The sequence below is a fragment of the Schistocerca cancellata genome, chromosome 2, assembly GCF_023864275.1.
Source record: "Schistocerca cancellata isolate TAMUIC-IGC-003103 chromosome 2, iqSchCanc2.1, whole genome shotgun sequence".
Classification (NCBI taxonomy): domain Eukaryota; kingdom Metazoa; phylum Arthropoda; class Insecta; order Orthoptera; family Acrididae; genus Schistocerca; species Schistocerca cancellata.
The window spans coordinates 22,238,666-22,310,754 of NC_064627.1; the positions used below are offsets into that span (position 1 = coordinate 22,238,666).

The 72,089-nt window shown below is 45.4% G+C and overlaps 1 long non-coding RNA gene across 1 annotated transcript; it reads left to right on the top strand.

Annotated features, from left to right (window-relative positions):
- Nucleotides 1–17,148: 17,148 nt before the first annotated feature.
- Nucleotides 17,149–47,645, top strand: LOC126143607 (uncharacterized). The gene is made up of 3 exons (XR_007529750.1): nt 17,149–17,278; nt 33,022–33,138; nt 47,540–47,645. It is a non-coding gene; the product is annotated as an uncharacterized LOC126143607 (long non-coding RNA).
- Nucleotides 47,646–72,089: the final 24,444 nt, after the last annotated feature.

A 72,089-nucleotide genomic window follows, 5' to 3' on the forward strand; every position in this document is an offset into this window, starting at 1 on the left:
AGCACTCTACGTCCTACAGCTGGAAGCATTCTACGATAGCACCAACTGTTTCAAGAGCCTAGTTGCATGGGCCATGGAAAATCCACAACTAGCTACAATATCCTCCTTCAGGACGTGCAGACTGAACAGCAGAGTTTTACACGTGACCCAGAGTATTCTACTCGCCAAACTGCCAGAGTCAGTCATTCCGCATATACACTCCTGGAAATTGAAATAAGAACACCGTGAATTCATTGTCCCAGGAAGGGGAAACTTTATTGACACATTCCTGGGGTCAGATACATCACATGATCACACTGACAGAACCACAGGCACATAGACACAGGCAACAGAGCATGCACAATGTCGGCACTAGTACAGTGTATATCCACCTTTCGCAGCAATGCAGGCTGCTATTCTCGCATGGAGACGATCGTAGAGATGCTGGATGTAGTCCCGTGGAACGGCTTGACATGCCATTTCCACCTGGCGCCTCAGTTGGACCAGCGTTCGTGCTGGACGTGCAGACCGCGTGAGACGACGCTTCATCCAGTCCCAAACATGCTCAATGGGGGACAGATCCGGAGATCTTGCTGGCCAGGGTAGTTGACTTACACCTTCTAGAGCACGTTGGGTGGCACGGGATACATGCGGACGTGCATTGTCCTGTTGGAACAGCAAGTTCCCTTGCCGGTCTAGGAATGGTAGAACGATGGGTTCGATGACGGTTTGGATGTACCGTGCACTATTCAGTGTCCCCTCGACGATCACCAGTGGTGTACGGCCAGTGTAGGAGATCGCTCCCCACACCATGATGCCGGGTGTTGGCCCTGTGTGCCTCGGTTGTATGCAGTCCTGATTGTGGCGCTCACCTGCACGGCGCCAAACACGCATACGACCATCATTGGCACCAAGGCAGAAGCGACTCTCATCGCTGAAGACGACACGTCTCCATTCGTCCCTCCATTCACGCCTGTCGCGACACCACTGGAGGCGGGCTGCACGATGTTGGGGCGTGAGCGGAAGACGGCCTAACGGTGTGCGGGACCGTAGCCCAGCTTCATGGAGACGGTTGCGAATGGTCCTCGCCGATACCCCAGGAGCAACAGTGTCCCTAATTTGCTGGGAAGTGGCGGTGCAGTCCCCTACGGCACTGCGTAGGATCCTACGGTCTTGGCGTGCATCCGTGCGTCGCTGCGGTCCGGTCCCAGGTCGACGGGCACGTGCACCTTCCGCCGACCACTGGCGACAACCTCGATGTACTGTGGAGACCTCACGCCCCACGTGTTGAGCAATTCGGCGGTACATCCACCCGGCCTCCCGCATGCCCATTATACGCCCTCGCTCAAAGTCCGTCAACTGCACATACGGTTCACGGCCACGCTGTCGCGGCATGCTACCAGTGTTAAAGACAGCGATGGAGCTCCGTATGCCACGGCAAACTGGCTGACACTGACGGCGGCGGTGCACAAATGCTGCGCAGCTAGCGCCATTCGACGGCCAACACCGCGGTTCCTGGTGTGTCCGCTGTGCCGTGCGTGTGATCATTGCTTGTACAGCCCTCTCGCAGTGTCCGGAGCAAGTATGGTGGGTCTGACACACCGGTGTCAATGTGTTCTTTTTTCCATTTCCAGGAGTGTATGTGGGTGGCGTGTTTTCCGGCGACGTGACAATTCTTCTATTCCCCAACGAAACAGAGCCCCGGCGCACTGGCAGCTTCATGTGAGAGCACTTTTTCACAATGAGCTCTCTCAACGATGGATCGCCCACAGTGGGCGTACCGATCTCGCATTGCACTATTGGCCTAATCTCAAAGGATATGACCATTTTTTTTCGTTGTGGGGAGGGGGGCAGGGGATGGTTGTGAAAGACTGTCATGTAAGTGTCTCCCCTTCCAACGAATTTGAAGGAACTGCCACCCAGGGCAACGAAAGCAGTGAAAGCAGTAAGTTTATACAAGTACGCAAAAGTATGGGACAGGTTTCGCTGTCGTCTGGTTGTCTGTCGTGCGTCCAGTAAAAGACACATTGCATAGCTGTGAGAAGTAAATGAATAGTTTGATACGAACTAATTATAAAAATACTTCTTTACCCCATATATACCCCTGTAAAATCTGAAGGTTCTCTTAAAAATGAAAACTATGTAGTCCTTTGCGTCAATTAAAATTCGCCCCGAGTTTCTATCTTCATTCGCCGCGTGGGATTAGCCGAGCGGTCCGGGGCGCTGCAGTCATGGGCTGTGCGGCTGGTCGAGGCGGAGGCTCGAGTCCTCCCTCGGGCATGGGTGTGTGTGTTTGTCCTTAGGATAATTTAGGTTAAGTAGTGTGTAAGCTTAGGGACTGATGACCTTAAGCCCTGTCCGCACGCAACGATCTGTCTGCGCAGACATCGGCGCAGATGTCTGTACATGCAAAAGATCGCTGCAAATGTGGTGTGTTCACACGACACAAACCCCAATCTACTACTCGCCCGCCATCTGCCGGTGTAGAAAAGAAATATCAGTGGCAAGCGACTACGCTCCCCGTAAACGTCAAAAATTTAATTCGTTATTTTGAAATATAGAAATGGAGGAAGTTCTGTTGTGGTCTGTGTTCGCAACTTGTGTTGCAAAAAACATTCAGACCAACCGCAGGAAACAGAGAAAGCGGGCAAAATGGTGTAGACAGTGGCTGCTAAAGCGAAAGCAGTTTTCTCACGTAAATTTACTGCGAGAGTTGCAGGGCGAACCTAACGACTGGCGAAATTATTTGCGGAACGATGTCTAAACTTATAATTATCTCTTAATGTTTGTAACCCTTCATATTATGAGAAAAAATACTTGTATGAGAAGGTCAATTTCCCCTCATGAACGGCTGGCGGTAACATTGACACTCCAATTTCATCTTCAATTGTACTCCTGCTTGGTATTGGCGTTCCTTGATCACTAAGAAAGCCAAGCAGATCAAAATACCATAACATTGGCTGGTATACTTGATCTATTCCTACACCAGATCTTCTACATTTCTGAACTTTGGATAACTCTTTTCGGTAAACAGTTCGCAAGGATTTTTTTTTATTACTGCTTCTCTGTTTGCCGAGGCGTCAACTGCACGCAATTTTTTCAATTAGAGCATTGTGTGCTGCTGTCTTTTTGTCTCGGTCACCGGTCACTATATTCTTTACTTTTAATCTTCCACAAACATGGGTGGTTTCTACATATTTCAATGAATTCACTTACAAACTCTCGAGAACACTGACGAGTATCAGCCATTTTAATGCCCTGTGCGCACAAATACAAACACTAGACTGGCGCAAACAGCTGTTTCGCGCCAGATTTGCGGCGATCTCCTGTCCACACGCTCCAACTTGTCTGCGCAGATGTGGTTTGAACCCACAGATTAGAGAGGTTTCGCTCAAACCTCCAACTCCAACTTCCAGGTTTGCACACACCTCAGGTTGGTGCAAATCTTCTGTCCACACGCAACGATCTGTCTGCGCAGATGCGATGTGCGCAGACATTTGCGCAGACAGATCGTTGCGTGTGGACGGGCCTTTAGCTGTTAAGTCCCAGAAGGTTTCACACACATTTGAACATTTTCTATCTTCATTCAAGTTCAAGATACATTCTAGTGATATCGAATGAATCTTTTCGGAACATCCTGTATATTTCTTGCAACAAGAAAAATGTAAGGAAAGTATATCAGGAAAGTAAATAATTAATAAAAGACAGTGTAAAAAATGAGTGCACAAAAGAAAGCTTAGGAAAAGAAACGGGGTTACGATTGACAATGAGCTATCGAGAGAATACTTCCCTCCACCCTAACATACCTGTCTGCACGATGCAGATTGTCAAGCGTGAGTGATCCAGAAGGGTTGTAGGCTGCCGTTTCAACAAATATACCACCACAGGCAGTGAGTTGAACATTACAATAATAATTCAATCAAATAAGAAATAGTTCTAGAAAGTGACATTTAACAAATGATGCTCCTGCATTCAAACAGTTATGGGAAGGAGGAGGAAGGAGTAAGTTTACTTTAGGGGCTCTTATTGTTTTTCAGCCGTTGAGAGTGAACGACTTTATGCGTAGCGGTCTGCAGGTCGGCGCTTCAACAGCAGTCCTCGCTCGCTCACGAGGCCTCTGTGGTCAGTGATTCAGTAGATGAGACGAAGCGGCAGCAGCTGTACTCGTCCTGTACTCCAACTTGTGTTCTTTTGGATGCTGGCAGTCAGCGAGCATTCCCTGTGCTGGCGGTTACGTAGCAGTTTCCATAAGACACATTTAGAATACACGTAATATGAACTGTAGTAAAAGCAAGTTAATCATATGTGTAAAATGTTAATGTGATATTGATGCTACATATAGGTACAAGGTTATGAAAATCATTTGGTTCATCCAAGTTAGCTTCTTAAAAATTCAGGTATTTATTTATGGGTTTACGATTTACTTTAGACTTGCAATTTACATTTCTGCCTTTTTTTCAATTAACGCTCTTAAACTCCAGGAGCTTACCTTATGTATATTTTTAAAGGTTCTTTTAACATTGGAAACTGTTAAATTAGAGTTTATTAAATTTGATGCAGGACAAAGTGTTAATGTTAAAAAAAAAAGGGATTCGACATGGGAATGCAATCATTGTAAACTATAAATCCTTGTACGACAACTTTTGCTTCTTGTCGTACTAAAAAACTAGTGGTAGCTGTTCTGTAAATACTGTAAGGTGGAAGTAGAAAAAATAGTAACCACTTCCCAAAAGTTCGTCTCATAGAGCTCAGTTTTTATAGATTATCAGTACACATTTGATTGGGATGATTGAAAGAAACAACATTTCCAAGCCACATTACAAGCCCTGAACATATATGGTAACTAAAACGTTAAAAGGAAATTCGACGCACACTAGACGCAAGTACTAAATATCAAAGAACTTCTGAAGTAAGGATGTAACCTTTATCCCATTTTATTGAACAGTTAAATTCGAAGAATCATCAAAGAATGAAATAGTGTATTGAGACAGGGTGTTAAATAAAGTCAGAGCAGCTATCTCAATATTTAGCTATCTCAATATCTCTTACGAAATGATTTTTCACCAATATCCGGATATAGTTTGTATCAAACACAATTGGAAAATATCAAAACAGGCGACGAAAACAGTACTTTCAAATAAATGCCTGCCTTCAGAGCAAAGATCTGTATTGATTAACAACCAGTGAAACAGATGTCACAGATCAGCTATCTAATTATTGACGCAAGCTGTGACTATAACCAAAGAAAGAAAAGTGTGTTACGGTTCAAGGACCTGTGAACAATGAAAGTCGAAAGGACACACTGCAAATTTTCTGTAAGACAACAGCACTGAATAAAATACTGCGTGGATGTGGAAGCTAGATGAAGAAATCAGTTATGCTCTCGGGTCAAATGAAGTTGGCTAGGGGCTGAATGGTAGTACATTCGTACTGAGACAGACAAATGTGAATGTTGTATACTGTCGTTTGCTGATACACCTCCTGGGGTTTCCAGTCGAAAAAAAAATTCTTTGCTTATACAAATTTGTCTTATTTTCGTTTAGATGGGCGAATGTTGTGACGTAAGTAACACTCTGTGGTACTGTTAGAACGAGTACGTAATTGCACGTTTGGAAGCTAAACAAAACAGTCTTCATTCAAAGCTACAGAGAAAACAAAAAGCAGTATATGTAAAAAAAAATGGGTGTTATGAAACAGATAATAAAACAAAGCTCAGGCGGCACAACTGTTTTTGTGAAACTGACTCTCACCTTTGCATATGAATTTTAGTGTAGTGATTATAATGAAACAGGTAAGCTGAAGTCGGTAGCAGTGGTCTATTCCTCTAGAATAGGAAGATGGACTCCGCTAAGATCAGCATCCCCATCTGCCAAACGGAACACCAACAACAGTGATGCCTGCTCAGACTGACCGAGACACTGCGGCGTAGTTTCAGACTGAACCAAGTTCTACCTGTCGCCACTGCCGTCAGTTAACCTGGGGAATGAGGTCGTAGGTGCCACCTGTCAGTGAACAGTGTACCGTGTAATTTTTTTTTTTTGTGTGTTTTATCGTGTGTTTTAAGCCGAGCGAGGTGGCGCAGTGGTTAGTACAATGAACTCGCGTTCTGGAGAACGACGGTTCAAGTCTGCGTCCAGCCATCCTAATTAAGGTCCTCTATGATTTCCCTAAACCGCTTCAGGCAAATGCCGCGATGGTTCATTTGAAGGGGCACGGCCGACTTTCTTCTCTATCCTTCCCTAATCCGATGAGACCAATGACCTCGGTGTTCGGTCCCCTCCCTCAAATCAACCGTATTGGTTGGTTACCAATACGTTTTAAGGCGGAAACTGGGGAACAGCCTAACACTTCCCTAAGGCAGCTTGGAAAAACACCTAAAAATCGAACCAGATCCACGAGAGTCAATTTGCAGTTTGGATTCGATACATCTATGGCCCACCTCCCAGTCTTGATGGACGTTAAACTAAATGAACAAATCATGAAAAGTAGCGCGGTATGAAAGAAAAATTATTTACTCTTAATGACTGTTACAGAAGTGAGGGAAGCATACTGAAATGTTTTTACAGAAATATTTTTGACGGAAACAATATTTGGACAAGAAGTAAAGTGAAGAAGATTGAATACCATTTAATTACAAATTTTCTATGCAGCTTTCTTAATAAATTGACTTTCTGCATATCGAAAAATTTAAGTCAGGTTGTTCAACAGGGCGCGGGAAATACACCACCGAATGCGTCTACAAAATTATATCATTATACGATACATGAGTGTCTGGTTTCTTTAAAGAATCGGGGGTGGGGGTACTGCTTCTGACTAATAAACTCGAAACTAACGGAAAATTACGACAGATGTAGGCAATATACACAGTTACTGAAGGGGCTAATTAACTGCAACAGCACATGACAGATAAAATAAACGCAGAACGACATATTACGTAACAGTAGTTGCTTTCGGAAGAGACTTCTTTATGGACAACTCGTACACCTTCGAACTGTTCATAACCTACCCCCATTTCCCGGTGTATTAATGACGTGTGTGACCTGAAGTTCTGCACCGCAGAGAAAAGGCATCGATTCCGAAGAATAAACTTTAATCGAAGGAATGCCAGCTAGTTATCGTCGATCGTCATTAAACAACTGTACAACAACGATCAGGAACAAACGTCGTATTCAAGTTAATTTAGCCTAGCTAGCTAATTTTGTTATTAAAATATTATTGAAATATTAATCAGTAAATGATTATTTATGGTCGCCAGCTCATGTTTGAGCATAAGCTACGAACTTGTACTGTGTGGTCACATACAATTTTATGTAACAATTGCTTGTATGTGTTTAGTTGGGAACATTAAAATGTACGCGAGGAAGTTCAAATGAAACTGCCGCTTATAGCACTATCAGCTTCATTACGTCCCCTCACGAGAAAGATATCTACCGGTATAAAAACATCAACTGTAATAAACACTTTATAACCGGTGAAAACAATACCAATGAGCTGCTAGCAACACGTAACGCGGTATGGACCAAGCTCGTGGCAGCAAATGTGGATACTGTATATTGTGGTGAGTAAAGCAACGACAAGAGGCGGACGTCTACTAAGTTAACATGGCAGTATTTTTATATATCGGTATCGCACTTTCAGGCACTAAATCACAACAAACCCAGAAGAAAAGGACGTCTCTTGGATAGAGCTTTAAAGCACTGTAGGATTCAAATGGTATATTTGTGGAATAAGCGGGTATAAATACGAATCCCACCAAATACGACACGGAATCTGTCAAATTGTGAATGCACTGTACGATATGTTTTTGTTACACAACCTACTCAGCCAATCAGAAGACAGAACGAGAGCACATTACACGTTATGTAATGCCCCAATCGTAGCTCACACTTATAATGCGCTAACACACAAACTACGAAAAACTGTTAAGAATGGAACCCGAATAAAGTAGATACTCCAAGGTAATGTACTAAATGTGCAGTACCAAATAAAGCGATGCTCTAACAAACCTGTAATGTTGAGGGAATTGAAAGCGCTGGTTTCTCCGAAAGGCAAGGAATTGGGATAAACTATAGTATTCGATTACACTCGTCACCTTTGAGCAATAACGTTATACCAGAGGCTAGGACGCTAGATAGAGGCAGTCTTTGAAAGAAGCGGATGATATTCGTAAACAAAGGAATGTAGCATCGTATGTACTTAGGTACGAATTATATTGAAAAAAACTGAAGATAACGAAGATAGATAAGAGCAAAACCGAAGAGAAACATTTATGCGTGAAATAAATTACTGTCGTAATTTATGCGAGTAAGGAAAGCACAGAGAACCTTTAAATAATATTCATTACAGGGTAGCGCGTGATGAAGTCGTAACATTATGAAATAGCGTTAATTTATAATAATAATTATTGAATCTAACGGTGCTACCGCTGGCGAGTGGGGGTTTTGGGCCGAGAGAAACTAAAATGTAATACAGCTAAGGGAAAATGAAATAAATAATAACATATATGAAAAATACAAAAAAAGCAGGAGGGTGAAATGTGGAGAAACCGACACAGAAATCCTTCTCTTTTGGTGGCTGAGTTGTTATGTGCAACTCATTTATTTCCAATCTTGTTGACATCACCTATTGGACCATTGTCGTTAGTCAGAATTACGTAACACACTTTTCAATAGAAACCGTAATAGTCACACACAGTATTAATCGACAGTCCAGTTTCTGAAGCTGCGTTTTCCAGTATATAATCTTTAATTCAGCAGGATACTAAACTGATGCTTTGCTGTTTTCTCGTTTAGAATTTCCTTATACTCTTTCTTTTCCGACATTTGCTACAAGTGTAATGGAAACTCGAAGCGAGATTCTTTGCCACAGACAAGCTGACAAGCTGACAAGCGTTCTTGGAAATTACTGCCAACTCTTCATGATTAAACAATGTATTGTGACCCAGGTATATGCTCGCTCATTACATATTTATAATACCTTGCTACTCGCACACACCACACCGAGAATGCATTTCATTACGCATTCTAGCTCAGTCACTTTGATTCCATCAACGACCATTGTTTGCTTGCCAATTTTTGGCCGTCTGCGCGCTCTCCTGCATCAACGATGTTAGTGCCACACTCTTAACTATGTATTTGGATGTTACATACTGCACCGTCCCTGGCTGATATATTTTCTACTACAGTATTTTAAATTATTATTTCTGGATATTTTATTACAAATATACAGTAAAGTTCTTCAATCAATGATCGCTACTAAGAAAATAACAGTATAAAAACATTTATATTAAGAAAAAATGATATCAAAGTTGCAAGATAAATAAAGTGATAAGTATGAAGCACCGTGTTGTAAAGCTATATTTCCTTCAAAAAACTGGTAAAAGAGCGGTAGAAGGTGGAAAATATTCGCCAGTCATGTATCTGCATTGTAATTAAGGGAGACGATTTTCAGAACAAAATAATGCTGCCAAAATTTAAAAATACACAAATATAGTTTACAATCGAAATACATTGTTCGTGGCATTCTTAAACTCCCTGAAAACCTCAGAGATATACGTTTAATTACATAAACCAAATTTATCCACGGATCATTTTACCATGATATTTGACGTATTGAACACATCAATAGTACATAATCAAAAGCCAATATTCTTGTTAGAGTATAATTAATTGCAGGTCTCGTTAATTCGAAATATAATGTTGCATTATTTATTCACACTTCACTGCAAGTCAGTTCTGATCATTCAGTGACTTTTTAATCTCTTATTTGATTCTTTTTACAGGATCTTTCTCGGTACATTTATTAGGCAAATTGGGAATTTTTACTTCGACAGCTTCACAGTTTATTCACGCATTCATCTGTTAATCTAACCATGGAAGGGATATTGTAAGAGCTTAGTGATTTTGCCATATCTTCCGGTATGTCATCCGGATCTGAAACTCTGGCCTTATCATAGCACGGAAGAGTTCAGCCGTTTCTATATTCTTGTATAAATATGTGGCTGCTGTATTGGCATACAGCTCTTCGATCTCTTGTCTAATTTGTTTCTGATATTCAGTGTCATCATTATCATCATCTGGAGGATTATCTGGAAGGAGAACTTTAGCAGATTCCTATCAGCTTAACAACATTCGGCCCTGTATTTGTCGTATAAATATAACAGTGCAAGATATAATTTTCTCAGCAGTAATTTCATAACAAATCTCACTCAGATAGCCCGTCTGTAACACCTTGGCTCACGTTAATATTTCTTTATTAATCACCTGCCCCAATGTTATGTCTGAACGGATTTTTTTTGCATATTATTTCTGTCTTCTGAGCTTGTCTTCTAAGCTAAAAAAATGGTTCAAATGGTTCTGAGCACTATGGGACTTAACTTCGGAGGTCATCAGTCCCCTAGAACTTAAAACGACTTAGACCTAACTAATCTAAGGACATCACACACATCCATGCCCGAGGCAGGATTCGAACCTGCGACCGTAGCGGTCGCGCGGTTCCAGACTGTAGCGCCTAGAACCGCTCGGCCACCCCGGCCGGCTGTCTTCTAAACTCTAAGTACCAACGTCTTCACTGTGTCAGTTGTTGTATAGCGACTTGCTTCTTTAGTGACGCAAATTTATCAATTGCTCTTTGTACTGATTTAGATTATTCAAGAGCTTTGTCGTCAAAATTTTCTCCTGGCTATGCTAAGGGTGGAGAAATATACATAGTACACAGAAGCTTCATGATTATGTTTCAAAACTTTCTAATTCTCTTAGCTAGTCATTGTTGTGTTACTTCCTGACCTTTCCAAATTTAGCACAACTTTTTTAAACTGTGATCACTTGTTACCTCTCTCAGGATGCGTGAGTTATTGATTTTACAACAAGTAAGTAAAAATAATGAAGTATGAGAAACTTGCCCAGATATTAAGTAAATTATATAAAAAATTGTACAACTGTAATGTTAACTAAAAATGACACTAATTAACCTTTGTATACGTTTAGAACAGTCATCATTGTATGTATCCTATTATAGTCTTCCCTTTAGTCTGTTTCTCTATATGAGATTAATAGTACTGGAAAAATAACTTTCTTCGACTGCCTTTTTATATTTCCTTAATTCTAAAGTGTTGGATATCATACGCATGATACAGTCTACTGGTGACGATTCTCCGTGTTTCACGTAAGTTACATCTGTTCTTCATGAGTTCTCTCAACGAACTCCTTAGTTTCGAAACATATGTCGGTCAGAGATGGCGCTAAAGCAGAGATAAGAGATACAGTTGACTGATTTAATAAATGATAAAATTTTATGTTTTAAAGAGTATTTTGGTGTTCACAAAATATATTTTACAAATATTCTTTGAGAAAATAGTGCTTACATAATTTTTGTGGGGTGCTAAATTTACCTGTAGTTTCATCATGTATAGTATGTCTACGTGATTTACTAATTTTATGTCAGAGAAACACGAATGTTAAAATTTGACAAAAAGCTCTTCAGAACTTAACAAAGGAAAGCATGGCGCTAAGCAGAGATAAGAGATACAGTTGACTGATTTAATAAATGATAAAATTTTATATTTTATAGAGTATTTTGGTGTTTACAAAATATATTTTACAAATATTCTTTGAAAAAATAGTGCTTACATAATTTTTGTGAGGTGTTAAATTGACCTGTAGTTTCATCATGGATAGTATGTCTACGTGATTTACTAATTTTATGTCAGAGAAACACGAATGTTAAAATTTGACAAACTGCTCTTCAGAACTTAACCAAGGAAAGCACAAGACCCTATATAAAAAATTTACGTTGTGACGAAACTGTCTAGGACTGAGAGAACAGCAATTATATATGGAAAATACGATAACTGGGTCTCGAAAACTGTAAATTAACTGTCCGATATGTTTCGTCTCTGGAAACTACAAATGAAGTGATCGATGCCTTGCGTCACAACAACCTGTAGTGAACTATTTAATATCACAGGTAACATTACAGATAACGTCACAGCTCTCTACATCTACATCTACATCTACATCTACATGTGTGGCAGAGGGTTCCCTGTACCACTACTTGTCATTCCTATTCCTGTTCCATTCGGGTACAGGTCGAGGGAAAAACGAATGTCTATATGTGTCCGTAAGAACTCTAATTTCTCTTAACCTATCTTCGTGGTCCTTACGCGAAATGTACTTCAGCAGCAATAGAATCGTTCAGCAGTCATCTTCAAATACTCAGTAGCGTTCCTAGAAAAGAATGTCACCTTCCCTCCAGGGATTACCATTTCAGTTCCTGAAGCATCTCCGTAATACATGCGTGTTGACCAAACCTCCTGGTAACAAATTTAGCAGCCTGCCTCTGAATTGCTTAGATGTTTTCGTTTAATCCGGCCTGGTGGGAATCGCAAACACTCGAACAGTACTCAAGAGTGGGTAGCACTGGTGTTCTATGCGTGGTATGTTTTGCAAATGAACGACATTGTCCTAAAATTCTCATAACAAACCGTAGTCGGCGATTCGCCTTCACTGCTACAACGTTTAAATGCTCGTTCCATTTCTTATCGCTTTGCAAAGCTACGTTTAGATATTCAATCGATGTGACTATGGCAAGCGGCCCATTAGTATTTCTCTATTCGAAAATTATTGGATTGTCTTTCCTACTCATCTGTATTAACTTTTTCTTTTTTTTTTTACGTTTAGAGGTATTTTGCTCTGCTTGTTGGCAGCATCAAATTTAAAGTACCAGGGAAGCAGGTTGCTAGCCTTACTTGCCCCGAGTCCCATTGGGTTTTACCCCTAACGGCTGAGGGACTAACCGGTGGATTTGGTAGTCTTTGCCGTATGAGCACAAAGGTGACCACGACTCAGAATATGTCCGAGATGCCCAGCCTTATTCCAAAGTAACTGGTATCCCGACTGTCGGGACCACTTACTTGGCCACTCATACGTTGCCCGTGGTTCATGAACTAGGACATGACTACAGGAACCCACACCATGAACCATGGATAGTCAGGCAGCAGTTAGAGTTGACGGTAAATTGAGTTCATGGTTCAGAGTAGTTTCAGGGGTAAGACAAGGCTGCAACCTGTCTCCACTGTTGTTCATATTATTTATGGATCACATGTTGAAAACAATAGACTGGCTGGGTGAGATCAAGATATGTGAACACAAAATAAGCAGTCTTGCATATGCGGATGACTTAGTTGTGATGGCAGATTCGATTGAAAGTTTGCAAAGTAATATTTCAGAGCTAGATCAGAAATGTAAGGACTATGGTATGAAGATTAGCATCTCCAAAACGAAAGTAATGTCAGTGGGAAAGAAATATAAACGGATTGAGTGCCAAATAGGAGGAACAAAGTTAGAACAGGTGGACGGTTTCAAGTACTTAGGATGCATATTCTCACAGGATGGCAACATAGTGAAAGAACTGGAAGCGAGGTGTAGCAAAGCTAATGCAGTGAGCGCTCAGCTACGACCTACTCTATTCTGCAAGAAGGAAGTCAGTACCAAGACAAAGTTATCTGTGCACCGTTCAATCTTTCGACCAACTTTGTTGTATGGGAGCGAAAGCTGGGTGGATTCAGGTTACCTTATCAACAAGGTTGAAGTTACGGATATGAAAGTAGCTAGAACGATTGCAGGTACTGGTAGAAGGGAACAGTGGCAGGAGGGTGTCCACAATGAGGAAATCAAAGAAAAACTGGGAATGAACTCTATAGATGTAGCAGTCAGGGCAAACAGGCTTAGATGGTGGGGTCAAGTTACACGCTTGGGAGAAGCAAGGTTACCCAAGAGACTCATGGATTCAGCAGTAGAGGGTAGGAGGAGTCGGGGCAGACCGAGGAGAAGGTACCTGGATTCGGTTAGGAATGATTTTGAAGTAATAGGTTTAACATCAGAAGAGGCACCAATGTTAGCACTGAATAGGGGATCATGGAGGAACTGTATAAGGGGGGCTATGCTCCAGACTGAACGCTGAAAGGCGTAATCAGTCTTAAATGATGATGCTGATGATGACGATGATGATGATGTTTAGAGGTAGCTGCCATTCATTACACCAACTAGAAATTTTCCCTAAGTTATCTTTTATCCTCATACAGTTACGCAACGACAACACTCTGCCGCACACTATAGTATCATCAGCAAACAACCGCAGACTGCTACTCACACTGTCCGCCAGATGATTCATGTATGTACAGAATAGTATGTCACATTACACTTCCCTGAGATACTCCTGACGGCACCATGGTTCCTGGTGAACACCTGCCGTCGAGGACAACGTACTGGGTCCTATAACTTAAGACGTCTTCGTGTTTCTAAGATATCTGCGAACCTATTTCGTACGATCTTACCTTCGTTAACAGTCTGCAGAGGGGCACCGTGCCAAACGCTTTCCGGAAATTTAGCAATACGAAGTCTACCCGTTGCCCTTCATCCATAGTTTGCAATACATCATGTGAGAAAAGGGCAAGCGTAGTTGCACGCGAGCCACACTTTGTAAATCTGTACACATTCGGCTTTCCGACAGTCATTCTTCACACGCACTATTGGCGAGTGGAACGGGGTTGGAGGGATCAGATAGTCGTACCGAAAGTACCCTCCGCCACACACAATCAGGTGGCTTGCGGAATATGATGTAGACGTAGCTGTAGATTTGTGGACAGAGGCTTTCCGTCTTAACCAAATTTATTATATTTGAACTGAGATTATGATCAAGAATTCTACAGCAAACCGATGTTAAGGGTATCGGTCTGTAATTTTGTGGGTCCTTTCTTTTAGTCTTCTTATATACAGGAGTCACTTGTACTTTTTTCCAATCATTTTTAATTTTGCGCTGGGTGAGAGGTTCACGATAGTGCCAATGCCGTGGAGTACTCTTTGTAAAACCGAAACGGGATGTTTCCACAATCCTATCGATAGAATAATAATATTAATAATATTAGTAATTATAATAATAATGCATTGAGATACGTACTAAACAGGATGCAGTTACCACACTCAGTGTTCAAAGGCAGAATTAGTGGGACCATGGTGATAACACGTACAAATAGTAACCGAGTTTGGATATTATTCGCAAAGCACGTTGTTAGTCCTACTGGTAACGTAACGAAATGTAATGGACCTGAAAAAGGCAAGAATAATAGTTGGTGCTAATCTATGGGACCTCTGGAGGAAGGCACAAAGAAAACAGGTTTCACATCTAGTAGTTGAAGTGGTGTGAATAAATTCACGCCCACGATGTGGAAAGGGCTTCTTCCAAAGCTGAAGAGTCTTCCATTTCTACGATTGTATTACGTAAGTCCAAATGTTTTCTAGAAGACCCGCTGCAATCGCTGTTGACGATTAAGATACCAGATACCGTATCACCTGGACTACATTTACCAAATAAAAAATGCATGCCTCAACCCAGGATCGAGCCCTCCACCTCCTGCACGCTAACCCAAAAATTTAAACATTGCACTAACTGCTCAATAGAACCAATATGTGCTGGCAGAGGTAGTCACCGTACATGTTGTTACAGCGTTGCACATTGTTACTCTTTAACGTCCTTTTTCTGCTGGGTGTACTCGCCAGACGAAATTTTGAGAGAAACATTTTTTATCGCTGGCATGCGATGTGTCGTCCTGCGAAGCCCGAGTGCACGAATTTCGTTTCACCCTGTATTTTCACTGGTTTCTCGCCTTCAGCAAGAAAAAACGTATAACAGAACGTTGTTCAACAGATGTGGACTTACAAGCGGCCTCGCCATCTTGAAATGCATTTTTGAGATTATAAACAAAACAATGTTGACACATCAGCTGATCAGGGCTCATCCCAGTGATGCCAACTTAAAGCCATAAAAGTACCAAACTTGCCCTGCTAACAGTTTTTTCCTAAGACCAATTTGTCTTTCTAATTATTGAATGACCCTCCTATAACATGCGCAAGAGCCAAGAGGGAATAATTAGAGTGGACGATCAAGAATGAAGCGCTCGGATTAAAAAGGGTGTAAGAAAGGGATACGATTCGCTAATGACATTGCTATCTCGAGTGAAAGTGAAGAAGGATTACAAGATCTCCTGACTGGAATGAACAGTCTAATAAGTAGAGAATATGAATTGAGAGTAAATCGAAGAAAGACGAAAGTAATGAGAAATAGCAGAAATGAGAACAGCTAGCAACTTATCAAGTAAATGAAGTTAAGAAATTCTACTGCCTAGGCAACAAAATATCCAGTGACGGACGGAGCAAGGAGAACATCAGACTAGTGCTGGCAGAAAGGGCATTCCTGGCCAAGAGAAGTCTACTAGTATCCAACATAGGCCTTAATTCGAGGAAGAAATTTCTGAGAATGTACATTTTGGAGCACAACACTGTATGATAGTGAAACATGGACTGTGGGAAAACTGGAAGAGAAGAGAATTGAAACATTTGCGATGTGATGCTATAGACGAATGTTGAAAATTAGGTGGACTGATAAGGTAAGGAATGAGGAGGTTGTGTGCAGAGTCGGAGAGGAAATGAATATGTGGAAAACATTGAGAAGGAGAAAGAACAGGATGATAGGACATCTGTTAAGACATCAGGGAAGACTTCCCTGGTATTAGAGGGAGCTGCAGAGGGTAAGACCTGTAGAGGAAGACAGAGATTTGATTATATGCAGCAAATAACTGAGGACGAAGGGAGCAAGTGGTACTCTGAGATGAAGAGGTCGGCACAGGAGAGGAATTCGCGGTGGGCCGCATCAAACCAGTCACAAGACCGATGACTCAACCAAAAAAAAAGTAAATTTTCCTTCAGTAGCAACCCTATTGATGAGTTCATTCTTTTGCCTACATGTATCGCGAAAGAGTTCATTTACTCCTAATTTTATATGGCTTTCTGCTTGTGTGAATCTATCTTCCGTTTAATACGTCAAGTAAATGAGAAGAACGAGCATTTGTTTTCTTTCAACATATATGTCAGCTATATTTCAATCGACATCACTTTTGAAAAGAAGGTTCTTCACACATTTTCCGCTTTGCGAAATGTTAATGACTTAAGAAACCAGTGATCTGCGTTCGTCTATAGAATTTACGACAATGTGCTGCCTATAAGATCAACAGCTACGACTACAGAATCGACAGTAATCGAAAGGAGTGCTGGCTACATTTTGAACGCGGTAATCGATTTGTCGGTAGAAGTTCCTCATCCATCATCGTTGCTGTCTCGTGCATGTCTTCAATGTGTTTGTGGTGCAGACGTATTTCAGATAGTTTACTTACATGTACAAAGCGTCATTTGTGACGAGCGGCGAGGGATTACGAATACGAGCTCGGAGCATAGCCGCCACTGTGAAGGTAAGAGCAACACAGTAGCCCCAAGTTTACAAGAGCCGGGGATCGGTAAACAACACGTGGTTGTACGCCTTGCCTCGGCTGACACATCTCTGGTGCCCGTTCAGACGGCAATGACGGTGAATTCAAGTGGCTTACAAAATTCTGAGTTCTTAAAACTGGAAGATAACGCGTATAGCTTTTGAACATTCCTATGTTTGGAAGGCAATCGTTTTGTCGTATATTCCGTCATCAGTTCTTATTTTCGCGTCAACTAGTGAGGTGGGCATAGTTCGTAAAAGGGCTATCATATATTTTCGAATTATCTAGGGGATGGAGCGTAGCACAAAACGTGATTTTTTGTTTGTTTGTCAGATGACATAACTATTTCAGAAATATTATGGGAATTAAATGTGAAAGGATCGAAAGTATGAATTGTGAGTTACCTACAATCATAAGTTCGTATCGTAGCTCAGGAATAACTTAAACGTACATTCCAAACCTCTCCTATTTACATACGGCGTGCGGTAAAACTAGCTGGCCTAACTTCATTCATTCATTCATTCATTCATTCATTCATTCATTCATTCGTTCGTTCGCTAATGTTTCGCAGATCCTATCAAGGAAGAGGACCTTCTGGGATGTGGAAAGGGTAAATGTATGAATTAATAAAGGACAAGTAAATACTAGAAACTCTGTCCTTGTGCTTCGTTAACAATAAACTATCGCGATCGTCCTTACTGCTACTCGTGCTTACGCCAACTAACATTAATAGAATTGGAAAGGAAATTAATATTTTGAAAGAAGAAAAAGCTGCCGCTAATTCCTTAGTTGTACAAAATAACTGCTGTTTGTCACCTATTAGTGACTTAATATTTGCTTGATTACAAAGGAAATAGTTGCCTGTATTTGTAAATACTGACACGTGTTCACAGTACATTAGTACTTTTCATTCATCTGTACAACGAACAGCGCTTGTTGTCATGAAGTTGAATCCTTGAATCTACATGTTCACTAGATTGTAGAAAGGGTGGAGAATGTGGTTTGTTTTTAATGTTTTATGTACCAGTAGCTTGCTTTTTTAGATGTGATTTTCAGTTTCTTTGTACCAGGGTACATAACTCTAATCTGAACCCTACAGGAGGAGTTTCACTATTTTGTTTGTTTGTATGTTTACAAGGGAATCTAATTCCTTGGTTGATTGCCATTGCGTGGGAGGGGTATGTTTTGGTGGAGGAGTAGAAATGGTACTTGTTGCTTATTTTTGTAGAAAGCGCATCTTATCGTCTTGTTAAGTCTAGAAGACTGGTCTTCCGATGTAAGATGACACTTTGTCATAATAGGTAAATCTGTTGTCTTTTTATTGTAGCGATGAGAATATAGCCATTGCGTAAGAGTGTTCACCAGAGCCATGTGGTTACAGCGTGATTTGCAGCGCGGCTCTCAGACCGAACCAAGTGGTTCAGGCACTGGATCCGCTGTGGTCTCCACCACTCATTCACTATCCCCCTCCCCCATTCAGAGCAGTGGTAGTCGTGGCTTGCCTGAATTTATTGAGGCGAATGACGGGATGATTGCTTTCGGAGGAGGATGACACACTTCCTTTCCAACTCTGCTGATGGTACACAAGCTGTGATTGTACAAAGATGTCGTCCATGGCGCAACGTGGAAACTATATTTTAGTTTTCACTAGTTGCGACATAGTCGCAGCAAAATCCACAGTGATCAAGGAACGGCTTATTGTGTTCCAGTGACGGAAAATAGCCGGCCGCGGTGGCTGGGCGTTTGTAGGCGCTACAGTCCGGAACCGCGCGACCGCTACGGTCGCAGGTTCGAATCCTACCTCGGGCATGGATGTGTGTGATGTCCTTAGGTTAGTTAGGTTTCAGTAGTTCTAAATTCTAGGGAACTGATGACCTCAGCAGTTAAATCCCATAGTGCTCAGAACGATTTGAACGGACAATATTTTACTTCTTGGCTTTAATTTTGGTCTTTGATAACCCTCTTCAGACCTCATTACAAACAAGTACTCGATCACATCGAGTCTATATGCGTAAATATAGTACTCACAAAGTAGTAAACAAACAAGCCTCGACATTTTTATGGAAAGTGATAAGTACCACATATACTATTCGAAGAGACTTTGGCTCTATACGGTACCTTAGCAGACATTTCAAGGGCTATGTTTCGTGTTGCTATGTATTCTTTGTGTGTTTTGAAATGTGTGCTGTAATACTGCATTCTATGATCCTTACACCCAGTACTGGAGAGAAAAGTCAAAACATGTAGATATACTGAAGGCATTCTACTCTGTTACCGGCACAGAACAGTAACTTCACTTTAATACATCCTGCGGTGTGAAAGGTGCTGTAACTCGAGTAATCTGATAGATATCAACTATATACATTCGCCGTGACATTAGCGCTGTGGGAAAAAACGGTCTTACATATGAAGCTGATAGCGTCCCAAAAGCACTCGGCGAATTTCTTACGCATTTCCTCCATCTGCAACGGTGGCGGGGATAACAATAAGCAAGGAGTTCGCTTGGGAAAGGTGTGTGCTTCGGAATTTTGTATTTTATCGCAGTTTTTGCTTTTGCATTGCATACCTTTTCGGAGGATGTAAATGAACCACTCTAACTGTATGTCCAGCGCGAAAATGGTGCAGCTATGTATGGGAGTGCTGCCGAAAAATTAGCACAGTGAAAACGTAACAGAGAAATGAGGCAGTGGTATTGGTGATCAAGGATACCAGGCGAAGTGGGCAAATTGTGGACAGACAATGGAGATAGCTTGTGACATCCTTAATTTCTCTCAATTAAAATGTTAGTGGTTTTCAGTCATCCCTACTCAAAACTGTCAATTGCTTACGCAGCTGCACGGCAAGACGATTTGCAAGATTAGTCTAGAGGGCCTTGTAGCAGTCATCTATCTGTCGCATCTGCAGGATACAGAAATTTAAGTTCAGTTAAAAACGGTCATAGAAGAGAGGGCGTTACTAGGTACAAGAGATAGTAGTGCGGTACAGGAAAATACAGAAAGAGTGACAATGACACAGTGACTCTTTTCGCTACTGACAGAATGCGTTTTGCCATTCCTAGTTGCTTTTATAAATCTGGAAGCAGCTGTTCACTGTCGTAAAACGTCATAACGCGATAAGCATTCCGCTTCGCATTCCCACGGATTGAGTCGTCATAAAGTAGCCGCCACAATTTGCGTTATCTCGAAACTTCTATAGCGTGCACACAGTTCAAACCGCCGAGTGCAAATGATTGAACAATCACACTACAATAGCATAGTGGTTTCCAAAGTGCGAGACCATAACACTCTAAAGGAACACAGGTATTGGGCAATACTCGTAACAAAGTTTAGTGCTTATTGCCCTAAAAAACTAATCGTAGACACGGCTGCAGCAGGAACTAGCTGATCTAAAAAAATTGTTCAAATGGCTCTGAGCACTAGGCGACTTAACTTCTGAGGTAATCAGTCGCCTAGAACTTAGAACTACTTAAACCTAACTAACCTAAGGACATCACACACATCCGTGCCCGAGGCAGGATTCCAACCTGCGACCGTAGCGGTCGCTCGGTTCCAGACTGTAGCGCTCAGAATCGCACGGCCACTCCAGCCGGCTAGCTGATCTCGTGACTAGGTACAGTCACGGTCCAGTCAAAAGTAGAGCGCCTCACCTTGTAGTGCGTTCGTGCGAAGTGATAACGAAAAATTCCTCTGTGGCTAGCCACTGCGGCCTGTTGTTAATTTAATTAAATCTACTGATGAGAAGGAGAAAAGTATGACCGTGCTGACGGAAACGTTGAGGGAAGGTGTGAACAAAATATTGGAGTAAGTCAGTAGTCAGCTGATCCGAACGGGGGAGGGGGGGGCCATGTTCAGAGAAGTAGATTTCAGGAACCAAATTGCACATAAAGCATTTCCCATTTATAATGAGGTAAATGTGTTATTACGCAGCAGTTGCGATGATGTTATCTACTGTGCAAGGAGAAAAGTATTTTGCGAAAACTTCACGGCTTCTGTTAAGCAGAACTGGACTTCAGTGTTAGCAAGCAAAGTCTTTGAAAATTTGTTCTGTACGTGGGATTTGGATTTAAAATTTGCCAGAATGAACGCGTCATGTGTCGAATAGGACGACATCCTTTAAATAGAGGCAAACTAAATTAAATTTTTACTAAAAGCGTGGAGCATCAGATTTAATGCGGAGACTGGTTCATTTAGGCTAAACATGGATTCATATACATTACATTGTGAATGAATGAATGTTAGTATGCGAACAGTATTCTCACGGAATGTTTAATTGTTGCGCTGTGTACGGCGCTGGCATATAAACGTGTAGCGTTTCACAATACTGGAGTGAGCGCTATTTATGCCTACCTAGCCATGTTACTTGGGCATAAACTCAGCCGTGTTATGATAAAAGTCCTCAGTTCACTTTCCTGAGTTATAATAGTCACGTTCGAATAACTGAAATTTGTTTGTTTTTGCAAGTTTTTCACTGAAACAGACTGGTGCAACTGCTTATTACTAATCATCTTTCGTTTACACGACGAAAAAATCGCATAATTAATGTAGAGTACTGAAATTTGGGAAATAAATTTGCCTAGGTAACATATTTGAGTGATTAACATTGAAAGATTAAAGGTTAATCTGCGCGCGAGATAAGCAATTACAAAAGAGAAATGCAGGTATATTAATGAGCAGTTTGTGGTATACAAGCATGCAAACGTGAATGCATTGTCTTGTACAGGTGCTGGATGTCAGTTTGTTCCCTCCTTGTTGCACTTCGTCGGTCAATACAGGGACCGTTAATGCTGCTAGAGTCGTCGTCCTTATGACGATCCACACGTGCACGGTAGCAGAGATGAGAGTATATGGTGATCGAAGAAGGCCAGAGAAACATGTCAACACTTTGTAGAGAATGTTATGTTACAAGAGCCGTATGTGAGCGAGCTTTATCCTGTTGGGAAATGCCTCCTAGAATGCTGTTCATGAATGGTAGCACAAGAAGCCGAATCACCAGACTGACGTACAAATTTGGAGTTAGTGTGCATGGGATAACCACGAGTGTGTTCCTGCTGTCATATGATATCGCTCCCCAGATCATAACAGGTGTAGGACCAGTGTATCTAGCACGCAGAGCAGACTGCTGTGGCCGAGCGGTTCTAGGCGCTTCAGAGTCCCATAGTGCTCTGAGCCATTTGAACCATTTAGTACGCAGACGGGTTGATTGCATGCCCTCAATTGGTCTGCTTGTAACCAATAGACGGCCATCACTGGCACCGAACAGGACCAGTTTTCGCGACGGTACATTATCGTCACCACCTCTGCCAGCAGTCATGTACGGTGGCTACATTCCTGTCAAGTCTTCCTAGAATATCGCAGAAGTAACGTCCAGCTTGTCGTAGCCCTATTACAGGACCTCGTTCAAACTTAGCCAGGTGTTGGTAACGGCCTCTCTGTCGCCTTAAAGCCACTCTAGATTAACATCAGCTCAGCACGTCCAATCTCAAAGATAACCAACGCTCACGATCGTTAAGTGTTTAAAGCAAACCTCTTATGCGACTGGCGTGGAATAAGAACAGGCATAATCTTTCAGTTGTAGAAACACGCCTACCAGCTCTCGTTTATATCGCACAACTCCTTCTTCGTTTTGCGATTTTTTCCCGTCAGTGTATATTCGGTTTAATATCTGCCAATGCATGCCGCGAGAAATGCTCATACTTAGTTAGGTACCTCCCTTTTGTTACCGATGTCGATAATCCATCTAGATATGCAAAACTGAATCAGTTTTCTTCTTACGGTAGCAATGGATACTCGCCCCAGACCATCGGGCAAAATGTTGCCATCTCTGTGTTATCAAAGTCATTCTCCTGTGTTGTCTTCCTGAATTCTAAGAAATAGTACTTTGCATTGAATTTGCATTTCGTCATGTATTAAAAGTTGTTTCAGAAGCTACTTCTTTGACGATTTTCTATATCAATGAAACGCACGCTGATAAAATTCGTTACTAATGACGTTTTCTGACTACTGAGACTGGATACACAGCAAATGCAATACACAAAAGAGCAAAATGGCGTGTCATTTTACTGTTAATTAAATAATTTCTTGAGAAGAAACTAACAGCAGGTCTGAAACTGAAAGTTTTCGGTCGGTGTGTGTTTGGACTCGTAGCAGCGAGACGTGGACTTTCGATGAGGAAACCATTAGGAAACAGAGGTTTGCTAAACTAGCGATGGATATTGTAAGTATAAGAAAAGATGTCTAACCCTGTACATAGAAAATATGTCCTTCGTCTCAGTACATATATTTTATTTCTGTTATAGTCAGTTCGATAGCTCGTATCAGTAATCCTAAACGCTTCGCTATCTGTCTCGAATGCTTGTTTTGAGAAATTTGGCGCGTCTGTTATCTTAGTCTAGCAACAGAACTGCTACGTATAAATAAATTTGTGAGATCAAATAACAAGTGCATATAGGCTTGTTCCAACATATAGAATAACTATATAGTTAGACCAAGGGACAAGTAAGGGCTTGTGGCACCCTGAAATGCTGCATGGTAAACTATACAGATCGTCCGTACGAATAACGGCTACTCCAATAATATTCAGTACTTATCCACTTTAAGTTGTAAAGGAAATCCGCTATTAAGTTGAAATAGGAAGATAACAATAAGACTCGGTATCTTCCGAACAACTGCCGCTTCCACGATTTTGCAGTCCAACCAATAGCGAATAACTTAGTAAAGAGTATATTGATCTTTGATATTGTTTCTCATCAGTGCAGTATCACACTGGTTACCAACGCCACGTCACGTAAGTTCAGCACTGTGTGTGGTAGAAATACTAATAACCTGTCGGTGATCCATTTTCAGAGCGATCTTCGTATTTTGTGAATATTATGGCTATAGATAGTAAATTAAATTTCTGACTTTGTGCAAATCGCCCATGAATATTCGGCTACAAAAACTTTCTAGCTGCCGATAATATTAAACGAAGACTGTATCTCTCTTTCAGTAAGCAGGAAGACAGAACGAATAGATAAATTACGAGCTAGCTACTCTATAAATTATTACTGATGCTCAAAAGAGAAATTTTTATTCTTTCAACCTTTCATTTACCATTTACCGCGTATTATATACACTTTGCGTTACTATTGAATAGGCTTCATTGCCTTCTGCTTTGAAATTACAAACGAGCTGGAAGAAGATAGCCGGCCGGGGTGGCCGAGCGGTTCTAGGCGCTTCAGTCTGGAACCGCGCGACCGCTACGGTCGCAGGTTCGAATCCTGCCTCGGGCATGGATGTGTGTGATGTCCTTAGGTTAGTTAGGTTTAAGTAGTTCTAAGTTCTAGGGGACTGATGACCTCAGACGTTAAGTCCCATAGTGCTCAGAGCCATTTGAACCATTTGGAAAAAGATATGCCAATAAGAGTCATAGTCCAACTATCTTCTTTAGCTTAGCGAATTGCACGAGAACATTTCTTTAACTTTGTATAGTTTATATGTTTACACCGTTCAAGATATTACTGCTACTACTACTACTACTACTACTACTACTACTGTTTCCACTGAAGCTTATATCCTTGCAGCTAGTTTCACAATTTCACAACTTCTACAAACGTGACGTCTTTTGACGTCACACGTAATATCGACGACCTCATTATCGGCTATCGAGGTTCATTAGCTTTCGCTGTAGGCTTTTCACAAGACTTCATGTGCGCGTACTGGAGATTTGCAAAAACATCATTCTTGGAATGATTTATTATAATTGTTGCTACAACAAAATATCACATAACTATTTATCGATGGTTAATGCCTTATTACTGTCAATTTACAAATTAAGCATGGTGCAATCTTGTTTTATAATTCGCAGTATGCCATTTCAAGATAAGGGAGCATTAAAAATTTATCACAAACACATCACTACCATTAAACTTTACTTAATAACGCATCAACGTCATAAACCTTAAAGAGAAAACACGGTAACCGAGACAGAAGACAAAATTCACATGATAGTGTTTGTGTAATGGATGTCATGCTTTCTGGAGTCGAAAGTTGTGGGTTCGCATCTTATCACATATAATTTTTGTTTTACATTAGCGTTGTTGACACGTTCTGGGAACTTCTTATGAATGTAAAACAAGTATGTTCTGCAATAAACGATGTTAATTACATTCCGTCTGATTTGAGAACGAAGGACAAAATAAATATCCAGCGATTTCCAAGTGAATGGTTTGACAGGAACATGAGGAAAGCTTAAATTGCTGCGAGTGAATCAAGGAGTAATAAGACATATTCTTCCTTGTCACTAAATTGACAGCCGATCATGTGGTCGTCGATGTTGCGCGTCATGTCAAAATGACGTAAAGTTTCTGGGAAGAAGTGTGAAACGAGCGTTACTTCTTTTAATCAGAGTTTGCTATAATCTCTGATCACTTAACGCATTGCACGGTATTTTACTTATTACTTTGATTGATTAATATTTTTTATTTATATTTGACATACTATGATTTACTTCCTTTTCAGTGAAAATGAATCCCAGATAAGGGAAAAAATCACAAATTGGAAAAAACAAGTTTTATTTTTTCTCTTTTATACTTTATTAAAAAATATTATACATTCCATAAGACGCTTTGCAAGAGGGACCGTCTCCCCCAAAATATTAATATAGCCTATTCGAAAATAAAATAGCTAGTGTCACTACCACTTTTCATCTCTATTTAACCCCTCAAAACAATGTTGAGCATATTCAGGCGTTGGGATCTATCTGATCAAACACCCACTAATGTAGTCGTAGACTGGACCTCTCGACACCTGTTTCTTTTAAGAGAAAAATTACGCTGTTAATGCTTCAATCGATGGTTCCTCCTCTTACAAACTTATACAATTCAATTGAGGCTTGAGATAGTTCTCTGCGGGGGAAATTCAAAACTAGCTTACAATTTCCATTTTCCGTAATTACAACTAGATGGATATTGCTAAACGATAAGCTTGCCTTCGAGTCGACGTAACTACTCAAAGCTTCCTTCCCCATTCAACAGCATCACCAGAAACTAGTCAATAACCATAGTGTTCTGAGCAATATTACCATCAACAACACCGAAAACCACTCGGCTACCTTAGTGTAATGAACAGTATTACCAGTCTACGGAACCAAATCCGAGTCAAGCCGATTCCTAAATCAGTCAACAATGCTAGACAATGATGCGTCTAATGACCTCAAAACAACAATCGATAGCTGAATTCCACCAGACCACAAACGATCTTGTTATGTCTCGGCTTTTAACATCTCTAAAGAAGATCACCGAATTTTACATGATACATCATCCGTCACGGGACCCTGGTTTAATGAAACTATTCGTTACGGCCTTGGCTAAATTTTTCGAAAAGTCTTGCTCTGATTGGTACCTCGACGAGAAACTAGCACCTTACAACCAGCTATCCACGGTGCAATTCTCTGCCAGTCATCCAAACTGGTACCACATCTGACTCGCTACTCAGTAAGACCAGTACTGTCCGTTTAGACCACTTGAAAGCCGCCCTGAACCATTAAAAGGAACAGTTGAACAGCGTCACTACTTGTTTCAACAATTAGTTAATTGTCTGCACCGTGGGGTGATGTTTCTGATGGGCAGATCGCTCTCGTTGCTTGTTCTCTGGTTTGCAGCCCTCTGCCTAGCGGAACAACATATGTCCACCACGAAACGGCGAATTATTCCAGCTATCTATAGCAACATTTTTTGATAGACAAAGTCAATAGCATATTTATAATAATAAAACACACATGATTAGCTATTTAAGAAATAATATGTAATTAGTTAAGGCGATCCACTTACCCATGCCGTGCCACGTGTATTGCCACCTCACAGTATGCAGATGCTGGGGAAGATAAATGGTTCAAATAGCTCTGAGCTCTATGGGACTTGACATTTGAGGTCATCAGTCCCATAGAACTTCGAACAACCTAAACCTAACTAACCTAAGGACATCACACACATCCGTACCCGAGGCTGGATTCGAACCTGCGACCGTAGCGGTCGCGCGGGTCCAGGCTGAAGCGCCTAGAACCGCTCGGCCACAATAGCCGACGGGGAAGATAAGGAGAACCAAGAAAAGTAGAGGGATCAATAAAGAGATTGCAATGGCAGGCGGCGTGGCTGCCCTGAGTACACGTGAGAAACGCAGGGCATGCAAAATTCTGGAGGAAACTTTGTCCAACGGTGGATGTCGCCAGGGTGGTGGTGATGTAGTAAAAACTATTGCAGCGAAACGATGATGACGGCATTTCTTAATATTGTAGAATCATGACTGAACCGCAGTGAACGTCTTATTTTCTCATATTGTTCAGTTTATAGACATCAGACGAACAATGTGCAGTGACAAGTTGAACTATATGGTGAAACTATGAAGCTTAAACAGTGGACTCAGGTGCTGTAGCTACGATTTTGATGTCAACGAACCGTCTTTCCATGATACTGTCGTTGGTTGTTTTTCTCGCTGGCAGTCTCGTTGCATAAAATGTTCAGAATGTCTCTATAACTATACTGATAATTACAACCAAAACCTTGCCGCCTTCTATTTCGTACAGAGGAGGGCGAGTAGATAATACAACCGGTAAATATCAGTTACTCCGGACGACCTGTGCGTACACAGAAACGTGGAGAAATTCGTTGGAGGACTACTGGCGTGGTGGAAAGAAATGCATTCCGAACGGCAGTTTCGAAGCCCTCAGCTTTGTGGTCACGACTGTGGGCGCCTCTCTGACTGTGTTCCCACGGGCGTCAGCGGAGGGCGGCGGGAGGTGCTGTCAACACAGGCGGCCTTCTTCCACATCGGAAAGGAATTCCGGTCCACTTCCTGCAAAATGTGCTGCTGCCCTGTCTGGTGGCAGCTAGATTTAGTCAAGAAGAAAGAAACATATATAAACTAGTCACGTAGCACGGCTAGGTACTCGTATGTTTAACGTAATCGCAAACACTCCGTGTCTTCGAAAAAATATGGACCTATGAAACTCTTAGCACACATTACACGCCATGTAATCACAGGCTATGCTTAATTTACAACTGAAGAAAGAACACCCTGTTCGCTTACACAAGAACGCGCATGTCTGACTTCTGCACTACTCGAAATGGTGGTGCAGCTACACTAAAACGAATCTCGAAATCGTATTAGACCAACCAACGAAGACTAGAACGTTTCGTCTGAGGGGAGAAAAAATGTAGTCGCAGTTTTTGTATAGTGGTAGGGCAGGGTTTAGGGAGGGGGAGGGTGGGGGCAGAGGTGAGAGGTTCAGAAACAAGATACTAAAAGTTGCGACGTGTGTGTGTGTGTGTGTGTGTAGTTGCCGAGACGGCGATAAGTGAAAAGGGCACTTTTTTAGGTTTTACTCGAAAACCGCGGCTTCTAGCAAAAATTTTTCCCAACCATAAATTAAAATACCAGGTAATCAAAAACTCAGTATAAATTTGATAACTGAATAAATCACGGAGTAATGTAGATACAGGTACAAATTGACACACGTGCTTGGAATGACATGAGGTTTTATTACAACCAAAAATATACAAAAGCTCAAAAATTGTCAGACAGATGGCGCTCCATGTGATCAGAATAGCAATAATTAGCATAACAAAGTAAGACAAAGCAAAGATGTTCTTTACAGGAAATGCTCAATATGTCCACCATCATTCCTCAACAGTAGCTGTAGTCGAGGAATAATGTTCTGAACAGCACTGTAAAGCATGTCCGGAGTTATGGTGAGGTACTGGCGTCGGATGTTGTCTTTCAGCATCCATAGAGATGTCGGTCGATGACAATACACTTGAGACTTCAGGTAACCCCAAAGCCAATAATAGCACGGACTGAGGTCTGGGGACCTGGGAGGCCAAGCATGACGAAAGTGGCGGCTGAGCACAACATCACCAAACGACACTCGCAAGAGATCTTCCACGCGTCTAGCAATATGGATGGGGTGGAGCGCCATCCTGCATAAACATCGTATGTTCCAGCAGGTGTTTATCAGCCAGGCTGGGGATGATGCGATTCTGTAACATATCGGCGTACCTCTCACCCGTCACGGTAGCAATTACAAAACCAGAATCACGCATTTCCTCGAAGAAAAAAGGCCCGATAATGGTAGATGTGGTAAATCCAACCCATGCCGTGACTTTCTCGTCGTGCAATGTAGTTTCCACGACAGTTCTAGGATTTTCGGTAGCCCAAATTCTGTAATTGTGGGCGTTGACAGACCCTCGGAGCGTGAATTGAGTGTCGTCGGTCCACAACACGTTACTCAACCATCTTCCGCCATCTTCTGAAACGCCCACACCGCAGATGCCCTCCGCTTCACTAAATCGCCAAGTAACAGTTCATGATGCCGATGGATTTTGTACGAATAGCATCGGACGCCAACCAAACAGTAGTGTATGGAATGCCGATGCGACGTGCGACTGCACGAGCGCTGACTTCCCCGTGCATAGACGAACCCGCTACAGTCTCCATTTCTTCCTGAACTGTCTCGGCAGCATTACTCCTTGAGCTCGGTCAGCTACTACTGGCTCTATCGTCTAAACAACCCGTGGCTTCGAACTTCGAAGTCATTCTCGCCACAGCTGCATTTGTCAAGGGACCTTTACCCGTTCGAATCCACTCCCTATGGCGATAGGATCGTAACGCCGAACTAGCACATTCCCCATTCTGATAATACAGCTTCACCAAAAGCGCCTTTTCAGGTAACATCAACAAACTGCGACTGCTGGCGCATCTGATTCTCCCCCCCCCCCCCCCCGTCTCTCTCTCTCTCTCTCTCTCTCTCTCTCTCTCTCTCTCTCTCTCTCTCTCTCTCTCTCTCATTACAGCTCCTTTTATACACGATTCTCATGCGCAGTCACTGACGTTTTACTGTCCAGCGCCATCTGTCGGACATTTTGTGAACTTTGTTTCTTTTTGGTTCTAATAAAACCCCATGTCATTCAAAGCATGTCATTTTTTATCTATCTACATTATTCCGTGGTTTATTAAGTTTTCAAATTTATACTGACTTTTTGATCACCCGGTACATTAAATTTTCTACAAAAAATATAGTACTTTTCATACGACTAATAGTTTCCACATTTGAAAGAATTGGAAAAATAATTAATAAAATTAGTGTTTTATCGGTATAAAATAAATGTATATTTTTAAGTAACGCTGTAGAACTGTCGTAAGGTGTAATTTGTTTTCAGGGGGTGTAACAGGGTGGAAAGGTGGGGGTGGCGGTTAGAAGCCTGAGTGGAAAGTAGGTCGCCTGATTGTAGTCATCTCTTCCCTCCTTCATAGGTCCGCAAAATGAACCGTAAGGAGGCAGTTCCCTATTCTCTCTACCGCACTGCGTCACAAAAAGCAACTGCAGGGTAACAAAGTTATACCGACCCTTCTGCAGTTCTCCTTACGAATCTTTGGCGAAGTAGTGCGAGGATACTTCTGCCGGCAAGATGTTTATTTCCCAAAGACGTGTTAATACTACACTGTATGCAGACATGCGTTGCTAACAATATAAACACAAGAAAAGCGTATGGGCAGCTGCTAGATGCTAAATTGATTATTAGCGTTCTTCCGGGAAACGCAGTCTCTTCCACTACGAATTCTGCTAGCTTTTCGCTTTACAGACAGGCTATACTTCCCCAGCATTTCCTGTCAAGTTCTTTTATGTAAAGAACAAAATAACTTCTGTACGTGCGGTGTCTGTTCTTTTGGGCATGTCCGACACCATTTATTGATCAGTTAGCCACTAAGAATTGGTACATTCTTTAGTAGCGACGGGTAAGTCATAACACCCCACAGCAGCTGTTGAGAAACTTCATTCTATTCTACGCATGGCTGTGATGTATTCTGTATTTACTGGGTGAAATAAGCAGGGAAGAGCGATACAGTCTAATGTGCATACATCTGACAGGTGATTTGCTTGTTGTTCTTCTCAGTCTTTAATGGTTTTTATGCAGCTCTCCACGACCCTGTTCAAGTTGCTTCATCCATCCTTAACTATTTCACCCCATTTCCACTTGAATCTACAGCTTTGCTCTCTCTTCCATTTTTACCTTCCACTAACCACACATTTGCTTCTATTATCACTCCGACTTCATGCCTCAGGAAGTTTACTATGAATCTATGTATTCTTTTAGTCAGTTTGTGCTATAAAGCCCTTTTCTTCCCAATACAGTGGAGTGCAGTACTGTACTGTACCATTTCGTTAGTTACTTTATGAATCAGTCCCATTTCAGTACTTGACATTTAATAAGCTCCTCTAGTCTGTAGTGATATAACACGTCTCGTTTCCATATAGGTCTAAACCCCAGACAAATACTTTCTGAAAAGAATTTCTAATACTTGGATTTGTATTCGAGGTTACCAAATTTCTCTTTCAGAAACTCTTTCCTTACTACTGTTAGTCTGCGTTTTACTCCCAATTTGCTTCTGATATCAGTCACTTTTTTTTGGCCATACAATAAAGTTAATCTGGTTTTACTGTCTTGTTTCCCTCATCTAATTCCCTCAGCATCGGCTGATTTAATTCTACTACACTCCGTTGCCCAATGTTTTTACTTCTGTTAATGTTGATCTTATAAGCTTATCTAGAGATACTGTAGACAAACACCATCAAAGCTACAATACTGCGGGCCATACTGGTCAATATGAAAGAAGTGTCATTAGAACACGAAAGAAAATACTTCCCGTTTCTGTAACCACGTGAGTCTTACAACGGATGTTAGTCACAACAACAAAATGAATTGTTTCAAACTAGCTGAACTAAGAGTGACAACTGTCCTTTATTTCGCTTAACCTTGCTCATACGCTCTGTTGTCAGAAAAACTGTGTTGCGAGGTAGAGTATAACTCGACAAATTGTAGCCTTGTTTCCCAGATTTTTAATTGTACCTGTAATTACCTCTTGAAAGAAGCTGACATTGTTTTTCAGAAACGCCATCACAGATGGTTTTGTACGAAGTCAGATATTAAAATATACAAGTGGAACTACTTTCTAGTTAATAATGAAATACATATTTACATACTTGGTATCTGAATTATACATTGCCTATGCCTTTTGTTTCCACTCTAAGCGATAGTGACACATAATTAGTTATGTCAACACGAAATTAAATATAGAGTTTTCAGGAATTAACTGCACTTACAAATAATTTATGAGAGTCATTTTCACAACAGAGACTCATCTACTGGGACACCCTAGAGACTGTGAGAGTAAATATTCTCACCACACAAAATGTTTCTGGAGCACCAAATCTGTTTGGCTATTTGTAGGAACAAGACCAAGAGCGACTGAAGATTTCGTAGGTTAGCTAAAGGACGGAAGTTTTGTGGTCGATGTGTGCGTCTTCTGATGACGTATTGCATTACGGTGTCAGATACTTACCTGTTTTGGACATCCTAAAAGGAAATGACATAAGCTTCATAACTGAAAACAAGTAAATAATCTTTAACAACTTACAGACCGATACAAACTTCTTACCTAACTAATGTATACACGGAATCTAAAAGCCAGCTAAAGTTCCCTGCTCACAGAACAGAGTTCTACGTCCAAATATTATAGAGATCACTTAACTTTACGACGAATTCGCTCTCATAACCTGCCCTGTATTAACAAGATTAAAAGCCTAAATACTTATTTTGCTGTAAATGAACAAAACTCAGACAATGGTGTGAGCGTATGATCCTCACAGCATGCATACTGTTTTAATGTGAACTCATAGACACTTTACTAAAACAGGACAGCCGGACCCACCTTTATGGAGGAAGTCATTGATGATATAAAGGATGTTGCTGCACCAGAGACATCAAAGCACAAGAAACGAAGGAACCGACGCCACAAGTCGCAAGAGGCCAGGTATGTGTCACTAGATTTAATACGTCGGAAATTCGTTGACTGAAGGTACCTAAACTGGTTTTTCTTGGATAATACTTAATAATTGCATCGTAAATTATATCACTGCAATTAAATCTTAAGAGCAATCAAATGATTCGATAGTGAATGCCTACCACAGTTTTTCCATTTAGTGGGTGCCTTTTTTCACCTTGACAGGGCCAAAGATATCGCTTAGAGACTAAATATAAACCGGCAGCTGCGCTGTGTTGGCTGCAGACTGATTAAACGCAATTTCGGATTCAGAGCCGAGTAAGATTCTTCAGACAGGTCGGAACAGAACGACGACGTCACACAAGGAAGAACCTCGGACCCAAAACCTGACGTCCTTGTCATCGCTATCCAGCAGCACTACGTCCATGTTAAGGAAGGTACTATAGTGCGCCTGCTTGTGGGTGGTGCTATAATGCTCTCCCAGCAGTAAGCCTCATTTCAGTGTTCGGCCGAGGATGCTTACCGTACCTCTTAGAGTTGCCTCTTTGCGACGTCAGTCGCGCATGGTTCACGGGAAGAACAACCGTAATATTCCGAATGACACAGAGGGACAGTGACTTCCCCCAACGTCATTATTTCGCTGATGAACGTCTTGTGAAGCAGTATGAGGCCTGATCATTGCTGTAACTTGCTATTTTGGAGGTGCAGTAGTTAACAACTTCGTGATGCACGACGTCGCTCTTGTAGCTTCTGTCACTAGAGTTCACGGGCCTACCTGCTAAGCTTAAGAGCTCCCCTACAGCACTCTTGTGGAAACGCCCTGCTCTTCCTACTAGGGTCGTTCAATAAACAATGCCCCGCATTTTATAAAAAAGCCATTATTATACACAAACATCCTGGTCGATGCTTCACACTTGATGTTTTTTCTGTGCGCCGATGAAGTTTCAAACCGTTGTGGCAGATGGCAGAGCCGTAGTACAGCGTCAAAATGGCGTCAACGTACGACTCACATCACAAGCAGCGTACTGTAATGGAATTCTCGTGTGCATAAAATGAAACCGTGGTGAACATCCACAAACGTTTGTGTGCAGTATAAGGCGATGCTGCAGTTGATAGTACAGTTGGGCGATGAGTAAACAAAGTTACGGCCTCACGAAATGCAGAAACAGAGTTCCATGGGCTGCCGTTGTGGCCGAGCGGTTCTAGGCGCTTCGGTCCGGAACTGCGCCTTTGCTGCGGTCGCAGGTTCGAATCCTGCTTCGGGCATGGATGTGTGTGATGCACTTAGGTTAGTTAGGTTTAAGTACTTCTAAGTCTAGGGGACTACCTCAGATGTTAAGTCCCATAGCGCTTAGAGCCATTTGAGCCAAGAGCTCCATCATCAGCCACGCTCGGCACGTCCTGCCACAGCCACTGCTCCGAACAAGCTGAAGCGTGCGGATGCCATTATTCGTGCCGACCGCCTTATAACCACTCGACAATTGCTCTACAGTTGTCGGCCAGCATTGGAAGTGCGTCTGCAATGACAGACTCTCCGATATTCAAAGAGGTGCTCACGATGGGTTCCACGAATACTCATAGCGGACCACAAGATTAAAAGAAAGACCATTTCATCTGAATTGTTGGAGCACTTTGAGACCGTCGGAGAGGTCTTTCTGTCATGGATCCTTATGGAGGATGTAAGCTGCGGGGACCCTTTTGCACCGCAAACAAAATGGTAGTCCATGTAGTGGTATCATCCCTATTCACCACAAAAGAAGAAATTCAAGACAACCCCCTCTGCTGGAAAAGTCATGGTGAGTCTCCTGGGACTGTGATGGCGTCGTTCTCGTGGATGTGATGCCAAGAGGGTCAACCATCAATTCAGAGGCACACGTGAAGACTCTGAATAAACTGAGGAAACGTTTCCGACGTGTTCAATTGGACAAGAATCGAGCAGAAATCTCGTTCCAACACTATATTGCACTCCGACACACAGGTATGAGAACCTGGGAATAGATCGCCAAACAGGGTTGGACAGCATTCCCTCATCCACCCTGCAGTCCACACCTGGCACGCTCGGACTTCCGTCTCACTGGGCCGCTTAGAGATTCTCTACGGGGAACATAGTTTGAAGACGACGAGTGTGTGAGTCATCCAGTGAAAACATGGCTACGCCTGCAGGACAAGAGCTTCTACTAGCAGGGAAAACATGCTCTTCGACAACATTGGCGTATGGCCATAGAAGGTGATGGACACTACCTAGAAAAAAATAGGACTTGTACAAGACATGTTTATTTACATTGTCACCAGGTGTGACTCTTAACCATAAATATGTTCTGAGAAAAAAATGTGGGGGTTTTCTTATTGAACGACCCTCGCAGTATTATACCTTCTGTATTACTCTTGCTTTATTACAAAGTGACGAGCAGTGCGAAGAATGAATCCAACGAAGTTTTTAAAAAGCACCTCTTTCTTGGAAGGATGAAACTTCCGTAAGGTAGGAGACGAAGTACTTGCAGAATTTAAACTGTGAGGATGGGTAGTGAGTCGTGCTTGGGTAACTCAGATGGTAGAGCACTTGTCCGCGAAAGGCAGTAGGTCCCGAGTTCGAGTCTCGGTCCACCACATGGTTTTAATTTGCCAGGGAGTTCATTACATTTCCATGTTATTGCAATGAATGTTTCTGGCGTCTGCTTTTCGTACACTTAGTTCATATGATCCTTCCATTCCAGATGGTTTCTGAAGGCTTTCCCCAGACATATTACACTTGATAGTGTTTCTAATGATTTATCGCAATAATCTGATAGAACAATGATGATTCTTCCAGCCTATTTACACACAGTTAAATCAGTGTGTTGTGTGTCAACTGATAGATGGAAACTAGCCGCGTGGTTGCTATTGTGCGACCGTTAACTGATACGTAAGATTGGGGGGAAAATGACGATGCTAAGCAGATTACGCCCAGGTGAGTTTATGTTGAATCTGCACAAACTGTGTAACGCAATCTTGTATTTGTCCTGATATAAATCCTACGTGGAGTGACTAGCTTCTCACATAATTGATTCATTAAATTAATTGAAGTTCCCCTGCAATAATGATGATGGGAAAGGATTCTGGTGAGTGTGTCTGTTTAATAGGTAAGTGCCCTCCTGCAAAGTTAGTTACGTTTATTTTCTTTAAACGGAACAAAAATTGGTCATCGACTTGTACAGGGAACAATCATGTACATTAACGTAAACCAAACATTTAAATAGTCCTCACTTAAGAGGTGTTGGTTAGAACCTTGTACAATCGACTTTGCCTGAACTCTAGTGTTTCTCTACTGCGACAAGGGGGAGCAAAGAGAACAGGCGAAATGTATAACATCGATAAAGAAGTGGGTAATCGGTTGCAGTACTATGGTATCACCCAATGGGGCAGAGTGGGTCTACAGATGCAACCGCTGGAAAACCTCAGTTCGAATTTTGTGCGACTGAAAATCAAAAGGAAACCCTATAGGCGACAGCTGCGTGTATTACCGACAGCACGGCGCAGGGCGGTGTGCTGGTGACGGCTGCTGCTCGTGGTCGGCTGCTGCATGGAGATGTCGAAGAGCGAGAGAGAGAAAAAAAAACAGTTTCTGTCCGGGTGACTTCCGCAGCGACCAGCAACCAGCTCCCAAATTCTCTTCCGTCCTGCACCCAAAGAACAGTCGCTCCACTGTGCCAGAACTCGGCCAATCGTCGCTGATAAACAGAGCTTTCGCCAGTTGTGGCCTTACAACAAATTAGTCAAGACTCTCACTACCATACTCCGTCAACGTAGGCGCCAATACCATTCCTTCCCGCCAATTCCCGACGGCGACTGCAAATCTGTGCTCCCCCCCAGGGGGTCCACAACTCTTTTGTGGATACGTGCGTAGCGAGCACGGGACCCCGAGCTAATGTGGCCTTCCTTCCTTTCCGGGCTGCATACCTTCCCATTCCGCATCCTTCCCCATCCCTATCTTCGCCCCTCCTCCCCTCACCTCTGGCTCTTTCCTTCTCTTTCTCCCCATCTGGGAGTATGGTTTGTGCCTACGTCCGGAGACGGACCCTCGTAAATGTACTGCATTCCTTGCCTTCCTTGCCTTCCTTGCATTTATGTCTTCTTCCTTTCTTTGTCCTTCTCTGTCTTCTTCCTTCCTTTGTCCTTCTCTTTTCCTTACCTCTTCTCTTTCTCTTTTCTCCGCTGCGGCGTTTGAGACCTCTCTTCCTTCCATTCCCTTTCTCTTTCTTCCTCCCTGTGCGTGTCTGAAGGCCGACCCACGCCCTTCGTGCGTAGCCGGTGACGGGGTAACGCGTAATTCCCCGCCCCGGGTAGACAGGTAGGACACGTACGTACCCCCTGGTAACGGCCAGGCCCAGGGAGGGGTGATTACCCGAGCTGATACCTTCCGAAAATGCCGATTGGTCCCTCCGTCCGTTTGTCGGGAGGTGTGACCTGAGGTGTGAACAATCACCTAAGGCGGGAGTGCCCTCAGAGAGGGCCCCCACAAGGGAGGAGCGCGCCATCGGAGACGCCGGTAATCATGGGGGATTCTTCCGCAATGGTTTCCTCACCTTCCACTAAGTCTGCTCACAAACGTAAGTATACTGAGTCTCAGCCACAGACGATTCTTCCATCGTTGCCACAGTTCCTTGTTGTTTCTCGGTCTGATGAAGGTCACGACTTCTCCACGGTCAACCCTTTCATTATTCAGAAAGGAGTCGACGCAATAGCAGGTCCTGTAAAGTCTTGTTCCAGATTACGGAATGGCACCCTGTTGTTAGAAACACACAGTGCCCTCCAGGCACAAAAATTGCTGCGTACTTCTCTGCTCCACACCTTCCCTGTCCGGGTGGAACCGCACCGTACCTTGAATTCCTCGCGTGGAGTCGTTTATACACGCTCCCTCGATGGATTGTCTGACGAAGAAATTCAGCACTATCTCTCTGACCAGGGCGTAACGGCAGTTCATAGAGTAATGAAACGGGTTGACACGAACATCATTCCAACCCGCACTGTCTTCTTGACATTTGACACAGTTCAACTCCCATCGAAAATCAAAGCAGGCTATGAGATAATTTCCGTTCGCCCTTACGTCCCAAACCCTACGCGTTGCTATCGATGTCAGCGGTTCAATCACACCAGCCAGTCCTGTTCCAATCCAGCCAAATGTGTTACGTGTGGCAAGGATGCCCATGAGGGTGCTTGTCCACCTCCATCCCCTCGCTGCATCAACTGTATGGGTGACCACGCTGCTTCCTCTCGAGATTGCCCCGTTTTTAAGGATGAGAAGCTCATCCAGGAAATAAGGGTGAAGGAAAAGGTGTCGACCTTTGCTGCTCGAAAATTATTCGCCAGTCGCAAGCCCACCGTGCCTCAGACAGGAAAATACAGCACTGTCCTTGCTTCTCCTCGGCCAACAAAGGAGGCGGCCACGCAGACTTGCGACCTCACCTTTAGTACCACGGTCGTCAGATCGGCCAGCGCAAAGATCGCTCGTTCAACCTCACCACTTTCGCCTGCCCACTCTATGGCTCACCCTTCGTCGGGTTCTGCTACATCTCGAGCCCAAAAGTCGGACGCCAAGTCTTCGAAAAAAGAGCATACTCGTGAAGAGTTTTTACGTACCGCAGCTTCACAACCATCGGTTCCTCCTTCATCTAAACAACATTCTTCCAAGAAGGCTACAAAGAAACCCAGTTCCTCTCCTTCTCCGCCAAGGCGTGCCCCCTCTACAGCACCACCTGGCGGAAATCGCCCTCGGCCATCTTCTGTGTCGCCGAGGCGCACTGCTGGTGGCCGGTCAACCGGCCGATCGCTGGTGGCAGGGACTGCTCCTGACCAACCTATGGATCAGGATCTTCTGCCTTCGGCTGAATGCCATTCCATGCTGTCGGTTGCTAGCTCCGAGCAGTCTTTGAGTTGACAGCAACTTTGGTCACATTCCTCCATTCTCTTTTCACCCCATGTCCATTATCCACTGGAATATCCGCGGCATTCGAGCCAATCGGGATGAATTGTCGGTCCTCTTACGCTCCTACTCGCCGGTCATCTTCTGTCTTCAGGAAACAAAGCTGCGTCCCCATGACCGCTTTGTTCTCCCTCATTTTCAGTCTGTCCGATATGATCTCCCCTCTGTTGAAGGCTCTCCAGCCCATGGAGGACTCATGATTCTTCTCCGTGATACTCTCCATTATCACCCAATCCCCTTAAACACTTCCTTCCAAGCTGTCGCCGTCCGTCTTTCACTTTCCGGATACACGTTCTCTCTTTGTACTGTATACATTCCATCGTCCACACCAATGGCACGAGCTGATCTCCTTCATCTTCTTGGTCAGCTTCCACCCCCCTATTTGCTGGTTGGGGACTTCAATGCCCACCACCCGCTTTGGGGATCTCCACACCCTTGTCCACGTGGCTCCGTATTGCTAGACGTCTTCCACCAAGCGGATCTAGTTTGCCTCAACACTGGGGTCCCCACATTTTTGTCTGCCTCCACGACAACCTTATCTCATTTGGACCTTGCGGTCGGTACTGTTCCGCTAGCTCGGCGCTTCGAATGGTTCGCCCTTGATGATACACACTCGAGTGACCACTTTCCATGTGTCCTCAGAATGCAGCCTCAACTGCTATATATGCGCCCGCGACGCTGGAAGTTTGCCCAAGCAGATGGGACACTTTTTTCGTCTCTCGCGACATTCGATGACCGTCGCTTTCCCAGCGTCGACGATGAGGTCACACACATTACCGACGTTATCCTTACAGCTGCGGAACGTTCAATACCACGCACCTCCGAATTGCCCCGGCGCCCCCCAGTTCCTTGGTGGAACGAGGCATGCCGTGACGCAATACGTGAGCGGCGACGTGCTCTTCGCATTTTCCGTCACCATCCTACTTTGGCCAACTGTATCCGCTATAAGCAGCTCCGTGCGCGATGCCGTCGCGTCATCCGCGATAGCAAGAAGGCAAGCTGGAAATTCTTTATTAGCTCATTTAACACCTTCACTCCCTCCTCGGAAGTTTGGAGTCGGCTTCGACGGTTCTCAGGCGCGCCTAGTTTCTCCCCGGTTTCTGGGCTCACTGTCGCGCATGATACCTTAGTGGACCCCGTCGCAATTTCTAACTCGTTGGGTCAGCACTTTGCTGAGATTTCGAGCTCTTCAAATTACCCGCCAGCGTTTCTCCCGAAGAAACGTGCAGCGGAAGTGCGACCTCTTGCTTTCTCCTCCCAAAATCACGAAAGCTACAATACTGTTTTCTCCATGCGGGAACTCCAACATGCCCTCTCATCTTCTCGCTCCTCCGCCCCAGGACCGGATGGTATCCATGTCCAAATGTTGCTGCATTTACCAACCGCTAGTCTGCGTTACCTCCTTCGCCTTTATAATCGAATTTGGACCGACAGTACCTTTCCTAAACGGTGGCGGGAAGCTATTGTCGTTCCCGTTCCGAAACCTGGAAAGGACAAACATCTCCCCTCTAGCTATCGCCCCATTTCTCTCACGAGTAGTGTCTGTAAGGTTTTGGAGCGTATGGTGAATTACCGTTTAGCTTGGTGGCTGGAATCCCGCAGTCTTTTAACACCAGCCCAATGCGGATTTCGGAAGCATCGTTCTGCAGTTGACCATCTTGTTGCTCTCTCCACTTATATCATGAACAATTTTCTCCGGAAACGCCAAACGGTAGCAATATTTTTTGATCTGGAGAGAGCATACGATACCTGTTGGAGGACAGGCATCCTTCGCACACTGTTCTCTTGGGGCTTTCGAGGCCGGCTGCCCCTTTTTCTTCGCGAATTTATGGCAGAGCGCACTTTTAGGGTGCGGGTGAACACTACTCTCTCCCGTACTTTCTCCCAAGAAAACGGGGTACCCCAGGGATCCGTGCTGAGTGTTGTACTGTTTGCCATCGCCATAAATCCCATTATGGATTGTCTCCTTCCTGATGTCTCGGGCTCCCTCTTTGTGGACGATTTTGCGATCTACTACAGCTCTCAACGGACCAGCCTTCTTGAACGACGTCTTCAAGGATGTCTTGATCGCCTCCACTCGTGGAGCATCGAAACCGGCTTCCGTTTCTCACCCAGTAAGACCGTTTGTGTCAATTTTTGGCGACGGAAGGAGTTTCTTCCGCCCTCCTTACATCTAGGTCCTGTCAACCTTCCGTTTTCAGACGTCGCTAAATTCTTGGGTCTTATGTTTGACAGAAAACTGTGCTGGTCCTCCCACGTTTCCTATCTTTCGGCTCGCTGTCTGCGATCGCTTAACACCCTCCGTGTCCTGAATGGTACCTCCTGGGGAGCGGACCGAGTGGTCCTTCTCCGCCTCTATCGCGCCTTAGTGCGCTCAAAATTGGATTACGGAAGCATAGTCTACTCCTCTGCTCGGCCGTCTATTCTTCGGCGTCTCGACTCTATCCACCACCGTGGATTACGTTTAGTGTCTGGAGCTTTTTACACTAGCCCTGTGGAAAGCCTTTATGCTGAGACTGCTGAACCTCCGCTGTCCAATCGGCGAGCAGTCCTCCTGAGTAGTTATGCTAGCCATCTGTCTTCCATGCCTGCTAATCCAGCCCATGACCTTTTTTTCGACGCCTCCTTTGATGTAGGGTATGCAGGCCGCTCCTCCTCCCTACTACCCCCGCGAGTCCGCTTCCGTCAATTGCTCCATTCTCTTTCCTGCCGCTTTCCGAAAACCTTCTTGACAACTTGGGGTACAGCACCGCCTTGGCTCCGTCCCCGGATCTGCCTGCTCCGTGACCTTTGTCACTTTCCCAAGGATGGTACCCCTACACTTGTTTATCGTCGGGCATTTGCTGCTCTATGTGCACAAATGACGGACGCCACATTTATTTACACCGACGGCTCGAAAACATCGTTAGGTGTAGGGAGTGCCTATATTGTTGGCGACACCCCAAATCGCTTTCGACTTCCCGACCAGTGTTCGGTTTATACTGCGGAGCTTTACGCTGTTCTCCAGGCTGTCCACTACATCCGCCGCCATCAGCGGATACAGTACGTTATCTGCTCCGATTCTCTCAGCTCTCTCCTCAGTCTCCAAGCTCTTTACCCTGTGCACCCTCTGGTCCACCGGATTCAGGACTGTCTGCGCTTGCTCCACCTGGGGGGCGTCTCGGTGGCGTTCCTCTGGCTCCCGGGACACGCTGGTATCTTTGGCAATGAGGCGGCCGATATGGCGGCCAAGGCTGCAGTCTCTCTTCCTCGGCCAGCTATTCAGTCGCTTCCCTTCACCGATCTACGGAGCGGTTTGTCGCCAAGTTGCTCATTTATGGCATGCGCATTGGTCAACACTTCCCCGTAATAAATTGCGGGAAGTGAAAGCCCTTCCTTGCGCTTGGACCTCTTCCTCCCGAACGCGTCGTCGGGAGGAGGTAATTTTAGCTAGACTCCGGATAGGGCACTGTCTTTTTAGCCATAGAGATCTTTTAAGCGGTGATCCTCCTCCACTCTGTCCCCACTGCTCTCAGCCGTGGACGGTCAGACACCTTTTAATTGAATGCCCCTATTTTAATCAGTTACGCTCCCGTCTACAGCTATCGCCTGATCTATCGTCGATTTTAGCAGATGACACGCGCTCAGCCGACCGCGTTCTGCAGTTTATTAGTGACAGTGAAATGACGTCAGTCATTTGAAGTTTTTTTTTTGGGGACACTCACCCCCTGTCTGTAGTGGATTTTTAAGCATTCTTTCTACTTTTAGTTTCTCCAATTTTATGAGTTTGTTCCCATTGCTGCTGGTTTTCAATTTCGGTTTTTTACTGTCTTAAGTCACGGGCTGGGCGCTAATGACCATAGAAGTTTTGCGCCCTAAAACCACAACAAAAAAAAAAATCTGTGCTCACGTCAAAGTCGAACAGCCTAAGGTAGCCTGCCCCTGGACTTTCCGCGGGAATCTTCATGGTGGCGGGTGCCGACGAAATATGGTAATTGGGGTACTACATGTGACGCCATTTTGTCGGCTATTCCGTGAAGCTCGGCAACCATTTCTCTGAAACGTCCCAAACAACAGCACAGCTGTGGTTCCGAGCTGGCGCGTTCTTGCCCAGAACGTGAGGCTTTCGTGAAAAAACTGCCCCCCCCCCCCCCCTTTATAAAAATGGCGGGCGTCCGTCACTCCGTCCCCTGAGGCCCACCAGAGAGAAAGCCGTCAGCCAGGGGTCGTGACTCTGCCTGGAATTTCCAGTGATAGGATGTTCTCCCACTGCCTGCTATCGTGAGAGGCTCGTATCCTCATAGCCCAAAAATTCCTGCTCCCGGTCTTCTACATGCTGGTACATAGCATCCGATTACCTCCTTTGCATTACAGTGTAATATGGTAGCAAAATGACATTAAAATTGCATGAATGCAAATTCAGATTTTAGAAATGCAAGATAATCTGGTTTGATGGCCCTTTACAAGTGCATGAAGAGGACAGTTCCTTTTCTAAATGCTGAGGGTCAGCAGTTACACTGTGGAAGAAATATACTTGAAAGAATGTGTTAACACCTGCAGTACTTAGTCATAGCTTCCAAAACAGAAGTTGTCGTATGTTCTTCCCTTACTCGTCACCAAAGCACAAATGCGGCGTTCCAGTGAAGCGTTCATAACAAAGGGGAATTAAAGAGAGTGGACATTTGACAAGATTAACATGTGAACACGCTACATTATTTGCAATCTGCCCACACTGCCGTAGTCAGATATCAAAAGCCAGAGGTTACGTTGTCCAGACCTTTGGTGCTGGCTGTTCCATTCAGCTGTGTTCTAATCACTGGACTGAAACTCCACATTGGTACTTCGACGGCGAAGAAGTGAAAAACGTACAGCACGACGACACCACCACGTCTGTTTTTGAATATGACTGCCAGTACTGCTTTTGTCATTATATAATTTCAACCAATTGTTTCGCTTTTTTGTCAAATAATACCTTATTTACGGATTTTGTGAATTGCTGTACATAATTCTTTCACACGGTATTGTTTGTTAGCGAATTGTGCTTCTCTATACGTGTTTGAATCCATAGATCTACAAACTTCGATCATGCACAAATGCAGTTTTTTTACACATACATGATCTTGGTGGTTGGTGGAATACCCATCTCTATATTTTAAACTGGTTTCAGCATTAATAACTTGAGTACTTTCCTTGCAAGTGGACTCTGTAACAGCTGAGGAGATCAGCGAAGTTAAATGAACAACATGAAAAACTACTAAGTCCTGAACCAAATTAAGACGTAACACTCTTTACGAGTGTCACATACGGGACACTGTAGATCAGTCACATTGTGTATGACATACTGGTTCATTGTCACACTGTCAGTATCAGCTCATCTAGCCACCTTCTATCTCAGTTACCATAATGATATCTGTATGTGGTTCAGTTCATCGCTATTTATCACAGCATCATTTAATTCTCCTCTACTTAATTTTCACTGATATTTATGGGAATTTATTTCAACTGACATGCATCTTCACTGCTGGTATATCACGTACACAAGGCGTGTAAGAAAAGTAATGAGGCTGAATTTTTATCTACCAGAGTTTTTTTTTCTTCAAAACACAATACTGTCCCCTTCAAAGAAGTTCCCTTTTGCAACTACATACTGGCGGAGGCGGTGTTCCGAGTCTCGGTAGCAGCGCTGCGGCACTTCTACTGGTAGGACCCTCAATATGTCCGTCACATTCTTTTGAATGTTTTCCAGTCGTAAATTTTTTAATTTCGCAAAAAGAAAAACGTCATGTTTCAGATCGGCCGAATAAGTGCCTTGTGGAACGACAGGAATGCCTTCTGACGCCAAAAACTCGGTGATCAGAGTGGCCGTGTGAAACGGAGTGTTTTCATAATGAAGCATCCAGTTACGTACAGTGTGCGATTTCACTCGATTCACTCGATTCACCCTTTTCCTGAGCCTTTCAAGACCATCTTTATAAAACATTTGGTCAACAGTTTTTCCTACAGGAACAGATTCCTTCTGCACGATACCCCTACTGTCAAAAAAGTAAATGACATTGTTCTGATTTGCTCATTTCAGCTTTTTGCAGTTGAGTTTGCCGCATACTCAGGATCCTACTCAGATATACGAGATTCATCAGCTGTGACCAAACCACTGAACCACTCGTAGTCATTGGAAGTCCTCTCTAAAAGATCAATGCATACGTTTCTTCGATTATCCTTCTGCTCAGCTATGAGTTTTTTGGCACAAATCTTGAGGCAAAATTTGATGCACAGTGAAAGTTTTTAACATGGCACCCGTATTGTTAAATGTCGGTCTGATCTCAAAAGAGCCCGCACACCCTCGGTTTTTGAAGTTGAAAGCGTCCCTCAGCGATGTTAGTCTTCAACGTGTACTCGGCCTTCCAAAAATGATTTGCGCCAGTGAAAAACTTGTGCTCTCGATGAAGAATGTTCTCCGTAGGCCTGTTACAACTTTCCATACTTGCGGTTTCTACACGTTTAACACAGCATTTCACTGCATAACGTTGCTCCATGTTCCACTGTTCCCTTTTCATAACGCGCAACAAAAACAGAACTTCCTTGATGGCTGTACGGAGCTGAAACTCGGACTGAGCTTCTGGAAGGTACGAACACGCAAGTCAACACAAGTAGAATAATACAGTGTTGCCAAATCGCCCGCAGTGTTGTAAGTCTCATTACTTTGCTCACAAATCACGCACATCTTGTGTCTGAGACGTAAACCGTCAAAGGGGAAAAAGAAGACGTAGAGGAAATGACTAAAGTTTTAAACGAGCAGCATCCAAAAATTCAATTCACACTAGAAATGGAAAACAATGGGGCGATTAACTATTTAGATTTGACCGTCAGAAAGAAGGGAGGCAGGCACGTTTTCGGCGTCTATAGAAAAGACACTTGCTCCGACAACATCATAGTACCGACGTCGCACCACCCGGCACAGCATAAAAGAGCGTACTTTCATGCAATGTGCAACAGAGCCCTCAGATTGCCGTTACAGGAAGATGAGTTGCAGAAAGAACTGGGTATTATTAAGCAAGTAGCAGCAGCTAACGGATACAGGACACAAGAAGTTACACGTATGTTTAACAAGATCAAAAACAAATCCGCGGGCATCAGTAGCGATTCTAGGAAAATTAAAGTTAAGAAGAAGTTTGTCACCCTGACATACAAAGGGCATGTGTCGGAAAGAATTGCTAAATGCTTTCCAAAAAACATCGCAGTGGCATTTCAGAACGAAGGGCAAATGGCACATAGATTAAGACATAAACCAGCAACGACGAAACAAATGAAATACAATAATTCCGGAGTATATAAGATTAAATGTGCTGAATGTGACAGTTATTATATAGGACAAACAGGGCGGAATTTTGAAATTCGATACAGGGAACATTCCAGTCATAGCAATCGAACAGCATTTGGAACACATGTAAAAGAGATTAGACATGAAGTGAGTAATATAAATGAACAAATGGAGGTGCTACATAAAGCTCCAAAAAGTCTCTATCTCAACGTGCTCGAAGAGATTGAAATATACGCACATCAAAGAAAAACCCCAGGCCTACTACTTAATGAACAAAGTGATTTTATGCACAGGAATTATTATGAGATTTTTAAAGACCTGTTTTAGGCTTACCCTTGAATGCAACAGCACGCCCCAGTAGGAAACAGCTACAGCGGAACGGGCCTCAGCGTACAGGCGGCGAGGTGAATTGGGCGCGGCGCAAGACGACTCGGCGTGGCGTTGTATACGTTCTGACGTAGGGAAATCCACTCCACCACCAATCAAAAACAAAGAAGAGCAAACGCACATTTTCGGAAGAATTCTACATTTTAATTATATTTTATGTTTCTTTATAAAGAAATTTTAAATTAATGTAAAAATATTTCGTTTCATGGTCCACTCAAAAAGATTATTCATATGTTATTACCTTAAAAATTGTTTTATGAAAAAGAATATTCGCCAATAATATATACGGCGAAATAATAACAGATGCACAATTGTTATAGGTAGAGGGCACTTTTTACAGTTACCAATCAGGTTACTCTTAAATACTGCGATATAATGTTTTAACAGATTGAAATTTACTTTACTTATGACAGTGAACTGTGTGTTCTGTACGGACAAGTTACTCTGTAACTACAACATATGGTATGTTGGCATTTAATACGTTCCAAAATTTCTTTTGTAAACTAAGATATTTTTATCACTAACTGTATCTCTCTTATTAATTACATTTTTAACATTGTCTAACAGATCTCAAGATGGGCAGCTAGCCCGAAACCGGTAATTGAAAATAAAGAATAGCGATCGAAGACTGAAACGCCATATTTTATTTCATGAGCGATCGCGGAATTCCCAGTGAGACAACCATGTCCAGTTTTGATAAAAATTTACCTTTGTTTGGTTGTAAGCATAACTTCACAGAAACCCAGTCTTTTTTAGTTTGGTCTCAAACACGCGATGTATTGAAACAGGACAGAGGAGCCGAGCGCTACAGTGGAAGCTGTGCCAATCGACGCCGCAGACGCTGCCGCCGCCGCAGCCTGCGCTGCTGCTGCCTCGATGGGAACACCTGCAGAGCGGAAACCCGCCTCAGCGAGACGGAGATCTCGCCGCCGCAAGCTGCCCGAAACCAGGTAAGTCATCACCAGACTGCGCGTGTCGCAGTCAGCTGAAAGACACCTGGGATGACAATTTGCGGCGATATAAAACTGAACGATAACACAGATTTATCCCCCTGCGGGTCCGGGGATTAGAATAGGCCCGAGGTATTCCTGCCTGTCGTAAGAGGCGACTAAAAGGAGTCCATCCCCCTCACGGGGGTAGTTAGTGCCTGCGTCCGGAGACGGACGGTTCCACGATCTATGATTGTGGTCTTTTTGGTTTTTCACTTCTCGTTTCTTCCTTCCTTTTGTTGGTTCCTTTCTTTGCTATTCTCCACCTCACTGTCTTCCATACTCTTTCCCTTGACTTCTCCTTGCCTTCTCATTGCCTTCTTCTCCTTGACTTCTCATTGCCTTCTTCTCCTTGCCTTCTCATTGCCTTCTTCTCCTTGCCTTCTCATTCCCTTCTTCTCCTTGCCTTCTCTGGTCTCCGCCTCGGCGTTTGAGACAGTCTGTCCTCTTTCTCCCTCTCTCTCTTCACCCTTTTGTGCACCGGATCCAACGCTCTCTTCGGCAGCTGGTGGACGTCGGTTCTCCGGCTAGCTTTATGTGGGTCCCTGGCCATGTCGGTATCCCTGGGAACGAAGCTGCAGATGCCGCGACCAAGGCTGCGGTCCTCCAGCCTCGGACAGCTTCTTGTTGTCCCTTCGTCAGATTTTAGCAGGGTCATTTGTCGGCGCATCTTATCGCTGTGGCATGCCGATTGGGCTGCTCTTACAGCCAACAAGCTTCGGGCCTTGAAACCTCTTCCCGTGGCTTGGACGTCCTCCTCACGCCCTTCTCGGCGGGAGGAGGTAGTTTTGGCCTGGTTAAGGATTGGACACTGCCGGTTCAGCCATCGCCATCTGCTGACGGCTGCGCCGGCGCCATTCTGCCCATTTGGGCAATTGCTGACGGTCCGCCACATTTTAATGTCCTGTCCGGATTTTAACGCACTGCGTCTCGATCTTAACCTGCCATGTACTTTAGATGCCGTTTTAGCGGATGACCCACGAGCAGCTGCTCGTGTTCTTCGTTTTATCAATTTGACAAACCTCACTAAGGACATTTGATGATGCTGTTTTTTAATCCTATGCTTGTCAGTCTGTCTTTTATCGTGTTTTCCCTTTTTGTTGTTTTTTTAAACTTTTGCCTCGCGGTGCATTCTTAACGTCGTCAGGGCGCTAATGACCATTGAAGTTGTGCGCCGTAAAACCACAAAAAAAAACCAACACAGATTTAGTTGCAGGTGAAGCAGGTGGAAGACTTGGATTCGTAAGTAGGATGCTGACAAAATACTGAGGAGACTGCTTAAGAAACACATGTGCGACCCATCGTAGAATATTACTCAAGTATGTGGTTTCCCTATCGAATGTGGCTAACGGGAATATTGGATTTATGCAAAGAAAGGCATGCGAATAGTGACAGGAAACAAAGATGAAATTTGAACAGTTATTAACTCATAATGGTAAATACTCCCACTCCTGTGATGGAATTTGAAGTGGACCTATTGTCGATGAACCTACATTAGTTCTGTGCCAGTCACATTTTCAAAGTGTCTTTCAGGTATGGTCAATTTCCTGAAAGCGAAACAAATTCATAAAAAAAGGGTGAAACACATAATGCAGAAAATTTCTGGCCGATTTCTTAGTTGTCAGATAAAACATCAATTAAGTTCGTGGATGAATGATAATGTGAGGATAAATTATACTCACATTTGCTGCGGTGCCAAATTTCAGGCCCGTCGTATCTTGTCCAGAGGTACATCACAGGAACTGGATTTTTAATTTCATAATACAGACGCTTCTTCACGATATCAGAGAACAGTTTTATAACCTATTTTGATGTGTCATAGCAGTAGAAATTTATCTCAACTTTATTTTCTGTGCTAAAGAGAGCGTCTATACATGCATCTTTTTCATGCTCATACACAAATACTAACTGCGCAGAATCTTCTCCCATTACAGTATCGTGGCAAGGAGACTGACCCACGATGTTGTCACTGCCATAGCACGTGGGTAAGTGGCTGGCCTAAATACCGAGAGATTCCGTCAGGGGGCAAGGACCAAGTTTCACGGTAAATTATTACAAGAAAGAGGAAACTCACACTAAACGACAGAAGTTTTACGGAATTTGGCCATTTATAGACGGCTTAGAACCTAAGACAATGGTACAATCTTTTCCTTTTCATCTTCCCAGAAATTCTCCATGCGCTGCCATATGGCCTGCCTCTGTTCATTTATCACCCTCCTAGGTTGTGAATTTCGTTGTAGGGCAGGAAATTTTACAGTATTGACCTGTAGCCTGAAACACCCTCTGTTCTGTATGGTGTTTTCTCCGACCCTTTCTTGTCTCTCCCAGTCATTCCGTGGTATTTTTTAATTTGAAAGTGAAGTTAAAAATTTCCTTAGCTAGCCTGCTGTCATTCATTCTATACATATGACTGTAAAATTTTAATCCCCTCTTTCTTATTTTATCCGTGAGTATTTCTATGTTTCTATATAGCTCTTCATTTCTTCTCTTCTTCCAGTTGATATTTTTGTTCTGTCGAGTCAGAAAATTTTTCTGAGTATTTTCCTTTCTTTTCCATTTCTTTTTGTTCATCTCTTTTAATCAGTGTTAGGCATTCGGTTCTGTAAAGTGCTTCCGGTTTCATTACTCATGCATAGCGTTTAATTTTTGCCTGGAAATCTTTCATTATGTCGGTTATGGGTGAGTTTGTATGCTAATTTCACTTTCTTCGATCTTCCCTTACTTGTTTGTGGTGTTATCTAACCCATTTGATTGTATCCATTCTCCCACATACCTATCAACTCTTTTGATGTGATCGTATTGCGTTCGTATATATTTTTCTCTGTTGTGTTTAAGATAATCTTATTCCGTTTTCTTATATCAGTAATGCGATTTTAGCAGCAATTTTGTGAAGTGTTTCTATGATTATCGTTGCATGTCTTGTTCTTAGAAATTACTACAATATAGTCAGTAAAAGCGAGACATTCCACCTCAAATCTTCCTCTGCTACATGGGTGTTTTTCTCTTGTTCTTTGTCCCACTCACTCACGACCTTGTCTAAGACCAAACTGAAGAGAATCGGTGAGAGCCCATCACCCTGCCGAACGCCTGTGTTGAATCTGAAGGGTTCAGAAATTTTTCCTAGAAATTTAATTTTTGAAGTTGTCTTGAGAGAGTCAAAAAAATGGTTCAAATGGCTCTGAGCACTATGGGACTTAACAGCTATGGTCATCAGTCCCCTAGAACTTAGAACTACTTAAACCTAACTAACCTAAGGACAGCACACAACACCCAGCCATCACGAGGCAGAGAGAGAGAGTCTGTTCGACTAATTGTGTGGTGGTTTTGTCGCTACCTGCTTCTTACCGCGCGTGCGCTGAGGTCGTCAGCTCCTAGACTTAAACGAACTTCTGCTAAGAACAACACAGGCGCGCCCATACCCGAGGGAGGACGCGAACCTCTGGTGGGAGGGGGTTCTCACACTGTTAGGAATACTGTCTGTCTAAAGATAAGTATGATTTTTTTGAAATCAATGAATGTAACGACCGTGTTTAGGTTCCGTATTGTTCTGATCCTGAAGATAGTTTTAAAATAAAAAATTTGCTCTGGGCACCATCTATTTTTTGAACCCTCCTTGGTACTTGCCAGTTGTGTTTTCTGCTTGATCTTCTATCCTATTCAGTAGAGCTTTGGACATAATTTTGTAGATGACTGAGAGTAGAGATACGCGTCGATAATTGCTGGTGTCTGTCCTGTCACCGTTCTTATGTAGCGGATGAATTATGGCTTGTTTCCAGTCTTCTGGTATTCTTTGTGCTCCCAGTAATCTTTAATAACATCGTAAATGGTTTCAGCTGCCCGCTTCCCTCCCAGGTTCCACATCTCAGTTAATATGCTGTCTTCACCTTGCGCTATGTTGTTTTTCATCTGTCCGATGTATATTGTTCAATTTGATGCAGTGAAGGTGGTTCTGAAGGTGAGTTTTCCTTTTGAGGCCGTTCGAAAACTGATAGTTTTGTTGGTTCCTCGCAGTTTTCAAGATTCTAGTAACTCACAGTTGTTTTTGTCGTTGGTAATCAGTTTGTCTGTTGAATCTTTGAAGTGGCTCATCGTCTTGTAACTCCCTCTGCGGGTCCGGGGATTAGAATAGGCCCGCGGTATTCCTGCCTGTAAGAGGCGACTAAAAGGAGTCCATCCCCCTCACGGGGGTAGTTAGCGCCTACGTCCGGAGACCGACGGTACCACGACCTATAATTGTGGTCTTTTTGGTTTTTCACTTCTCGTTTCTTCCTTTCTTTGGTTGGTTCCTTTCTTTGTTCTTCTCCACCTCACTGTCTTCCTTACTCTTTCCCTTGACTTCTTCTCCTTGCCTCCTCATTGCCTTCTTCTCCTTGCCTCCTCATTGCCTTCTTCTCCTTGCCTTCTCATTGCCTTCTTCTCATTGCCTTCTTCTCATTGCCTTCTTCTCATTGCCTTCTTCTCCTTGCCTTCTTATTGCCTTCTTCTCCTTGCCTTCTCATTGCCTTCTTCTCCTTGCCTTCTCATTGCCTTCTTCTCCTTGCCTTCTCTGGTCTCCGCCTCGGCGTTTGAGACAGTCTGTCCTCTTTTTCTCTCTCTCTTCTTTTTCCTCTTCTTCCTTCCCCCCTGTGCGTGCCTGAAGGCCGACCCACGCGTTCGCACGCGTAGCCGGTGACGGGGTAACGCGTAAGTTCCCGCCCTGGGTAGACATGTAAGGCACGCGCGTACCCCCTGGTAAAGGCCAGGCCCGGGGAGGGGTGATTGCCTGAGCTGATACCTTCTGACCATGCCGATTGGTCCCTCCGTCTGTTTCTCAGGTGGTGTGACCTGAGGTGTAAACATTCACCTAAGGCGGGAGTGCCCTCTGAGAGGGTCCCCACAAGGAAGGAGCGCGCCATCGGAGACGCTGGCAATCATGGGGGATTCCTCCGCAATGGATTCTACTCCATCTCTCTCGACTTCTGCCCAAAAACGGAAACGTGACCAGTCACCAGTGACAAAAGTCCTACCGCCTGCCCCACAGTTCCTCGTCGTTTCTCGATCTGAGGACGGAAAGGATTTTCCTCTGTCAACCCTTTCGTTATCCAGAAGGGCGTAGATGCCATAGCCGGATCTGTCAAACCTTGTACCAGGTTGCGTAACGGTACCTTATTACTAGAAACTGAGAGTGCCTTTCAGGCACAAAAACTGCTTCGGGCCACACTCCTGTACACGTTCCCTGTCCGGGTGGAGGCCCACCGAACTTTGAATTCGTCTCGTGGTGTAGTCTATACTAGCTCCCTCGACGGATTGACTGACGAGGAGATTCAATCTTTCCTCGCTGAGCAGGGCGTGACGGCTGTCCATAGGGTCATGAAAAAGGTCAAAAATGACCTTGTACCGACCCGGACACTTTTCTTGACCTTCGATAGTGTTAAGCTGCCATCGCGCATCAAGGCGGGCTACGAGGTTATTTCTGTTCGCCCCTATGTCCCGACACCTACGCGCTGCTACCAGTGTCAGCGTTTCAATCACACTCGACAGTCTTGTTCCAATGCGGCTAAATGTGTCACTTGTGGCAGGGATGCCCATGAGGGTGACTGTCCACCTCCGTCTCCTCGTTGTGTGAACTGTCAGGGTGACCATGCCGCATCCTCCCGCGACTGTCCTGTCTATAAGGAAGAACGCTGTATCCAAGAAATTCGGGTCAAAGAGAAAGTGTCCACCTCGACTGCTCGCAAGCTATTGGCTAGTAGGAAGCCCGCGCTGCTCCCAGCGGGGAAATACAGTACTGTCCTCGCCTCTCCTCGGACTACCAGGGAGGTAGCAACCCAAACATGCGATCTGACCTTCAGCACCACGGTCGTCCGTTCGGCCAGTGCTAAGATCGCGCGGTCGACGTCTCCTCTTCCTCCCATCACCCCACAGACACCAGCCCCTTCATCAGCTTCTGCTAAGACGAAGACCCCGAAGTCAGATGCACGGGCCTTCAAGAAGGAACCATCCCGTGCAGACTTCCTACGTACCTCGAACTCCCAGCCTTCGACCGCTACTTCCACCAAACGTCCTTCCAAAAAGGCTCATAGGAAGCACAGTTCTCCTTCTCCGCCACGGCGCATTTCTTCTCCTGCGCCACCCAGCGGTTGCCGCCCCAGGCCGTCATCCGTTTCGCCTGGCCGCACCGCTGGTAGCCGCACATCTGACCGTTTACCGGCGGAGGAAGCTCCCCCTCCCGGCCATCCTCCCGCGATGGCCGATGAACCTATAGACCCAATGGACGATGACTGTCCGCCTACTGATAGCGGCGGCAGTGCTCGCTCGAAGCCAGGCCCTCAGCGGCCTTCGAGGTGACCCCTTCTTTCATCTTCCTTTTCTTACGATGGCACTTATTCACTGGAATATTCGCAGCATTCGCTCCAATCGAGAGGACTTGAAGTTGCTGCTCCGCTTGCACCGTCCGCTCGTCGTAGCCCTCCAGGAAACGAAGCTACGCCCATGCGATCAAATTGCCTTGGCACACTACACCTCTGTGCGTTTTGACCTACCCCTGTGGTAGGTATCCCAGCTCATGGAGGGGTTATGTTGCTGGTCCGGGATGATGTTTACTACGATCCCATCACGTTGCACACCGGCCTGCAGGCAGTTGCCATCCGCATTACTCTCCCCACTTTTACGTTTTCCTTTTGTACCGTTTACACTCCATCGTCATCTGCCGTTACCAGGGCAGACATGATGCAACTTATTGCTCAGCTACCTGCACCATTTTTGTTACCTGGAGACTTCAATGCCCACCATCCCCTTTGGGGCTCTCCAGCATCCTGCCCGAGGGGCTCCTTGTTAGCAGACCTTCTCAACCAGCTCAATCTTGTCTGCCTCAATACTGGCGCCCCTACTTTTCTTTCGGACACATCTCACACCTATTCCCATTTAGACCTCTCTATATGTACTCCCCAACTTGCACGCCGGTTTGAGTGGTATGCACTTTCTGATCCATATTCGAGCGACCACTTCCCGTGTGTTATCCATCTCCTGCAGCCCCCCTGCGGGTCCGGGGATTAGAATAGGCCCGAGGTATTCCTGCCTGTCGTAAGAGGCGACTAAAAGGAGTCCATCCCCCTCACGGGGGTAGTTAGCGCCTGCGTCCGGAGACAGACGGTTTCACGACCTATAATCGTGGTCTTTTTGTTCACTTCTCGTTTCTTCCTTCCTTTTGTTGGTCCCTTTCTTTGCTCTTCTCCACCTCACTGTCTTCCTTACTCTTTCCCTTGACTTCTCCTTGCCTTCTCATTGCCTTTTTCTCCTTGCCTTCTCATTGCCTTTTTCTCCTTGCCTTCTCATTGCCTTTTTCTCCTTGCCTTCTCATTGCCTTTTTCTCCTTGCCTTCTCATTGCCTTTTTCTCCTTGCCCTCTCATTGCCTTTTTCTCCTTGCCTTCTCATTGCCTTTTTCTCCTTGCCTTCTCATTGCCTTTTTCTCCTTGCCTTCTCATTGCCTTTTTCTCCTTGCCTTCTCATTGCCTTTTTCTCCTTGCCTTCTCATTGCCTTTTTCTCCTTGCCTTCTCATTGCCTTTTTCTCCTTGCCTTCTCATTGCCTTTTTCTCCTTGCCTTCTCATTGCCTTTTTCTCCTTGCCTTCTCATTGCCTTTTTCTCCTTGCCTTCTCATTGCCTTTTTCTCCTTGCCTTCTCATTGCCTTTTTCTCCTTGCCTTCTCATTGCCTTCTTCTCCTTGCCTTCTCATTGCCTTCTTCTCCTTGCCTTCTCTGGTCTCCGCCTCGGCGTTTGAGACAGTCTGTCCTCTTTCTCCCTCTCTCTCTTCTTTTTCCTCTTCTTCCTTCCTCCCTGTGCGTGTCTGAAGGCCGACCCACGCGTTCGCACGCGTAGCCGGTGACGGGGTAACGCGTAAGTTCCCGCCCTGGGTAGACATGTAAGGCACGCGCGTACCCCCTGGTAAAGGCCAGGCCCGGGGAGGGGTGATTGCCTGAGCTGATACCTTCTGACCATGCCGATTGGTCCCTCCGTCTGTTTCTCGGGAGGTGTGACCTGAGGTGTAAACATTCACCTAAGGCGGGAGTGCCCTCTGAGAGGGTCCCCACAAGGAAGGAGCGCGCCATCGGAGACGCTGGCAATCATGGGGGATTCCTCCGCAATGGATTCTACTCCATCGCTTTCGACTTCGACCCAAAAACGGAAACGTGACCAGCCAACAGTGACAAAAGTACTACCGCCTGCCCCACAGTTCATCGTAGTTTCTCGCACTGAGGACGGAAAGGATTTTTCCTCTGTCAACCCTTTTGTTATTCAGAAGGGCGTTGATGCCATAGCCGGATCTGTCAAACCTTGTACCAGGTTGCGTAACGGCACCTTATTACTCGAAACTGAGAGTGCCTTTCAGGCACAAAAACTGCTTCGGGCCACCCTCCTGTACACGTTCCCTGTCCGGGTGGAGGCCCACCGAACTTTGAATTCGTCTCGTGGTGTAGTGTATACTAGCTCCCTCGACGGATTGACTGACGAGGAGCTTCAATCTTTCCTCGCTGAGCAGGGCGTGACGGCTGTCCATCGGGTCATGAAAAAGGTCAACAACGACCTTGTACCGACCCGGACACTTTTCTTGACCTTCGATAGTGTTAAGCTGCCATCGCGCATCAAGGCGGGCTACGAGGTTATTTCTGTTCGCCCCTATGTCCCGACACCTACGCGCTGCTACCAGTGTCAGCGTTTCAATCACACTCGACAGTCTTGTTCCAATGCGGCTAAATGTGTCACTTGTGGCAGGGATGCCCATGAGGGTGACTGTCCACCTCCGTCTCCTCATTGTGTGAACTGTCAGGGTGACCATGCCGCATCCTCCCGCGACTGTCCTGTCTATAAGGACGAACGTTGCATCCAAGAAATTCGTGTCTAAGAGAAAGTGTCCACCTCGGCTGCTCGCAAGCTATTGGCTAGTAGGAAGCCCACGCTGCTCCCAGCGGGGAAATATAGTACTGTCCTCGCCTCTCCTCGGACTACCCGGGAGGTCGCAACCCAGACATGCGATCTGACCTTCAGCACCACGGTCGTCCGTTCGGCCAGTGCTAAGATCGCGCGGTCGACGTCTCCTCTTCCTCCCATCACACTACAGACACCAGCCACTTCCTCAGCTTCTGCTAAGTCGAAGACCCCGAAGTCAGATGCACGGTCCTTCAAGAAGGAACCATCCCGTGGAGACTTCCTCCGTCCCTCGACCTCCCAGCCTTCGACCGGTACTTCCACCAAACGTCCTTCTAAAAAGGCGCATAGGAAGCACAGTTCTCCTTCTCCGCCACGGCGCCTTTCTTCTCCTGCGCCACCCAGCGGTTGCCGCCCCAGGCCGTCATCCGTTTCGCCTGGCCGCACCGCTGGTAGCCGAACATCTGGCCGTTCACAGGCGGAGGAAGCTCCCCCTCCCGGCCATCCTCCCGAGATGGCCGATGACCCTATAGACCCCATGGACGATGACTGTCCTACTGATAGCGGCGGCAGTGCTCGCTCGAAGCCAGGCCCTAAGCGGCCTTCGAGGTGACCCCTTCTCTCATCTTCCTTTTCTTACGATGGCACTTATTCACTGGAATATTCGCAGCATTCGCTCCAACCGAGAGGACTTGAAGTTGCTGCTCCGCTTGCATCGTCCGCTCGTCGTAGCCCTCCAGGAAACGAAGCTTCGCCCATGCGATCACATTGCCTTGGCACACTACACCTCTGTGCGTTTTGACCTACCCCCTATGGTAGGAATCCCAGCTCATGGAGGGGTTATGTTGCTGGTCCGGGATGATATTTACTACGATCCCATCACGTTGCACACCGGCCTGCAGGCAGTCGCCATCCGCATTACTCTCCCCACTTTTACGTTTTCCTTTTGTACCGTTTACACTCCCTCGTCATCTGCCGTTACCAGGGCAGACATGATGCAACTTATTGCTCAGCTACCTGCACCGTTTTTGTTAACTGGAGACTTCAATGCCCACCATCCCCTTTGGGGTTCTCCAGCCTCCTGCCCGAGGGGCTCCTTGTTAGCAGACCTTTTCAACCAGCTCAATCTTGTCTGCCTTAATACTGGCGCCCCTACTTTTCTTTCGGACACATCTCATACCTATTCCCATTTAGACCTCTCTATATGTACTCCCCAACTTGCACGCCGGTTTGAGTGGTATGCACTTGCTGATACTTATTCGAGCGACCACTTCCCGTGTGTTATCCATCTCCTGCAGCATACTCCCTCTCCGTGCTCCTCTAGTTGGACCATCTCCAAGGCAGACTGGGGGCTCTTTTCTTCCAGGGCGACCTTTCAGGATCAAACCTTCACAAGCTGCGATCGTCAGGTCGCACACCTCACGGAAGTCATTCTCGCTGCTGCTGAATATTCCATCCCTCACCCTACTTCTTCTCCACGTCGCGTACCGGTCCCCTGGTGGACCGCAGCATGTAGAGACTCTTTACGTGCTCGTCGACGTGCTTTACGCACCTGTAAACGCCACCCTACAGTGGCGAATTGTATTAATTATAAACGATTACGTGCTCAGTGTCGTCGTATTATTAACGAAAGCAAGAAAGCCAGCTGGGCTGCTTTCACAAGCACCTTCAACAGTTTTACTCCTTCTTCTGTTGTCTGGGGTAGCCTGCGCCGGCTATCTGGCACTAAGGTCCACTCCCCAGTTTCTGGCTTGAAGGTCGCGAATGAAGTCCTTGTGGCCCCTGAGGCTGTCTCCAATGCCTTCGGCCGCTTTTTCGCCGAGGTTTCGAGCTCCGCTCATTACCACCCTGCCTTCCTCCCCCGCAAACAGGCAGAGGAGGCTAGGCCACCTGACTTCTGCTCCTCGAATTGTGAAAGTTATAATGCACCATTCACCATGCGGGAACTCGAAACCGCACTTGGCCGATCACGGTCCTCCGCTCCAGGGCCTGATTCTATTCATATTCAGATGCTGAAGAACCTTTCTCCTGCGGGTAAAGGTTTTCTTCTTCGTACATACAATCGCATCTGGATTGAGGGACATGTTCCCGCATGCTGGCGCGAGTGTATTGTTGTCCCGATTCCTAAGCCGGGGAAGGACAAGCACTTGCCTTCCAGTTATCGACCTATCTCACTTACCAGCTGTGTCTGTAAAGTGATGGAGCGAATGGTTAACTCTCGATTGGTTTGGCTGCTTGAGTCTCGACGCCTACTTACCAATGTCCAATGTGGATTTCGTAGGCGCCGCTCTGCTGTTGACCATCTGGTTACCTTGTCGACCTTCATTATGAATAACTTCTTGCGGAAGCGCCCGACCGCGGCTGTGTTCTTTGATTTAGAGAAGGCTTACGACACCTGTTGGAGGGCGGGCATTCTCCGCACCATGCATACATGGGGCCTTCGCGGTCGCCTCCCTCTTTTTATTCGTTCCTTCTTAATGGATCGACAGTTCACGGTACGTGTGGGTTCTTTCCTGTCCGACACCTTTCGCCAGGAGAATGGGGTGCCACAGGGCTCAGTTTTGAGCGTCGCTCTGTTCGCCATCGCGATCAATCCAATAATGGATTGCCTCCCAGCTGATGTATCAGGCTCTCTTTTTGTGGACGATTTTACCATCTATTGCAGCGCGCAGCGTACACGTGTCCTGGAGCGCTGTCTTCAGCGTTCTCTTGACCGTCTTTACTCCTAGAGTGTCGCCAATGGCTTCCGTTTTTCTGCCGAGAAGACGGTCTGTATTAACTTCTGGCGCTACAAAGAGTTTCTCCCACCGTCCTTACGACTTGGTCCCGTTGCTCTCCCAATCGTGGAGACAACCAAATTTTTAGGCCTTACCTTTGACAGGAAACTTAGCTGGTCTCCACATGTGTCATATTTGGCCGCCCGTTGTACCCGTTCTTTAAATGTCCTCCGTGTTCTCAGTTGTATGTCGTGGGGAGCGGATCGAACCGTCCTACTTCGTCTATATCGGTCGATCGTCCGCTCCAAGCTGGATTATGGGAGCTTCGTATACTCCTCTGCACGGCCATCCATCTTACGCCGCCTCAACTCCATACAACATTGGGGTTTACGACTTGCGATCGGAGCATTTTATACCAGTCCCGTAGAGAGTCTTCATGCTGACGCTGGCGAATTGCCACTCACTTACCGGCGCGATATACTGCTTTGTCGGTATGCCTGTCGGCTACTGTCAATGCCCGACCATCCGTCTTATCGTTCCTTTTTTGACGACTCTCTTGACCGTCAATATAGGTTGTATGTCTCTGCCCTGCTACCCCCTGGAGTTCGCTTTCGTCGCCTCCTTCAACACCTTAATTTTTCACTCCCTGCAACCTTTCGAGTGGGCGAGAGCCACACGCCACCTTGGCTCCAGGCTCAGGTCCGCGTTCACCTTGACCTCAGCTCGCTCCCAAAAGAGGTCACCCCCAGTTCGGTCTACCACTCCCGTTTTTTGGAACTTCGTTCGAAGTTCATCACCATGACTTTCATTTATACAGATGGCTCTAAGACCAATGACAGGGTCGGGTGTTCCTTTATTGTCGGGGCACAAAGTTTTCAATACCGGCTCCATGACCATTGTTCGGTCTTCACAGCTGAGCTCTTTGCCCTCTACCAGGCTGTTCTTTACATCTGCCGCCACCGACATTCTGCTTATGTCATCTGCTCCGACTCCCTGAGCGCCATCCAGAGCCTCAGTGATCCGTACCCGGTTCACCCTTTCGTACACCGGATCCAACGCTCTCTTCAGCAGCTGGTGGACGTCGGTTCTCCGGTTAGCTTTATGTGGGTTCCTGGCCATGTCGGTATCCCTGGGAACGAAGCTGCAGATGCCGCGGCCAAGGCTGCGGTCCTCCAGCCTCGGACAGCTTCTTGTTGTGTCCCTTCGTCAGATTTTAGCAGGGTTATTTGTCGGCGCATTTTATCGCTGTGGCATGCCGATTGGGCTGCCCTTACAGCCAACAAGCTTCGGGCCTTGAAACCTCTTCCCGTGGCTTGGACGTCCTCCTCACGCCCTTCTCGGCGGGAGGAGGTAGTTTTGGCCTGGTTAAGAATTGGACACTGCCGGTTCAGCCATCGCCATCTGCTGACGGCTGCGCCGGCGCCATTCTGCCCATGTGGGCACTTGCTGACGGTTCGGCACATTTTACTGTCCTGTCCAGATTTTAACACACTGCGTCTAGATCTTAACCTGCCAAGTACTTTCGATGCCGTTTTAGCGGATGACCCACGAGCAGCTGCTCGTGTTCTTCGTTTTATCAATTTGACAAACCTCTCTAAGGACATTTGATGATGCTGTTTTTTAATCCTATGCCTGTCAGTCTGTCTTTTATCGTGTTTTCCCTTTTAGTTGTTGTTGTCAACTTGTGCCTCGCGGTGCATTCTTAGAGTAGTCAGGGCGCTAATGACCATTGAAGTTGTGCGCCCTAAAACCACAAAAAAAAAAAATCGTCTTGTAACCTGTTACTTCTTCTTTGGAAAGTTTGTAGAAGTACCTAGTGTTGTTCTGTCTGAAATTTGTTTCTATTTCCTATCTTCGTTTTATTTCTATGATGTCTGTTTTATGATCTCAGGGAGTGTGTTCAAGTTTCTCTCTTTTTTGCGGAAGTTTCATTATTTTTCCAAGCAGTTTATGTTCTATCACTTCGTCTCGTATCTTATTCTACCATCAATGTTTGCTTTTTCTTCGTGATTGCTCTAGTTCAACCACAGTTTGTCATTGCTTCTCTGATTTCATTCCAGTTTATCTTCTTCGTGTAAAGCTTTTTAACGAATTCGTTCTTGTTCTATGACAAATTTTGTCAATTTTATGGAATTTTTAATTTGGGGTATAGTCTTTTAGATCTAAATTTGGCTTTGATTTTGTGGTGTCACCGCCAGACACCACACTTGCTAGGTGGTAGCCTTTAAATCGGCTGCGGTCCTTTAGTATACATCGGACCCGCGTGTCGCCACTATCAGTGATTGCAGACCGAGTGCCGACACACGGCAGATCTAGTCTAGAGACTCTCTAGCACTCGCCCAGTTGTACAGCCGACTTTGCTAGCGATGGTTCACTGCCTACTTACGTTCTCATTTGCCGAGACGATAGTTTAGCATAGCCTTCAGCTACGTCATTTGCTACGAACTAGCAAGTCGCCATTATCAGTTACTATTGATATTGTGAATCATGTACCATCAAGAGCGACGTTCATCATTAATGGATTAAAGTTAAGTATCAAAGTAATTACGTCCGCTTTCTGAATTCTAATTCCTTGTAATGTTCCAGACGTCAAGTCAGTAGAGTCCTTCCCTCCTCACGCCAGCCTGCGTGAGCTAAAACGCGTGCATTTCGGCCCCCACTAGTAACACGGTGTTGGCTCTTCTGCCAACTACAACAGATTTCTGTTAAAAAGTGGCATACTTGATTTATGGAATAGATTACTTGGAATAGTGTGACGAATCATTCGGTACTGCAAGAGGTGACAAGAGAAGTATTACAGCTTTAACTTCTAAACACTTGAAAATGAATTCAAATTGTGGATATGTCTCTTACCACCCGTAGTGGTCTTTTATGTGTAAAACTCTGCACTAGCGTACGATTGATGTTTCAAGGTTTAACGACTCCAAACACTACAGAAGTAATTAAAATACAACGGAATGGAACTGCTCATAGCAGTGATATGGATAAGGTCATCACTGTGGGTTTCAGCTGAGCTCTTTGCCGTCTACCAGGCTGTTCTTTACATCTGCCGCCACCGACATTCTGCATATGTCATCTGCTCCGATTCCCTGAGCGCTATCCAGAGCCTCAGTGATCCGTACCCGGTTCACCCTTTCGTGCACCGGATCCAACGCTCTCTTCAGCAGCTGGTGGACGTCGGTTCTCCGGTTAGCTTTATGTGGGTTCCTGGCCATGTCTGTATCCCTGGGAACGAAGCTGCAGATGCCGCGGCCAATGCTGCGGTCCTCCAGCCTCGGACAGCTTCTTGTTGTGTCCCTTCGTCAGATTGCAGCAGGGTCATTTGTCGGCGCATTTTATCGCTGTGGCATGCCGATTGGGCTGCACTTACAGACAACAAGCTTTGGGCCTTGAAACCTCTTCCCGTGGCTTGGACGTCCTCCTCACGCCCTTCTCGGCGGGAGGAGGTAGTTTTGGCCCGGTTACGAATTGGACACTGCCGGTTCAGCCATCGCCATCTGCTGACGGCTGCGCCGACGCCTTTCTGTCCATGTGGGCAATTGCTGACGGTCCGCCACATTTTAACGTCCTGTCCGGATTTTAACACACTGCGTCTTGATCTTGGCCTGCCATGTACTCTAGAATCCATTTTAGCGGATGACCCACGAGCAGCTGCTCGCGTTCTTCATTTTATCAATTTGACAACCCTCTGTAAGGACATTTGATTATGCTGTTTTCTTTTTTTAATCCTATGCCTCAGTCTGTCTTTTATCGTGTTTTCCGTTTCGTTGCTGTTTTAAACTTGTGACTCGCGGTGCATTCCTAACGTAGTCTGGGCGCTAATGACCGTTGAAGTTGTGCGCCCTAAAACCACAAAAAAAAAACACTGTGGGTTCGAAAGTAGACTACTGTAGTGCGGGTGCAAGAGGACGATGTAACATGTCCACGTGTTGAACTTGGACACATCGCGCTACTTCCAAATAATCTTTGTTTAGTTTTAGCCGTTAGAGGTAGGCAGCTTGTCTTCTAGATAGTATGTGCTGAAGGTGACACAAAGTCGTGACTGCCACAGCGCAGCAGGTGCCGTGGAGGGCGCGGCGCCTACCGCCGCCTCCCCAGAGGGTGCCTGCGGTGTGGGCGCCGGCGACGCAGCCCCGGTGGGGGCCCGTGGTGCGGACTACACTGCCGACGACCCCATCGCCACGGTGGGTCCTGACGGCGCAGTGACGTTCACCATAGCGCCGCAGAGCACAGACTTCTCGGCGGAATGCGGCGACCTCCTGCAGTGGCTCAAGGATGCCAGGTAACGGTCCAAGTTCTCTCTCCCACCACACTTTAGCGTACTGCTGCTCGAGTGGGCACGAACTAGAACTTGTAATACAGCTTTCTAGTGATATCTTGCTCTTTCATTAAATGAAGTTCATATCGTGAATGTAAAAAAACCATTTAGGCACCTAAATATATCTGCTTTGAAGTTTGTTCAGGAGAAAATTCATCCTACTAACAAGAGCGCAGACTACAGATTTAGGTGTTCTAGGATTTGTTTTAAATGTCGAGTGCTAAAAGTTAAAAATGGAGCAACATTACGCCAGATAAGATAAAATCAGAAGTCGTCCTTTTGAGACGCACAACGAACGTTCGAAATAACAGAAGGTAATTCATGAAGTTCTTGTACAATTGTTGAGGTATTCAGGCTGAATGTCTTTCATGGGTAACTTTACAAAGAAAAGGGGGTTCTGAGATCTTAAAATGTTAAACTAAACTGCAATGACGAAATAAGAGAATAAATATACTAAGAAAACTATTTCAGCCACACAGTAAGTGTTAATGTCTTAATTCAGCCAATAAGCCTGCAGGTGAGATTTGTTATGAAATTATAAACGACTGTCAACGCGATTTGTTTAGCAACAAATCTTTAGTTGCTTATTTACAATGAAAAACGCTACAGCAACTAACAGAAACACGAAAAGATGTGCTAATAATTTACACACGTCAAAAGTATGGCATAATACAGAAAAGCAGCGCACCACCTGTGCCGGGAGTCGCGTCGCGTCGGTATCGTTGATATAAACAGCCTCGGATGCAGTAATAAGTTACTCGGGATACGCGTAACCATGAAATCGTTTTCGAGTGAAGTATTAATTTTGGGATGACATTAATGATCTATCTTTAGTTTGCGTATGTCGTATTTTCACGTACCGCCGCAGGACAGACATTCTACCATTATTTAGCGTGGCATTTGATGAACATTATCATCAAATTATGGCGAGCATTCACTTAAACATTTAATTTGAACAGTTACAGTGGCATCAGTGCATTAGACTCTGAACTGCTCTGGTAGTTGGATTAAGTGGATTCTTTTTGGTCTGTGACTTTCAGAATATAGTGAACATTTTAGAGAGAATGGTTTTTGATTATGAATCCCAGACAATCTCCTAATTCCCCCCAGGGGGTCCACAACTCTTTTGTGGATACGTGCGTAGCGAGCACGGGACCCCGAGCTAATGTGGCCTTCCTTCCTTTCCGGGCTGCATACCTTCCCATTCCGCATCCTTCCCCATCCCTATCTTCGCCCCTCCTCCCCTCACCTCTGGCTCTTTCCTTCGCTTTCTCCCCATCTGGGAGTATGGTTTGTGCCTACGTCCGGAGACGGACGCTCGTAAATGTACTGCATTCCTTGCCTTCCTTGCTTTTATGTCTTCTTCCTTCCTTTGTCCTTCTCTTTTCCTTACCTCTTCTCTTTCTCTTTTCTCCGCTGCGGCGTTTGAGACCTCTCTTCCTTCCTTTCCCTTTCTCTTTCTTCCTCCCTGTGCGTGTCTGAAGGCCGACCCACGCCCTTCGTGCGTAGCCGGTGACGGGGTAACGCGTAATTCCCCGCCCCAGGTAGACAGGTAGGACACGTACGTACCCCCTGGTACCGGCCAGGCCCAGGGAGGGGTGATTACCCGAGCTGATACCTTCCGAAAATGCCGATTGGTCCCTCCGTCCGTTTGTCGGGAGGTGTGACCTGAGGTGTGAACAATCACCTAAGGCGGGAGTGCCCTCAGAGAGGGCCCCCACAAGGGAGGAGCGCGCCATCGGAGACGCCGGTAATCATGGGGGATTCTTCCGCAATGGTTTCCTCACCTTCCACTAAGTCTAGTCACAAACGTAAGCATACTGAGTCTCAGCCACAGACGATTCTTCCATCGTTGCCACAGTTCCTTGTTGTTTCTCGGTCTGATGAAGGTCACGACTTCTCCACGGTCAACCCTTTCATTATTCAGAAAGGAGTCGACGCAATAGCAGGTCCTGTAAAGTCTTGTTCCAGATTACGGAATGGCACCCTGTTGTTAGAAACACACAGTGCCCTCCAGACACAAAAATTGCTGCGTACTTCTCTGCTCCACACCTTCCCTGTCCGGGTGGAACCGCACCGTACCTTGAATTCCTCGCGTGGAGTCGTTTATACACGCTCCCTCGATGGATTGTCTGACGAAGAAATTCAGCACTATCTGTCTGACCAGGGCGTAACGGCAGTTCATAGAGTAATGAAACGGGTTGACACGAACATCATTCCAACCCGCACTGTCTTCTTGACATTTGACACAGTTCAACTCCCATCGCAAATCAAAGCAGGCTATGAGATAATTTCCGTTCGCCCTTACGTCCCAAACCCTACGCGTTGCTATCGATGTCAGCGGTTCAATCACACCAGCCAGTCCTGTTCCAATCCAGCCAAATGTGTTACGTGTGGCACGGATGCCCATGAGGGTGCTTGTCCACCTCCATCCCCTCGCTGCATCAACTGTATGGGTGACCACTCTGCTTCCTCTCGAGATTGCCCCGTTTTTAAGGATGAGAAGCTCATCCAGGAAATAAGGGTGAAGGAAAAGGTGTCGACCTTTGCTGCTCGAAAATTATTCGCCAGTCGCAAGCCCACCGTGCCTCAGACAGGAAAATACAGCACTGTCCTTGCTTCTCCTCGGCCAACATAGGAGGCGGCCACGCAGACTTGCGACCTCACCTTTAGTACCACGGTCGTCAGCAGCTTCACAACCATCGGTTCCTCCTTCATCTAAACAACATTCTTCCAAGAAGGCTACAAAGAAACCCAGTTCCTCTCCTTCTCCGCCAAGGCGTGCCCCCTCTACAGCACCACCTGGCGGAAATCGCCCTCGGCCATCTTCTGTGTCGCCGAGGCGCACTGCTGGTGGCCGGTCAACCGGCCGATCGCTGGTGGCAGGGACTGCTCCTGACCAACTTATGGATCAGGATCTTCTGCCTTCGGCTGAATGCCATTCCATGCTGTCGGTTGCTAGCTCCGCGCAGTCTTTGAGTTGACAGCGACTTTGGTCACATTCCTCCATTCTCTTTTCACCCCATGTCCATTATCCACTGGAATATCCGCGGCATTCGAGCCAATCGGGATGAATTGTCGGTCCTCTTACGCTCCTACTCGCCAGTCATCTTCTGTCTTCAGGAAACAAAGCTGCGTCCCCATGACCGCTTTGTTCTCCCTCATTTTCAGTCTGTCCGATATGATCTCCCCTCTGTTGAAGGCTCTCCAGCCCATGGAGGACTCATGATTCTTCTCCGTGATACTCTCCATTATCACCCAATCCCCTTAAACACTTCCTTCCAAGCTGTCGCTGTCCGTCTTTCACTTTCCGGATACACGTTCTCTCTTTGTACTGTATACATTCCATCGTCCACACCAATGGCACGAGCTGATCTCCTTCATCTTCTTGGTCAGCTTCCACCCCCCTATTTGCTGGTTGGGGACTTCAATGCCCACCACCCGCTTTGGGGATCTCCACACCCTTGTCCACGTGGCTCCATATTGCTAGACGTCTTCCACCAAGCGGATCTAGTTTGCCTCAACACTGGGGTCCCCACATTTTTGTCTGCCTCCACGACAACCTTATCTCATTTGGACCTTGCGGTCGGTACTGTTCCGCTAGCTCGGCGCTTCGAATGGTTCGCCCTTGATGATACACACTCGAGTGACCACTTTCCATGTGTCCTCAGACTGCAGCCTCAACTGCCATATATGCGCCCGCGACGCTGGAAGTTTGCCCAAGCCGATTGGACACTTTTTTCGTCTCTCGCGACATTCGATGACCGTCGCTTTCCCAGCGTCGACGATGAGGTCACACACATTACCGACGTTATCCTTACAGCTGCGGAACGTTCAATACCACGCACCTCCGAATTGCCCCGGCGCCCCCCAGTTCCTTGGTGGAACGAGGCATGCCGTGACGCAATACGTGAGCGGCGACGTGCTCTTCGCATTTTCCGTCACCATCCTACTTTGGCCAACTGTATCCGCTATAAGCAGCTCCGTGCGCGATGCCGTCGCGTCATCCGCGATAGCAAGAAGGCAAGCTGGAAATTCTTTATTAGCTCATTTAACACCTTCACTCCCTCCTCGGAAGTTTGGAGTCGGCTTCGACGGTTCTCAGGCGCGCCTAGTTTCTCCCCGGTTTCTGGGCTCACTGTCGCGCATGATACCTTAGTGGACCCCGTCGCAATTTCTAACTCGTTGGGTCAGCACTTTGCTGAGATTTCGAGCTCTTTAAATTACCCGCCAGCGTTTCTCCCGAAGAAACGTGCAGCGGAAGTGCGACCTCTTGCCTTCTCCTCCCAAAATCACGAAAGCTACAATACTGTTTTCTCCATGCGGGAACTCCAACATGCCCTCTCATCTTCTCGCTCCTCCGCCCCAGGACCGGATGGTATCCATGTCCAAATGTTGCTGCATTTATCCACCCATAGTCTGCGTTACCTCCTTCGCCTTTATAATCGAATTTGGACCGACAGCACCTTTCCCAGACGGTGGCGGGAAGCTATTGTCGTTCCCGTTCCGAAACCTGGAAAGGACAAACATCTCCCCTCTAGCTATCGCCCCATTTCTCTCACGAGTAGTGTCTGTAAGGTTTTGGAGCGTATGGTGAATTACCGTTTAGCTTGGTGGCTGGAATCCCGCAGTCTTTTAACACCAGCCCAATGCGGATTTCGGAAGCATCGTTCTGCAGTTGACCATCTTGTCGCTCTCTCCACTTATATCATGAACAATTTTCTCCGGCAACGCCAAACGGTAGCAATATTTTTTGATCTGGAGAGAGCATACGATACCTGTTGGAGGACAGGCATCCTCCGCACACTGTTCTCTTGGGGCTTTCGAGGCCGGCTGCCCCTTTTTCTTCGCGAATTTATGGCAGAGCGCACTTTTCGGGTGCGGGTGAACACTACTCTCTCCCGTACTTTCTCCCAAGAAAACGGGGTACCCCAGGGATCCGTGCTGAGTGTTGTACTGTTTGCCATCGCCATAAATCCAATTATGGATTGTCTCCCTCCTGATGTCTCGGGCTCCCTCTTTGTGGACGATTTTGCGATCTACTACAGCTCTCAACGGACCAGCCTTCTTGAACGACGTCTTCAAGGATGTCTCGATCGCCTCCACTCGTGGAGCATCGAAACTGGCTTCCGTTTTTCACCCAGTAAGACCGTTTGTGTCAATTTTTGGCGACGTAAGGAGTTTCTTCCGCCCTCCTTACATCTAGGTCCTGTCAACCTTCCGTTTTCAGACGTCGCTAAATTCTTGGGTCTTATGTTTGACAGAAAACTATGCTGGTCCTCCCACGTTTCCTATCTTTCGGCTCGCTGTCTGCGATCGCTTAACACCCTCCGTGTCCTGAATGGTACCTCCTGGGGAGCGGACCGAGTGGTCCTTCTCCGCCTCTATCGCGCCTTAGTGCGCTCGAAATTGGATTATGGAAGCATAGTCTACTCCTCTGCTCGGCCGTCTATTCTTCGGCGTCTCGACTCTATCCACCACCGTGGATTACGTTTAGTGTCTGGAGCTTTTTACACTAGCCCTGTGGAAAGCCTTTATGCTGAGACTGCTGAACCTCCGCTGTCCAATCGGCGAGCAGTCCTCCTGAGTCGTTATGCTAGCCGTCTGTCTTCCATGCCTGCTAATCCAGCCCACGACCTTTTTTTCGACGCCTCCTTTGATGTAGGGTATGCAGGCCGCCCCTCCTCCCTACTACCCCCGGGAGTCCGCTTCCGTCAACTGCTCCATTCTCTTTCCTTCCGCTTTCCTAAAACCTTCCTGACAACTTGGGGTACAGCACCGCCTTGGCTCCGTCCCCGGATCTGCCTGCTCCGTGACCTTTGTCAATTTCCCAAAGATGGTACCCCTACACTTGTTTATCGTCGGGCATTTGCTGCTCTATGTGCAGCAATGACGGACGCCACATTTATTTACACCGACGGCTCGAAAACATCGTTAGGTGTAGGGAGTGCCTATATTGTTGGCGACACCCCAAATCGCTTTCGGCTTCCCGACCAGTGTTCGGTTTATACTGCGGAGCTTTACGCTGTTCTCCAGGCTGTCCACTACATCCGCCGCCATCAGCGGATACAGTACGTTATCTGCTCAGATTCTCTCAGCTCTCTCCTCAGTCTCCAAGCTCTTTACCCAGTGCACCCTCTGGTCCACCGGATTCAGGACTGTCTGCGCTTGCTTCACCTGAGGGGCGTCTCGGTGGCGTTCCTCTGGCTCCCGGGACACGCTGGTATCTGTGGGAATGAGGCGGCCGATATAGCGGCCAAGGCCGCAGTCTGTCTTCCTCGGCCAGCTATTCCGTCGCTTCCCTTCACCGATCTTCGGAACGATTTATGTCGCCATGTTGCTCATTTATGGCATGCCCATTGGTCGGCACTTCCCTGTAATAAATTGCGGGAAGTGAAAGCCCTTCCTTGCGCTTGGACCTCTTCCTCCCGAACGCGTCGTCGGGAGGAGGTAATTTTAGCTAGACTCCGGATAGGGCATTGTCGTTTTAGCCATCGACATCTTTTAAGCGGCGATCCTCCCCCACTCTGTCCCCACTGCTCTCAGCTGTGGACGGTAAGACACCTTTTGATTGAATGCCCCTATTTTAATCCGTTACGCTCCCGTCTACAGCTATCGCCTGATCTATCGTCGATTTTAGCAGATGACACGCGCTCCGCCGACCGCGTTCTACAGTTTATTAGTGACAGTGAAATGACGTCAGTCATTTGAAGCTTTTTTTGGGGACAATCACCCCCTTTCTGTAGTGGATTTTTAAGCAGTCTTCTATTTTTAGTTTCTCCAATTTTCTGACTTTGTTCCCATTGCTGCTGGTTTTAAATTTCGGTTTTTTACTGTCTTAAGTCCCGGGCTGGGCGCTAATGACCGTAGAAGTTTTGCGCCCTAAAACCACAACAAAAAAAAAAAAAAAAAAAAATCTCCTAATTCCTCAGAGCTATAAGCTGTAGCTATAAATGTATTTTTCAGATGAAGTGGGCACTAGGAATTCTAATTACAGGCTTCACGTTTTACTAATCACTTTCTGGTTGCCAATATTGTAGTTAGAGAGCCAGTGTTGAGAACTGCAAACAGCATAAATACAAAACAATTAATCTATTATTCCACCCGCCGCCCCACATAATCCCAGCAGATATCAAAGTGAAATGTGAGAGTAAGCCTTCTCCACAACTCATTCTGTTCGATAGGAGAATTTTTATTTAGAAACTTGTAATTTGTTTCGCGCAAAAGTTGTACATAAGCACTTGTGTTATTAAACTAAATTATGTTTAATACAACTTGTCTGTAAATGGTAAGTATGTAGCCTGATTTACGAGGTGCATTCAAGTTCTAAGGCCTCAGATATTTTTTTTTTCCTCCGGACTGGAAAGAGATAGAAACATACGCATTGTTTTAAAATGAGGCCGCATTCATTGTCAATACGTCCCAGAGATGGCAGCACCGTACGGCAGATGGAATTTTACCGCCAGTGGCGAGAATAACGTTTTAAATACTTAAAATGGCGACGTTTTCCTTACTTGAACAGCATGCAATCACTCGTTTTCTGAATTTGCGTGGTGTGAAACCAATTGAAATTCATCGACAGTTGAAGGAGACATGTGATGATGGAGTTACGGATGTGTCGAAGTGCGTTCGTGGGTGCGACAGTTTAATGAAGGCAGAACATCGTGTGACAACAAACTGAAACAACCTCGGGCTCGCACAAGCAGGTCTCTCGACATGATCGAGAAAGTGCTGAGAATTGTTTTGGGGGATCGCCGAATGACTGTTGAACAGATCGCCTCCATAGTTGGCATTTCTGTGGCTTCTGTGCACACAATCCTGCATGACGACCTGAAAATGCGAAAAGTGTCATCCAGGCGGGTGCCACGAATGCTGATGGACGACCACATGGCTGCCCGTGTGGCATGTTGGCAAGCAATGTTGACGCGCAATGACATCATGAATGGGACTTTCTTTTCGTCGGTTTTGACAATGGATGAGACGTGGATGCCATTTTTCAATCCAGAAACAAAGCGCCAGTCAGCTCAATGGAAGCACACAGATTCACCGCCACCAGAAAAATTTCGGGTAACTGCCAGTGCTGAAAAAATGGTGTCCATGTTCTGGGACAGCGAGGGCGTAATCCTTACCCATTGCGTTCCAAAGGGCACTACGGTAACAGGTGCATTCTGCGAAAATGTTTTGAAGAACAAATTCCTTCCTGCACTGCAACAAAAACGTCCGGGAAAGGCTGCGCGTGTGCTGTTTCACCAAGACAACGCACCCGCACATCGAGCTAACGTTACGCAACAGTTTCTTCGTGATAACAACTTTGAAGTGATTCCTCACGCTCCCTACTCACCTGACCTGGCTCCTAGTGACTTTTGGCTTTTTCCAACAATGAAAGACACTCTCCGTGGCCGCACATTCA